General features: G+C 42.5%; 1 pseudogene; it reads left to right on the plus strand.

The window, feature by feature from the left end:
- The first annotated feature begins 27674 nt into the window (after positions 1-27674).
- Positions 27675-31619, plus strand: LOC102525144 (deoxyuridine 5'-triphosphate nucleotidohydrolase pseudogene; annotated as a pseudogene).
- The last annotated feature ends 40470 nt before the right edge of the window (positions 31620-72089 follow it).

The following is a 72089-nucleotide window of genomic DNA, read 5'->3' on the forward strand; positions in this document are numbered from 1 at the left end:
TTGAGATATACCCCTTTTAAAATTGAAGTATAGTTGATTTACAATATTGTATTAGTTTCAGGTGTACAGCATGGTGATTCAGTATTTTTGCAGATTATATTCCATTAGAAAGTCTTGAAAAATAATGGCTATAGTTCCCTGAGATATACAATATATTCTTGTTGATTATCTATTTTATACAGTGTAGTTTTTATCTTTTAATCCCATTACCTTAATTTGTCCCTCTCTCCTCCCATCTCCCCTTTGGTAACCACAAGTTTGTGGTTTGAGTCTGCTTTGAGTCTGCTTCTGTTTTGTATATACATTCATTTGTATTATTTTTTAGATTTCACATATAAGTGATAGCATATAGTATTTGTCTTTCTCTGTTTGACTTATTTCACTAAGCATGATATTCTCTGTGTCCATCCACACTGCTGTAAATATTAGCATTTCATTCTTTTTAATGGCTGAGTAATATTCCATTATATGTATATCACATTTTCTTTATCCATTCATTGAGACACACTCTTTTTAATGTATGTGTCAGTAGTTTGTTCTTTTTATAGGAGGGTGGTATTTATTGTATAGGTATAATAAAACTTATCTATATACCTGTTGATGGATATTGAAGTGGATTTTGGTTTTGAGCTATTATGAAGAAAGCTATTATGAAAAATTTGAATATATCTTTTTGTGAGTATATGCTTTCATTTCTCTGAGGCAAATAGCTCAGAGGAACATTCTTGGTTAATATGAAAAAAGTATAGGAAACCAATCAACTGTTTGCCAAAGTGGTATATTCCTACCAACAATTCTCATACACTCCTAACAGAGTTTCAGTTGTTCGCTGTCTTGACCAACTTTTGGTATTGCCAGTCTTTTAAAATTTTGGCTATATTGGTGTGTATAGTAGTTTTTATTTGCATTTCCTGATAATTAATGACTTGAGGTATATTTTCAGATGTTTATATAATTTCTTTTTTTTTGATGTTTGCATTTAGATGTTTTGTCCATTTGGATTGTGGACTTCATATTGTTGAGTTGTAAGAGTATGGTATATATTCTGGACACAAATCTTTTTTTCAGATACAGGTATTGCAAATATGTTATTTTAGACTATCATTGTTTTATTAGTATTTTTAGAAGAATAAATTTTTAAAATTTTGATGAAGTTCAATTTATCAATGTGTTCCTTTTAAAGCCTGTATTTTTTTCTCTTCTAAGAAGAAATCTTTGCCTATCTGAAGGGCAACAAGATTTTTTCCATGCTTTATTCTAAAGTTTTAAAGTTTTAAGTTTTCATTAAGCTTATAATCATTTCAAGTTAATTTTTATATATAGTATGAAGTAATAGATGGCTTTATTTTTCCATATAAATATTCAGTTTTCCAGCACTTTTGTTGAAAAGACTATCTTTTTCCCCATTGAAATACCTTGGCTCCCAGAAATCAATTGACCATATGTGCATAGGTCTGTTTTCAGATCCTGAATACTTTCCCATTGATCTATTTGTTTAGCCTTATATCTTACTTTGACTTTATAGTAGATCTTGAAACCAAGTTATATAATTCTTCCATTTTTTCCCCCTTTTTTCAAAACCGTTTTAGGTATTCTACATTTTTTGCATTTCCAAATACATTTTGAAATCAAATCACTTTCTTAAAAAAAAAATCCTGCTGAGAATTTATTTGGGATTGAGTAAAATCTATCTATCAATTTAGGGAAGAATAAACAACCTGAGTCTTTCAATTCATGAACATGTAATTTCTATCTGTTTATTTTAGTCTATATTTTTTCTCAGCAAAATTTTACAGTTTTAAATGAGCAAAAATTGCACATATTTTATTAGATTTATTCCTAAGTATTTAATTTTTGATGTAGTCTAAATATTTTTAAAATTCAATTTTCAGTTGTTTTAGTATAGTTAATTTTTGTATCTTGTTTCCTGAAACTCTATTCAACTTAACAGTTCTAAAAGTTTTTCTCTAGTTTTTTTTAGAATTTTCTCTGTGTATGATTATGATACCTACGAATAAAAACACTTTTATTCTTTCTTTCCTTACCTGTATGCTTTTTTTTTCTTTTTCTACCCTTATTGAGTTTAGAACTCTAGTGCAATGCTGAATAATACTAATGAGAGCAAACATCCTTGCCTTGTTTTTGTCCCTCATGGAAAATAATTTAGTTTTTACCATTAAATGTTAGCTAAAGGTTTTTCATAAATACTCTACCAAGTTAAAAGATGAATAGATGTTAAAAATTGTTAAATTATTTTGCTACATCTATTCATAGAATTATATGGTTTTTCTCCCTATTACTTAATATAGTAAATTATATCGATTGATTTTGGAATGTTACACCAATCTTCCAATGCTGGAATAAGCCCCACCTTGACATGATGTATTTTTTATCTATTGCTCTATTTGATGTGCTAATATTTTATTAAGCAATTTTGCTTCTATATTCATAAAGGTCTTCAGTTTTCTTATGCTACCTTTGTCTAGTTTGGTATCAGCATAATAAAATAAGTTGCAAAATGTTCTTTCATCTTCTGTTTAGTAAAGGTCTTGGTATAGAAACTGTATTATTTATTTCTTAAATGTTTGAGAGACTTCACCAGTAAAGACATCTCTACTTTTTTATTAGAAGTTTTTAAATGAAAAGTCATATTGTTTTAATAGGCCTATTGCTATTCAGATTTTCCATTTCTTCTTATGGTGATTTGATAATTTGTGTTTTTCTGAAAATAAAATTCCCATTTTATTTTTAGTTGTAGAATATATAGCCAGATTGTAGTATTCTCTTACTATTTAAAAAATATCTATAAAATACCTCAAATTCTAGTGGAATATAGTCCAAGTTTATTTCTCACTCAAGTAAAATTTGCTACAGGTCATATTAACCCTCAGGCACTCCCAAGCATGTATTGGATCAGTGATCTAGGCTGTCAGATCTTGTGTTTCTGCAGTCTCCATGCATGGTTTCCATATTCATCGCTAAACGAAGATAGAGGTAGAATGTCTTGCAGGTTTTCCCTTACCTCAGCTTGTAACTAAAACGTCATTTCCACTCACAGCCTTTGGCCAGAAATAATCACTTGGCTCTGTCCAGGTGCAAGGGATCTAGGAAAACTAGTCTTCAGTGTGACCAGTAAGGAGGGAACTCAGTAGTGAGGCCACTAATGATGTGACCACAATGTGCATCTGTTACTTGAGATTTTCCTTCTCTTCAGTACTGAATAGGGTGCTTCTGACCACATCATATGTCTGTAATCCCTCCAACTGTTCAAAGGGCTTTCATATCCATTATCTTAATATATCTGCAAACCAATGTGTGGGTTATGCAGGACAGGTTATTTTTACCATATTACCTTGGGTGAAATGTAGTTAAGCCAAACACAGATCAAGAGAGAGCAAACAGAAAGATACAGTTTTGTTATAGCCACAGTTCCCTGAAAAGAACACAGCCTGCCATGCAGGGCCACTTGGGGAAGCATCAGGGTTGGTAATAAAGCACCAGAAGGGGCACTGTGGGCAAGCACCTTCACTGGGGTTTCTGCAGGAAGGAAAGAGCAAGGCAGAGGCAGCAGATTTAAGACTGGCTAGTTTGAATATTTTCAGCAGGCTCTGGCCCATAAGGGCTGTCAAGAGTTGTCTGTAACATAGCCCTGGGATGATGAAGGTGGATTTACAGGGGGAACTGACTGGGCTATAGGTAGGTCTTCAAAACTGGGTCAAGATAGTGTTTAAAAACAACATTACAGAGGTATTATTTACTGCCCCCATTTTACATTTAGGGAAATGAGTCACAGGGTTAGATCATTTACCCAAGCTCATCTGATTATTTCCTAGAGGGCCCTAGGGTTAGAACACAAAAATTTGATTCCCTGATGGATATGCTTTCCTTTGCATTGCTTTACACATAAGGGAGGTTTAATAAATGCTTCCATGAATAATATTCTCCAATCAGAAGCCTGGGTTCCCCACTCTGTGGCCTTACTTAGGGGTGAGGCCCTTCCTTTTCTTTTGCAAGACCATGATGTGTCAGTGTCCCAGAGGGGCCACTGGACTCAGAAGTGCCTTCTTACTCCAGTTCTTAGTGAAGGCCGTCTTCCCATCTGCCTTCCTTGCAGGGATCACAGACATGTAATTTGGTTCGAAAGTGAACCACATAGGAAAAAGATAGCAGATACTGAGGCCAAGGTGGCAGCCTTCCAGGGGACAGCAATATTTAGAGCCAGTGAAAGAAGCTTTTCCAAGATTAGATTTCCCTAGAACAAGGGTTAGTCTAAAACTTCAATGCCATCCATTTAAAAGGTGCATGCATAGAAACTTCACATTCAACGATGCTTTGAATCTCAAGAACTAACTGGTGTTCTCCCACCATCACCCATTCCCCAAGCAATGCTGTTCAGGGCAAGCCTCCCGATTGCTGAATCCAGCTTTCTGGGGAAGAGCAAACAACCAGAAGGTGGCATGTTGTGGTGTTTAGGCCATATGAATACTAAGACCTATTTGCAAACACTGTAGAAAAGCTAAATTGACTTAATTTCAATTTCTTGAGTTGAGACACTGAATTAAAAAACAATTTAAATGTCTCACATTTTTAGGAAAAAAAATCAATGCTTTAAAATTAATTTCATTTTTTTAAATGTACTGTTAGCTCAATAAAGCCTTTTGGGCTTTTTAAGCTAATTGTCTTTGAACTCATTTTAAATTCAAAAGTCTTTATAATTTTGATAATATTTTAAACACTTTCCTTGCTATAGCAGTTCACATTATAAGCTCAGAAGAATTCAGGAAAAATTAACAAGGCCCTTGTGCAAGAATGATACACATATTTTTGAACTGTTTCATTATGTTTGTAGAACAGTAGGAATTATCGCATTTTCTTTAAATAAATCATACATGTGTCTGTGTGTATATGTATATATGCATAGAGTAAACATTTCTAAATTCATGCAGAAAAAATCTGAAAGACTCTACACCAAAATGTTATTTCTAGGGGATAGAACACTTGAGTATTTTGCTGTAAGTTTTATACTTTTGTTGTTTTAACTTGATTATTTCTAGCAAGTTGTTAAACTTTGTATAACTGACCAAACAGGTAATTTAAACATATTTTAAGCCCAGAAACAATTTGTTTGAATATGGTCAGTTCGTTTTGCCCAGGTGGGAACAGGATGCAAGGCTCTTCTTAACAGGTTGGCCACATATTGTGAACATTTTCCAAGCCGTTTGTCTTCCACAGCAGCAATATTTTAAATACTTTTATAAAATTGTGCTTGATAAAAGTATAACCACCCACTATCAATTTTCAAATCTCAAGGAGGACACGCGTTCACTGGGAATAATACAGAGGTTAGGCAGAGCGAAAAGTAAATGGATTCTTTTCCCCACCACTTTCCTCTCCCCTTCTCTACATAAACACATTTCTCAAAGTTTAATGTACATTTTCCTAGTCCTTTTACTATTTATGTACAATTTCAAACAATACAAGAGAATATCCAATGAAAAGAAAACGTTCTATCCCTGTCACACACCTTCTTTTAACTGGTCTGTTTTTAATTCTTCTGATAGTAATTCCAGTATGATTCACCAGCTTAAAATACCATTTGTTGATTTGCTTAGTATATGAGACATTTCTGTCACTTACACAGCTTCCTTTTCCTTTAAACTGTCAATTACTTTGTTTTAGTTTAAAGTCTATTGGCTTATTTTCTGGTTTTGAAATTACATAAAATATCTATGTCTTGACCCATCTACCTACATTTGCCTTTCTCCTTTAGGGCTAGGGCTGGTAAAGGGTTGGGGACATGGATTCCATGTGTTTTGTGTGGCATCTGCACAGAAGTACCAGGATTCTAGCTCATTTTATGACCCAATTCTTCCTTCTAGAGCAGCCACAGAACCTAATCTCACAGACATCAGACTCTGCATTCTGAAAACCTACAGGAAAAAAAAAGAGAGTAGGGAAAATGTGTATCCAGGGCTCGTGGTTTGTCTTCCTCCACTGTCTTGAATTCATTTAGGACCCACGTCTGACTTCTTTGCATGTATAGGCACAAGTCCCTTGAAGGCTGTGACTAAAGAAAGTATTTACCCTCTTCTTTGGACATGCTAGTGAGCAAGAAGGAGGTTGAGGTCAGATCTGTCACCAGATGCTCTTCCATATTCCCCAAATTAAGTATCGTCTTCAGAAGCATAACGTTACCAAGCAAAGAGCTGGGATTTTCTGGAAGTGGGTTTTCAGAGAAGCATTATTTCAATGGCCTGGTGTGTCAGCCTGGGATCACACACAGGGTGACAGACTTTTCTGACAGAATGCAATTCCAATACCCCTGCTAGGTCTGGGTAGGAAGGCAGGGAGGACATGAGGGAAGGGCAGCTGCTGGAACAGAGAAGGAGCTGTCCTGCTCCCCCTTTTAGAAAGCATCCCCGTATGTGTACAGCACTTTTTGAACCATGCTCAAATCCATCCTCGGGTGGATGACACATGATGCTTGCATCAGTCAGACCTAACCCATCCTCCAGCCAGTACAGCCAGGCTGGGGTCACTTACACTGCTCGTTCAAATCATCAAGGATTCCCCCACCTTGTTTCCTCTGTGCTCACATTCTGCTCATTTCTTCACTGCAGCTAATTTCCCACAATTGACTCCACTTCTGCTTTTCTGCAAAATCCTTTGAGATTCTTATGATTGTATTTCCTATATTCCACATTGTTTACCATCTAATGGTCTGCTCCTTCCTTTTCTGAAATGACTCATCTTTATCAAGTCTTTCCAAGGCATTCTACTTGGTGTACAGAAAACAATTCTCTTTTCGTGTTCGTCTTCCATTGGTTTATGTGACATTTAATTAAACTACATCATTACAAGAGCATATGCGCTGGCATAAATGGTTGGGGTACAATCACAGCCGACATAGCTGAGCATCCCACTCAATGGGTGGAAGTGACAGTGTTAATATATATGAGAAATTAGCCAACTTAGCAGAGAGCCTTCAGCATGCTGTGCCGTCAGTCAATATGATTTACCAAAGACACGGAGAGGATTCATTAAGTAGCTGGTGAAGGGAGAGCAGTTCAGAGAGCTTGCACTTCTGTGAATTCTACAAAGATTAGTCATCAGGGCCCTTCCTGCATCGCAGAGGACACTGCTCTAGCTTGTATCCCTGGGACCTGAGGTTAGGTTAGCCTGTACGTGGCTAGCACCTCAGCAGACCCATTTTGGATGTAGGAGGCTGAGAGGATGTGGGGATGATTCAGACGACTCTGACATTGTCTTCCGAATTTCAGAGTTCAATGCCAGGATCACTAAATCGTGAGCTGAGCATAGCCCCAATTCTATCTACTGTGGGAGGCAGAATACTGCCTCCCCCTCCCCTAAGACGTCCATATCCTAATCCTTAGAGCCTGCGGGTATATTAGGTTACATGGCAAAGGGAAAGAAAGGTTGCAGGTGGAATCCATGCTGCTCATCACCTTACCAGCAAATAGGGAGATTATCCTGGTGGGCCCAGTGCAAGCAGAAGGGTCCTTAAAAGTGGAAGAGAGTGAGTGGAAGGGAGGTGTGACCGGGGAGAAGGTCTGAACAATTCAATATCAGAAGGACCCCGCCTGCCATCGCTGGTGCTGAGGATGGCAGGGGCCACAAGTCAGGGACTGTGAGTACCCTCGAGAAGCTAGAAAGGCAAGAGAAGTAATTCTCCCGGTGATGGAATGCAGCTCTGCCTACCCCTTGATTTTAGCCTCATGAGATGTGCCTCAGACTTCTGACCTCCAGAGCGGCAAGAGAATAGGTGTGTGTGTTTTTAAGCCACTAAATTAGTCATAATTTGTTGTAACAGCTAGGCAGCTACATTCTTACGTCTGTGATGTCTTCCCTTTTCCTAATAAAGGAAACTACATTTACAGAATTTATTTAAGGTCGGCTCCAAGTTTTTCCAACCCTAACTACTCCCCACTGTACCTAAAAGTAGTGTTAAAGCTGCTACTTGTGACTAGAGGAATGTAAAATAAAGGGCCAAACCTCTTTACAACGAAATGTTTGAAATGCTTTAAATATCCAAGGAGAGCTTTGAAACAGCAGTTCTGTCATGGATGGAGAAGGAGCAGGAAGCATGAAGTGCCCTGCAATGGGCCATGCTTGATAAGCCAAGGTCCTGGGCAAGCGAGAGTCAGACCCTATTTGGAGATGGGAGGGCCTCTCGGGGCAGCTGGCATCCCCTGCCGTGCTCAGCTAGAATGGTCCCCAGAGTGACCTGGCAGACACCAGTCACTGCCAAGTTTATCTTGGTCAGTGTTGTCTATCAGCACAGAACCTCTTGCATTTAGACAGTGAGACCCCAGGGAGTTGCAAAGAGAAGCAAGGCCATAAAGAACAGGCACTGTTACGTCGCTGGGGCTTTGTATAAACCACTGGAAGAAGCAGAGGAGGGAGCAAAACATTCCGCAACAGGTCTGAGGCCTGTTGTGATGGGAGGTAGAGGGCTGTGAAGAGGTGGAACTTTGCCCGACTTAAAATCCAGCACAGAGGTAAGATACGCATGCAGACAAATGACTCACGCATGGCGGTGATTAAGCCCTGAGTGAGTGCCCATGTGGTCCGTGTTTTCGGGGGACTTGCACTCCCAGATCAGGTGTCTGTGTCGGGGCCCAAGGGAAAGGCAGGAGAGAAACAGAAGAGGAAGATGCTCAGGGTTCTGGATGGGAGGCAGAGTGGCAGCACGCACGCTTGCTCAGGTGGCTCTTGGTTGACCAAAAGGAATAACGCAAGAGATTCCGCTGTGAGACCTGTCCTGAGTGAGGAGCAGGTTCTCAGCAAATTGTGGCCAGTCTCTAATTCCAAATGAAGAAAATATACTTGGTCTCACTAACAGGGGTTCTCTGAGGTTCATGAGAATCAGGGTGACATATATCAGCATTTCTGAAATATTATCAATTTACAGATGGGAGGGAAGTTTGTCCAGGATGGATGGGTAGCTTGGGGCAAGACATCTCACCTGAGACTTGATTTTTCTTGTGTAAAATGGGGTCAAGGGGTTTCTCCTGTATCCTCAGCCTTGAGAAAAAGTGATATGTACCTGGACTATTTTGTAAACTTTGAAGTCCTTTGCTTAAGTAAGCTGTGATTAATATTTTCTTTGCTGTTAATAGATTGACTTTAATTTGTACCAATGCATCAGAATTACCAAAGCTCCAGAACAGTTTTTCTGCCAAGGTATTTTATGGTGAAAGAATGAATTGTTTCCTTTTCGACCCTGTGACCTTCTTTAGTTGTTACCCCGTATCTGTTCCCCTCCTCTTGACCAAATCCCATGTTTCTCACCACCCCATTCACTCCTTTGTCCCCATCACATTGGCTTATATATTCCTGTTGGTTTATTGATATTACTTTGGACAAGGTCACTGATGATTTTCTCATTGTCAGATGCTATAATAATAGTAACAATAGTAATGAAGGTGATCGCTACTGTTTATTGAGCCTTCATCATGTCAGACATGTTTCTAAGTGATTTACATATTAACTAACTTAACTTCACACTATCCCGTGAAGTATGTAGTGTTATCAATCAGATTAAGGAGGAAAGTGTGGCACTAAGAGATGTCCCTTGCCCACGTCAGAGTTTGCACATGGCAGAGACGGGACGCAAGCCTTGGCAATCACACTCCAGCACCACACTTGGGACCGTTAGGCTAGGCCACCTCTTTACGTCAGCCAGGCTGCGAGACCACCTAGATGTGGGCATTGCCTTCACTGAGCATCCTTGGCTGGGGATGGGGCATGGAAAAGCAGGGTGGGTGTGAGTGTATTAGCACAGTGCAGCTGCCAGCTAGGTCTAGGGAAGCCCCTGCTCCTGGTACAGATGAGCCGAGGTGGGCAGCCTTTCCAAAGGTCCTTGGTTTGGGGCTGTGACTGGGTGAGTGCAGAAGGGCTGGCTGAAGCGGCTGTAATGGGGAGCCAAGGAGATTCTAGCCCTGCATTTGGATGAGTCACCAGCCAAGAGGAGGGGTCAGTTCCTCCAGATCTGGGGCACAGGCAGGGTCAGGAGGGTGGTTCACGGGAAACCAGGGCGATCTTCAAAACCTCTTTGTGGCACTTTGGGGGCTTCTGGATCTGCAGTTTCCTCGTGCGCAAGTGTCCCAGGCTTTATGATGATGCTAAACTCTTAATGTTCTTGGGTGGTTCTCTCATTTTCAGGACTTGGGTTACAATGGCAAACTAGCTATTCTAATAAGTTAGGCAGTATCCTCCCACACCCTTGTTAACTTCCTCTCCGCCTCCCTAGGGGTACAGTGAAGCTGGATGGGAAAAGCAGAGCCCATCGGACTCTGCGTGTACATGTCCGCATCCTACAGAGATGTGAGAGGAAAGGACGGAAGAGAAAGTGACATTCTGAAATGCTGTTTTGAGGGAAAACCCTCAAACATGAAATAAAGCTTTAATCAGCTAGAATGCAGATGTGATGAGACTTGCCTGTTCTGGGATAAGTCATATTTTCAGACGTACATAAAGCAAGTTAGCCACTCATAAATATGATGATTCAAGACATAGTCCCTTAAAAAGCAATGTTGAGTAACTGGCCTGTTATTTTATGGGAACCGTTTAGTAACCATATAATGTAAGTGAGAGTCGACAGTGTAAACATACCTCACCCTCCCAGTCAAGGGAGAGTCACCGGAGTGTCCTGGGGTGACTTCATGCACCATGCCTGTGTGCCTCTGCACATGGAGGTGAATGTGGGCACAGATGAGGGCAGCTTTGTTTGTGTAAAGACATTTTATTCTGTCAACAGAATGAAAATCACTTGACATGGCAATTCTGACTCTCCATGGCTGGGGGAATTTTGGTCTTCGTGTCCAGAAGAAAGCATGTTGGGTCTGGAAATCTTACAGCTACGTAAATACTTTTCTCAAATGGACACCAGATAGGACAATGTCTCTTTTGGGAGCCCAATTTCTTCCATGAATTTCCCACCTCCTCCAGAAAGTCATACCCCTGTTGGAAGCATGTCTGAGATGCTCTGCTCGTCCTGTAGAAATCCCCCGATCTCTGTTCCCTGGGCAGAGGATCAAATTACCGACCATTATTTCTTCTCACTCTCTTCTTCTTAGTAATAGAATGCTCCCTCCACCTGGAGTTTAAGCTAGGAATGTGGCCACATCTAGCGAGATAGAGGCTGATTACTCAGCCTCCCCATCCTCTAGCTGTGGCACGTGATTAAACTGTGACCAAGAAAGTCATAACAGAAGTGATGTAGGCACATGTCCAGACTGGGCTTTATAATGAAGCTGCATGTCTTTCTCTCTTCTTTCCCCCTCCCCTCTGGCTAGGAAATGGCGAATGAAGCTGCTCCCTTGGACCCGAAGATAGAAACTTCAAATTGAGGACAGCAGAGCTGTCCAAACTTCCTGGACTGTTTGATGAGAGAAAAATGAAGTTCTCTTTTATCTAAGCCTCTGGATTTGGGGGCTCTTTGTTATACCAACTTTTCTGTAACCTAACTGAAAGATCTATATGTAGGGCCAGTTGTGGCCTGAAATATTCTGGTTGACTTCTCCCCACAAAGCCTAGATCTACTTCTTGAAGACTAGACAGAGCAACATGAGAGCAGAGGTCAGGATATTCTGGTTTGTTTAAACTACGACTCCTTGGAAAGTTACAGAATGGAATTCACTGCAGGAGCTAGGAGATAACCATTAAGAAATGCACAAATAAATGTTTTGTTATTGTTTCTGATTGTACAACTTGATTTTGATACAATTTTAAAAATTATATAAAACTTACAGAAAAGTTGCAAGAGGAGCACAGGAGCTTCTGCAAACGCCCTTTTCAGAGTTACCAACTGTTGTGTCCATTTACTTTCTCAATTCTCCTCTTTTATGTGTGTGTCTGTCTACTAATATAGTCTTTTTTTGTGAGTTACTTGAGAGTAAAAGAAACTGTCTTTTGTGCTTTTGTACTTTTTGGAAAAACATAGCCCAGGTACTTGTAGAATGCTTCTCAGACATGATTAGATTCAGGCTGTATATTTTGGGCAGGATGCCACAGAAGTGACGCTGTGTCTTCTCAACGCCTCATATCAGGTGTCAAGTGATGCCCCTTTGTAATTTTGATCACTGGGTAAAGGTGTTACCCACCAGACTTTTCCATTATAAGGTTACTGTTTTTCTTGGCCCTGGTACCAAACAAGTGAATGAAGAATTCTCCACATGATTCTAGCCCACAGTTATTTGAAAACTTCTCAGTTATTTGAATCTTCCTGAGATCCTGATGTTGTGGTGCAGAGGCAACTGCACCCCCTCTGAATTTCTGACCCACAACATCTGTGAGCATAATAAAACGGTGATTGTCTTGTGCCATTTTAATTTGAAGGGGTTTGCCGTGCGGTGATAGGTAACTGGAGCATCTGTGCCTTTCCAAGTCCCCCTGAGGGACTGGGCCACCCTCAGGTGGGAGCCACTGTGCGTTCTAGCCTAATGCTTTCACTTTCTACTCCTTGTCAACAAAATATATTTTTAGTCAAAATATTAAGATATGGTGAGTGTTGTCTGTCTCTCCTGTGTCCTCTGGGGGAACAAGGTCGTGACTTCTGTGGGTTTTTTGGTAATGTCAGCAACCCTGAAACTTTAGCCTTGTTTACTCTCCGAAGTTCACAAAAAAAAACTGTGGCATGTTCATGGGATACTGATTGCTTCCAAACAATAAGTACTTATATTAAGAAATATCAGTTGTACTGTGCTCTTGGAATAGCTGTGACCCTGAAAAGGTGGTGATACAATGAATTCTAGAGAAGGAATCATATTTCTCTAGAGGCGTGACATACATTTGGAGCTGTATTCCAGAGCCTTCTGTCTCACTGCCTTGACATTAAAGACTGGGTGAGTGAGGCGAGTGGGAGCTTTGAGTGATCCCTGTCTTGTCGTGCCATGTGTACTGTGACCATCTTCTCTTGACATCTAGTGGCTGACAAACCTGAGAGGGAGGCGGAACCCTGAACATTCCTCATTCATTCATTCATTCATTCAACAAACCAGGAATTAATTGTATCAGGTTTTGGTGAGAGAGCACTGCAGAAGTCAGGCACCATTCCTGCCCTCATGGTGCTTCCATTCAACCTACCAGGATGGACAAAGAGTGGGTCGTTTACAAGTCTGGTGAATACAGTAACACTGTGCTTCTCACCACCTGTGGCAAAGGATCTGTTTGGTCTTCCTGTCTCTGGGTCATCTATCCAGCATGTTTGATTTCTCATCTGCCATGGATAGATCTATCCTGTTACACACAACTGAATACAACTGGGGCCATTGTGATTCACCCCCACATCTGACAACACCCAGACTAGTCTGTGTGCTGTTCAAAACAGATGAGTCCACAGCCTCCTGTCTGGATGTGGTGGAATGTCAAATTGCTCCCCAAGTATTAACACTTTTAACGTCTGTTTTCATCTCATTGCACAGATCACTGACAAATCGTCCACAGTCTAGCCCTCATCCACAGACCATGCTTCGAGCAGCACACCTGTAGAGAACTTGTATTAGGAGGGTATCATGTCACTCACCCTTCTTCACGTATTTCTCAACAAAAGCTAGAAAATCAGAGGGAGTTTTCTCACAATGCATAGACCATCTCATGTTCCAACTTCTCATTGTTTAATTCCAGGCTGATACAGGAGAATGGATAAGCAGAGGCCAGGCGTCATCACCTCACCTTTTGGAATCTACCTGTTGCTACATGGATGTGCTGGTTCCTCTCACGCTGCTCCCAGGATCACTCAGTTCAAGGCCCAGAGGGGATGACGCAGGCAGAGTCAACTTGCAGTGTTCCAAGTTCTTACGTACCCAGTGCTGATACCATGTTCTCTAAGACACCGTGTTCTCAGGAAGGCATAAGGAGGAAAGTGATTCAGAATTGCTATACAGCATTCCACTTATGAAATGCTCAGTGATATCATCTGATTCTTAAAGGTAAAGAAAGGGTGACATACTAAGTAAGGAACTCTCTTGGGTGAACAGGTAAGAAAATGGACAAATTTTGAATTACTCTTTTTTTCCAGGATTTAAAAGCCTGGGAAACAAAACCAATTTCAAAGTTTGGAGGAGGGTAGTTTTTCATGACCTAGAATTTCTCAACAATTCCAATGATAAATATTTTTCTTATGAATAGTTTCTCCTTAAAATTAAAAAATCCAAAATGCAAGGAATTATGCAGCAGCTAAGCAGAATATTGACCTCAAACCCTAGCTTGCTTTGGGCAAAATGAGAAAAAGCATCTGTTTTATCCCAGATTGTACCAACCAGCCGGAAGTGAGAGGACTGGCCTCTCACTTCAGGGGGTGAGGAGGCCTCCAGGGAAGATCATGCGGCCCCTCTACTTCTCTCGTCTAATCTGGCCACAGGGCAGACTTTTGCAACAGAGCAGGGAAATCAGCTAATCATTGACACCTTGCCAGCTGTGGAGTGTATTCAGTGAGGAATTGGAACTGGCAAATGAAGTCCTGATGTTTGTGTCCAGATCTATTTGTCCAGAAAAAAATCATTCCCACCAAAAAAAAAAAAAAAAATTCCAAAGAGCAAACAACAACATCCAAACTAAACAAGAAATTTAAAGGCCACCCAATAGTCATTTCTCCTGCCTTTCTTTCAAAATACCAGTGTTTATCTAATAGACCCACAGCCCCGGGATGGACACAAACAGATCAATCACCAGGGTGTTCCACTGTGCCCATCATCCTGATGTCCGTTGATGGTATTTATCGGAGTCTGAAAGTCATCACACGGGCACAGGTGCAGCTGATGTGGCATGACATTGGTGCTATATAAAGGGCTGACAGTGACAGCATGAAGATGGAGGAAATTATGCCTGAGCTCTCCAGGCAGCCAGCCCACCTCCCAGCCCTCCTGATACCCTCTGCCTCACCTGAATCACCTCCTGGTTGCGACCGCCATGTCTCATCATTGACTTCAGTAGCAGTTGGTACTCTGCTTGCTGCTTACTCTGCCTGCCACCAAGGCTGAGATGAATATCTCATGGGACCATCTTTCTTTGCTGGGATGAGCGAATGTTTTTGCTCCCTAGCATGGAGCTATGCTTATTTCTCAGACAGCATACAAGTTTCCATAGGTTAAAAATTCTGCCCGTACTCAGAAGACAAAGACTGAGGCTATGAGAAAAACAAAACAAAACAAAACGAAAACCTCTCACACAAGCCAGGAATTTAAGGACATGAAAGGCAATGAGTCCTCTGCATTTTTAATGCTGGTTTATGAATGGAGGAGAACTACCTACCACGTGGGAGCCAAATCAAAGCTAGTACTTTATGTCGCTTAAATCAGTGAAATGCCACAAAAAGCCTGAGCTTGTCCAAGTTTCTGGCAGGCTGGTTGCCTGAGTTAAAAGCCACTTCCTGGGGATTTGGGCAGAGTCACCGAGGAGAATGAACAGCATTCATCAACACTTTGGTGATGAGCAAACAGTCATCATCTACCCAGGGTCTCCGAGTTGAAGCTCTGAAAGGAGCCTCTGTCTACAAATCCCGTCTTTTGGGAGCCACTTGTGTGTTTCTAGGACATGAAGGTGTGTAAAGAAAATTTCACAGGTGTTCACAACCCCCTCAAAAGCTCTGCTTCCAACTGGGAAAGAAAGCACATTGCTGAAGTGTGTCAAGTATGATGTGCATAGAACAAGCAGAGACTGGGGGTCTCAACACCTAATTCCAGGTATTGCCACGGAGGACTTGGTGATGTGCTAGGGTAAGAATAAAGCATGTTAGGTCCACCTGGGAAGGTGATCACAAACGAACTAAGTCAAGGCGTGATTATGCCACTGACCCTTTCGAGTCCCCAACAAGGGTCCTTCTGCCTGGTGGTGTTCAGGCCAGTAGAATGAGACACAGTTCAGTTCAGAAGCAAATGACATCTGTATTCTTTGATCGAAGAATGGAGCGGAGCGAGCTCGTGCTCCAGGGTACACACCTCCCGGAGAGGCCGGGGGCGGGGCTGCTTCACAGGTCCTCCCCGGGGAGGGAGGGGCGCAGCTCTCGGGGACCTGGCGCAGCTCTCGCGAGTTGGGCACCAGGAGACCGCGCAGCGCCGGGCGCAGCCGCTCCGCACAGGCACACGGGCCGCCCCCGCCATCTTGAACCGAGGTGTCGTCATGAGCGTCTCTGCGCACTGCCCGCTGGCGGAGCCCGAGCGCCCGCCGCGGCCGCTTCGTGTGAGGCGCTCTGGCCGGAAGAGCGCCGAGTGCAAGGTCTCGCGTGAGCGGAGTGAGTCTAGACGAAGCGCAAGGGAAGGAAAGAAGGTTGGACTTTATTACTGGGATTCTATTTTGATTTCCCGGGAATTGTTCTTGGGCTTTGCCGGTGACGGGAGGGCTAAGAACACTGTCCGGTTCTTGCTGCTTGTTCTGGCGCCAGACATCCCACCCAAGGAAGGACACACACACCCCCTCCGGATCACAGAGTCCCCGAGTGGCTGCAAGCGAGCTGTCTGGGTCAGTGTCATTTTTCACACCTAAAACATGGGCTGATTTGACGTCCCCAAGGGCTCCCTAGCTCACTCTCTAGGTTTTGTGGTGGCCTGAACTTGTGACACTGTGCAAGGCGGGCTGCAGTTGGGGTGGGGTATGAATGGGGTTCCACGTCCTGGAGGAAGGACTCCGAGAGGGGCACTGGAAACCTCAGCTCTGCTATGGTGGCGAGTGGTGCTGTGTGCGTGTCGTAAAGCCTGCCCAGGCCACGCCTTCGGATCAAAACTCGGATAGATTTTTAAGTAGCATATTCGTTCATTCAGTCATTGATTCTCACATTATTTAACTCAGTAATTCAGCAGATATTTTTATGTGTAATGAATAGTCTGCCAACCCCTCTTTATAGGATATGTTTAAAGCCCCCAGTTTAAGTTCTTTTGGAAGATTTACCTACCCTGTCTCTTCCTCCCTCCCTCCCTCCCTCCCTTCCTTAGCATCCTTGTACCCGACTCTGTAGGAGAGAAGAGCTAACAGTTCTTTGCCCAGGATCTCTGGTGTGGAGCCGGGATGATTTGCAAGCGGTAGACTCTTCCCAGAGCCAGGCAGGGGTTTGCCGTGCAGGGTCCTCCAGAAAGGTGGGTGTCAATATTTGCTCTGGAGGAGGTACGTTAGGGGGAAAGGCAGTGACTCATGACTATTTAAAACTAATCTGTAGAAGTTATGAAGATCGGAGCTGTACACCTGTGAAAGCGCTAAGCAGAAGGAACAGAGTTATTGTGTCTTCAAGTTAGTTTTGCCATTACCCACTCTTACTATTTGCCCTGTGTAGTCAACTCCAGATGACTTCCCTCGTGTTTCCCTGTGACTCATTCTTCGAGCTTCAGCTCACGTGCCCCTCTTCCAGGAAATTCCAATTATAGTGATTGGTGAGTGTGGCCCCTCTGAGCATCTCTGTCCCTTAGTAGCTGCCTGCACATTTCCTGGAGGCCTTGAGGGGTTCAGATCTCACAGAGGGCATATTGTTTCTCTTGCCCAGACCTGGCCTCCTTGGAGAGCAAGCCTTAAGTGCAGTCCCTCCCTTCCCATTCTTGAACAGTGGACACCTTGTTTCAAGGGCGCTGATGACTTCATGATGCTTCAGTGGCTGGCCAGATAGGTAGTTGGATCATACCCTGAGGTTGCCTTGGCCAGGCTTTCTGTACAGATAAGAACTTAACCCCTGCTGCAGGGAGGCCCATCTTCAGCTGTTTCCACTGTGTGTGTTTAGCTCTTAGTGGTGCCTTGAGGGCTCCTGCTCCCATCTCTGCAGATTTTCCTGTTGGGACTTTGCATGTGTCAGTTTGCCTGCAGACACTGCTATGGTGTCACAATTGCGACTTGATGAGAGCAATTTTCCTAACTGAAACAATTCTGGTGATTAACTCCAGCTCCCTTCTGCCAGCCCATACATCTGGATGGGCTGCAGTGTCTACACACACGCACGCACACACGCAGCCTGAGGGTCCAGCTTCCTGGGCGCTCTAAGACCCACTGGAACTCCCTCTGTAAGCCCTCCCTCCCTTCCTGAGTTAACAGCAGTGTCCCAGATACATGCATAACAGGTTTCCAGTTTATTTCTTTTCAACAGCCCTTGGCAAACATTTCTTCCCCCTTTCTCTTTTTATTGCTTGCCTTTATCTGCTAAATCCCTGCGTGTGGGTCTCCAGCTGCCTTTATAGCACCTGCGCTTGTTAATATCTCCATGTTGTTGCAGTTGCCGCCCTTGGGGTCTTAATGCGGAGCGGGTGGGTATTATCAGGGCACTTTCAGGGAAGAGGCTGGGAAGGGAACCTATTAGCAACCAACGCATTATATAGGTTATCTCGTTTAAAACCTTCCTTGTGCAGTAAATATTATTTCCCTGACTTTATAATGAGGAAATCTATCCCCAGGAAAGCCCCCCGAATATCATTCTTCTGAAATTCCCTCTACGAGTCAATCTCTCTTCTGCTTAAGTTCTTTCAGTGGAGTCCTAGGATCTATTACAGAATAAAGATCACATTTCTCAGCCCAGTATTCAAAATCCCTCATGGCTTGGCCCTAATCTACATTTTCTGTCCCATTGCTCACCCACCACTTTATAAATATTCAGTGATCATCAAATTGAGTTAGTACCCAACCCTTTCCCACATCTCTACCTGTGCTCCTGCGAGTCTCCCCTTTATAATGCCCTCCTCAAACTATTTACCCCACATGGGTAATGCTTAATTTTTAAGAAGCAGCGCAGAAATCACAGGCCCCACGCAAACTCACCAGACTGCCTCAGCTGGAAGGAATCACTCCCTGCCCCACCATCACAGCACTTAACCTGGGTCTCTCTTTAGTCCTTCTTGTCGTTGCTTCGTCTGAAGCTGTGATGTCCTTGAGGGTGAGAATCAGGTCTGATTTTAATTCATCATCCCACAATATGTCAAGGGCCAAACCTTTCTCAAGGTTTATGCTTTAATAAAACTATCTGTGGAATGAATGATTTGAGAAAAGTCACCCACCATCTTCTTACTACTGTCTCCATCTGTGGTTAATAACTAGTGCTAAGTAAGAGACTTCTGACTAAAACATGAGACACAAAAATTGGTGCTAAATGACTAACTTTCTAAAATTTTTACTTAGTGAGGCTAGTTCTTCTCATACTTCGGAAATGGTTTATCTTTAGTGACTATCTTTGCATTTGGTTAAATAGACATGGGTCTCCTTTAATGTAAATTTGGAATTTCAAAATAAAAAAATTTTTTTTGTCCTCAGAATAGGACATATACAAATCAGAATCAAAGTAGGCTAATCCCTTTATCCACAGACAGTCGGTGGCTGTGCAAAAATGTACACATGGAATATGAAATATGCTTACCAAGGAACTCATGTAGTCAACTTACCTCTCTTGAAGTTAACAGTTAATTTAATCCACAAACTTTAAATGTACGTATAAATGTACATAAATCTTCCCTAAATTTTAGACCTATACATTCATTATCAGCTCAAAAACTGTGTGGATAGCCTACAGTTCCCTGGAACCCGAGACACCTAAACTTGAATTTACAGCCCCATGCTCTGTCCAGCCACGTCAAGCCACGTATGACCTGTTCTGTCTGCTCTTTGTGATCAAGTAGCGGTGTTCACACCATCTCCTTCATAAGTCGGGTAATTATCCTCTTTTGCTTTTCCCCCTTTTTCCAATCCTGCTCAAGCAATCAATTATTCAGTACTATTGACTATACTACAGAAATACCTGTAATATATTGCTTCTTTTCTTTTACTCCACTGCTATGTGTGCAGTTTTTTTTAATAAAACAAAAGATGGTCAATATTATTAACAATGAACTTAATGTATTAAGTGTCTGCATATTCTGACAGCATGCCAGGTTCTTGAGATGTTATCTCGTGTCGCACTAGCAAGAACTCTTTGAAGGAAGGCATTTCAAGCAAAATTTGTCTTATATGAGGAGACTGAGACTTTGAAAGTTGAACTTCCCAAAGTTTCACCACTAGTAAGTGGCAAAATGGGATTTAAATGAGTCTCTGTGACTCCAAAGCCTAATGTCTTCTGCTAAACCACACTGCCTTTCAGTGAAGAAAATGATAGATTTGATTTAAAGTATCCATCGGTTTATTCTGCAGAGCTGCTGAGTGCGCACATGTGCCGGGCTCTGTATTAGACTGATGATGGAGTGATGCACGTGTTTCTAGAGGAGCTCCTGGGCTCATCAGGGTTGGGTGAGGTCATGCTAGGGTAGCAGATACCTGGAACAGCTCAGTCACTTCACAAACATACATTTTTGTTGCTCACACACGCCACTTATCTGCTGATGGTTGGCTGAGGGCTCTGCTCCGTGTCATCCCTTTCCTTACCAGGACCCAGGGTGATGGAGCAGCCACTTTCTGCAACATTGCTGGTTCCCTTGACAGTGGGTTAATAGAGTTTAATTGCTGGCTCCTAATGCTTCTAACCATAAATGTTGTCAGCTGGTTAGAAGCGCACACTTCATAGGCCAAAGAAAGTCACATGCCACAATCAGGAAAGGAGGAAGGTAGGGGAAGGGCAGTAAATATTGCAGAGTAGTAATACAGCTTACCACATAGATGCAGAAAGTCAGTTATACACATCCTACTGGGAAAGAAGCTTTAGTCTCCTCTCCCTTCATTAGAAGTGCCCCGAGGATGGAAGGCTTGCTAATGTGACTCGTTCAGGGCACTGGTTGTGCTCTCCAGCACTTCCTGCTGCCCTGAGGTAGACAGCCCTGGAGAGCTGACCCTTAGGAAGGAGCTAGCTCATGCCCTTCTCTGTATATTCTGCAGTATTTGATAGAATGGCAAACTGAGGTGGCACCTTCTTTGGTTTGGCAACACCACCTTTTCTCTTTGCTCTGATCTCTTTTTTGTTATGGGCTACTAAGATGGTGGTAAGAGGCCAAGTTTAGATCTCACAGCAGTGGGAGGGAGGAACCAGGAAGCCCCATTTAGGCCTTGAGCCAAATCCACTTCTCCTACCCAATGTTTAGGAGACTTCAGCACTGGGACACTCCTGGCGCTGATGCAGGATAGTACTTTGTATCCCATTTGGCTTCATTTCCTTAAGACTATAGTCATCAGAATCCTATCTTTAATTAGTAGGATTCAATTTCTTTGTTTTTGGATTCTTGCCTTAATACCATCAAATTTCCATCAGTATTCAAAAAACATGCCAGTGGAAGCACACGCACATTTTATGGATCACCGGGGAAAACAGAATGATCAATATACTCTGCAGGAAGGTAAATCAGGAAAAGATGAGTTCTATAGGTCCTGAAGAGTGGGAGGAAGCAGTAGGGCAGGAGAAACAGCAAATCCACAGGGTCGAGACAGAGCATTGCCTCCTAGACAAATACCATTGGAATATAATGGATTCAGAACAAACGCTTTCTGGTGGGATTTGTCAAAAACCAAAGCCGGGAAGGCCAGATTATTAAAGGCTGCTGGACATAGAGAAATTTAAACCTGTATTTTTCATTTCAGAATCTCTATTACTTACTAGGGACTTAATTATTATTCAGGGAATGAATGAAAAAATGTATATATACACTTATATATAAGGTGTTTAGGCTATTTACTATATGTAGGAATTAAATTATTATTTCTCTATAAGAACCAAATGTAATAAATTACTATTGTTATGTCAATAGTAAAGATAGAAAAACTGAGCCGTAGAGATACTAAGAGTTTGACATACTATGTATCAAAGATGCCTTTGGCTACAAGTGAAGATATACTTGTTGTGAGATAATAGAAAATACATATATTGGTCTCTGCCCCTAGTTTTCAGCTGCACCCCTGCTCCCAGCTTCTCCAGAGAGGGGAAAGGGGCTGGAAATGGAGTTAATAAGTGACCGTGCTAGTGTGAGGCAGCCTCCATAAAATCCCAGTGGTAGTGGGGAGCTTCCTAGTTGAAGTGTTTCTCTGAGTTCTATGAATTGTTCTAGCAAGTTAATTGAACCCAAGGATGGGGTGGTTGGAACATTCCCTCTAGAGCCAGCTGGTCAGAAGCACAGGTGATAACCAAGGCTTGTAGCTGGTGTCTGAAGTGGAGGGTGGGAGCAGTGTTGCGGGACTGAGCCCTTAGGCTCTGGGATCTGACACTGTCTCTGGGTGAATAGTGTCAGAACTGAGTTGATGCACTTGTCTAAAAATGTTTTAAATAATAATAAAGGAATATTATTTCTGGCAAGAAGAATGGGAATAATGGTGGTAATTCCCTTCAGGGCTAATTTTGCAACTCAATAATGTCATTAGGGCCCCAGGCCCTTTCTGCTCTTCTACTTCTGGCCCTTGTGTTTTCTCCTCGTAGTTACAAAATGACTGCCACGGTTCCAGACATCACATGAACGCAGGATGATGTCAACTGACAGAAAGGGAGATGACTCTCTGCATGTCCTTATTCGGAAAGCAATTCCTCATAACTATCTTTAGGACAATATCTCAATAGCCTTTTTGGTATGGCTGTGAGAACATGATCCACCTGAAATGGCAAAACAAAGAGATTGCATTGCCCTGTTTATGGTGTTAGATAAAATTAGGCATTGGGGCAAGTAGAGAAGTAGGAGAGGTAAAGTGATTAAAACAAAAAGGAGAGTGAACTGAATGACATTACAGGTGATAGCATGGAATCAAAATTCTGGAAGGCTGAAGGAATTTTTTGAGAATTTAAAATTTTTTAATTTTCAAACTCAAAGTCTTTGTATCCCTGGGTCTATATTCTGTTCATTTTCCTGATTCCTTTCTAAATCCTGAAACAGTTAGAAATTCCACATGTTTGTTTTGGAGAGAAAGTCAAGAAAAGGGACTGTATCCCCAACCTCCGTTGGCATAAAGCTCTGCATTTAGATGAATGTTGGGAAGATTTTGAGTGCACTCATTACAGGAACTTAAAGCTCAAGCCCTGAGAATTATCAGAAATCTTGAGGAAGATGTTGGAATTTCCATAGCATGTGACATAGAGCCTTAAGATAATTTTATTTAATTTTCAAAAGACAGGAAGACCTCAAATGTGGGTCACAAACAAGATGGTGCATTAAGTATTCCTAACTGTCAATCTTCGGCCATATTTCTGATAATCTCCTATGTATAAATTTCCGTAAGAGCAATTAGTGGTCAGAGGTTGTGGCCGTACAGGAAGTCCCTGAAAGGCATTGCCAAGTGCTGTGACAGGGCTCACGTCCCTGTACCTTTGCCAGAGCTGGAGGATATTGTGATGTTTCAAAGCCCTTGTGTCTGAGATTTTAAGTGCCTATGCGCTGACCCTGAAGAAGTGCCCACCTTTTGTTCCAGAAATTCCTGCCTGCCTGCAGTCTCAGCCATTATCCATAGTCTGGGTGTATTTGACTGTGTCTCCTATCCAGATGAAGTGGGAAAAGGTGTAGGCAGAAAGAAGGAAGGCATATGAGATGGATGCAGGATCTAGGAAGGTTACTGTCTAAGGAATAGCACGTGGCACAGTCTTAAGGAAATGAGCCCCTTTCCTGAGAAATTGAATTTCTGAGAAGAATCTTTAAGTCTGAGATATCTTGGCCCCAAACTTGAGGTTAGGTGTTGTCTCTGGAGGATATTCTAATTTCCTCTATATTCCCCACCCCCCACCACCTCCACTGCCTGCAAGCACACGTGTGCGCATAGACACACATACGCACATGCACACATACACGCGCACATGCACACATACACACACGTGCACACACGCACGCACTACCATCCTTTGCCACTTCTGAGGTTGCAAAGCTATTGCTTTGAAGGAAGGACCCAGAGTAGCAAGGATTTGGTGAAACAACTCTTACATTGACCATCACGCTTTCTTTTTACAAGGAATTCATCTTTTGCCTTTGGCCACCTGGATTAGAGGCAGATCCACTCATAGGAAACAGAATCCAGCATAGTGCTGGAGGCTGGGCTGTGTTTAGGCGCCAGGGGAAAAACCTAATGAATGGTGACACTAGGAAGAATGGACTAATCAGGTAAGTATTTTGTTTCTTTTCTGTATCTGCCATATGAGTGCTGTGTGCACCTGGGGGACAGAGCAGGGCATGAGAAATGCCACTGGGCACTTGAAGTCCTCCCACAGGGAAATTCTATGTTATGGTGAGGCAGTCTTCAATGTCCTCCAGAGGAAATTCACCAAGCTCCAAGATCCAGCTTTCCTAAATTCATTCCATTTAAATACATATGCTGGTGAGGCTTGGGAATGCTTAAACTTAGGTTGTGTCTCCTCACATGTAATGTCATCATCACCATCATCACCATCATCTCTCAGCACCACCTACATAATTTTTATCACCATCTCAATTTCCCTTAGAGTCTTAGAAGCCCAGGGTTGATGTACTCACAGTCGTCAGTTCTGTTTGTCAGTCCACTGGTATGAAGTTGCCTGAGGGCAGGAGCTCAACTTGGTGATCTTAGTGTACTTACCAGGCACCAGTGGGCACTCAACGCGTATTTACGATGAATGAGTGAATGCATGCACAAATGAATATGTCATGCCACCATTATTTGTGCAAGGCGCCTCTTTTGTTTCATTTAATTTTAATTATGTTCCTTTTGAACTCCAGTTCCCATTCCCCTCGTGCATAGGCCCTCCCTCCAGTGTCTATAATGGATGTCCTCCCGATTCAGAGAGGAAATCCTTCTCTCTCTTTGCTTTATACTGTCGTGTTATTCCGTGCAAAACTGGTTGATGATCTCTGACTGCGGCAGAGTATTTCTCAGTAACCTTACACCGCATCTCATGTTTCTGTTCTCCAGTCGTGAGCATCTTGGTTGTGTCCCCTGCTGTCACAAACGATGTGGATATCCTCACAAATGTCTTCTTAGGGACCTATGAGAGGGCTTCTCTGGGACATCAGATCAGGGATAGGATGAATGGGAATCACCGTCTATGTGTATGGTTAATTTCAGTAACTTTTACCAGATTCTCTCCTGAAAGGCAGCGGCCGTGCATGACTATTTCTGTTTCCAACACTAGTTTTGCCTACTTTCTAATTTTGCTTATCAGATGATTACAATAATGATTACTGAGTCTGAGCACCTATTATTAGCCTTTTGGATCCCCTCTGAGTTGCCTCTTCTTACCGTTTATCTGTATTGTATTGGGCTTCTTATCTTGTCTAGATGATTTACAGAAATCCTTCATATACCCAGATAATAATTCCTTATTAATATCTCCCAGGCTGCTTCCATTATTGCCTTCACACAGAGTGGCCTTTGAGGTACAGGAATCTTTTTCTGTTTAGTTTTTTTCTCTCACGATTTATGTAGTTTGAGTTTTGTTTAATAAAGTCTTTCCCACTATAAGGTAAATGACTGTCCAATCTGAGGTAAACATGTATTACACGTTTCTTCTCTTAATGCTATTGCCTTTCACAATCTCTTTTTTTTTTAATCCACATGTATATTTGAAGTTGGTATGTCACAGAGACAGGTAAAAGGAATAGATCAATAGTCAACTTTTGAGAAGAATTAGCTCATTATTATATACAGATGTATATATATTTTAAAATTTTAATTTTTATTTTTTCAGGACTTTTTGGGGGGGGCATAATTAGGCTTATTTATTTATCTATTTATTTATGTTAATGGAGGTACTGGGGATTGAACCCAGGACCTCGTGCATGCTAAGCACATACTCTACCACTGAGCTATACCCTCCCTCCTCATTATTATATTTTAAGAAAATAAATTCCAAGCATATTAAAGACCTAACTGTTTTCCTTTTGGTAGAAATTCTGTCTTCTGCTGTTAGTTGTTCCATTTGTTGTCTTTTTTTTCTTAAATAGCCCATGTTGTCTTTAGACACCTCACTTTTCCCCAGGAGCTCACCTCTTCCACTCTTGTGATCATCAGCTGTCTTGGCTGGTAGTGCCATCAGGATGGAGGAGCAAACCTTAGATCCCAGATTGTTCCACTCGGGGATGTGGAAACTCTGGTGTTGCTATTTACACTCCATCATTTTTGTGCCCTTTCTAGTGCTCCCTGTTGCTCCCAGAATTCCCTAGTGCTCCCTTCCAGGGTGTCTGCCTCTGTGGTAATGGGCGTAGAATGGTTGGGGAGATGGAAACAGCTGCATTTCCACCCTGGGAGGAAGCAAGCCACAAATTAGCATGCTGGGGCTACCTTGGGGCTCCGAGTGGAATACCAGCTGTCTCCCACTTGATCCCTGGCCTGCCCCACTGTAGGCCGCTGCCCAGACTTACCCATCACTTTCCTGTCTCCCCAGAAACCTCACACACATTTTGCTTAATGTTTGAGCACCTCTCTTAAATACACAAGCTTCTTTTTTCCCTTCTGGCTTCTTCACAGTTGGTTGGGGAGGGTGCCAGCAGCCTGTCCTTGTTGGCCATGATGTGGAGGACTGGAAGCCTGTCAGAAATTTGTCATATTGGGCATCCAGTTTTGGAGATTTGTGCGTGTCAAGTATAATTGTGGAATGCTTGATGAGCTTTTACTGTATTAAGTTATTTTATTCAGATTGCAACTGTCATCTTTAAAGTTAAAAAGAAACCTTCCAATATTTAGTGTTACTTGTTGGACGCATAATCATAACAAAGGTTTTGCTGAAAATAATAATGTAAAATTGAAAAGTAATCTCTATGAAATTCTATGTGCTCATAATTAATCATTAATCTTCCAACATCTTTGTAAGAACAGTAGGGTCTCTGTATTATTTCACAAAGGAAGAAACCAGGGTAAAATCTCAAATCACACAGTCCGAATCACAACAGGTATTGGTGACACTTCCTGAGACACAACTGGGGAGGTCTTTGTTAAAAGACTTGTGCTTCAGTGACTACGGGCCGCAGGTTCTCCTGGATGGGTTCTGTAGCCATCCTGGCTCTATTTTTCAAGCTGATGGAAGCTATATTCATCGTTCAGCTTTCAGCAGAAAGGAGTAACCCACCACCCATATCATCCCCACTTAAGATGTCGGGGGGACAGAGTCTAGGTATGGAAACCCAGAGACATGGCTCCCAGACCTGGGCACATGTCCACCTGAATGCATAATTTGGGGCCAGTTTCTTATCATTCCGGGGCATCAGTTTTCCAAAATGTGAATGAGGAAGCTGACTTGATACATCTCCCTCTTCATGCAGCTTTAAAGAGCTTGGGGTTTCTGATTCGGGGTAGGGACTCAAGCAGACCCTATATTCCATCCAGAAGCACTGAATTTACTTTCCTTCCAGAACAGGAAGTCTCAGTGTCAAAGATTTAAAAGTGCCTTTAGAGACAACCTAGACAGGTGCCAAGGCTGGGATTCCTTTTGCAGTTGTGTGAGTCTAGCAAGGCATTAGGAGTAGATACCTATTCCAGCATATTCCTAGGTTTTCCATGGAAGGGGAAGGGGGAGCTTGTTTGCTCCAAGTTTTTGCTGTCTTCAGTGTAAGCCTGCCCCAATTTCTGCCTTCAGCGCTTGTAGCCACCCTGTGGTTTCCAGAAGCTGCTTTTGCAAACGTGCAGCCTGACACGGGGCCATGACCAACGAAGGTGCTTCTGGACTATCGGTTTGTGATGTGCTCATTGATCCCATTTTTGCCGCCATAATCTGTTATTATCTAATTCTATCTAAATACTTGAGCCAGTTTTCATATTTGAAATCCAGGCAGATTTAAAATGACCTTTTAACGTCCCCCAGTTGTGGAATGAGTTCGAACAGGGTAGGAGGAGACGGGATGATACCCAGCGCGGGATGGACGGACGAGAAGAGTGGCGGTGCTGAGCAGAAGGCCTGCCCCAGGCAGCGAGCCTCTGATGTCGGTGGACCAGCAGGAAATAAGTGGAGATCTCGGCATCTCAGCTTTCTGGGTTATCCCTGAGCCCCTGCTGTGGCCCCAGTGACTGGTCCTTGTCTGGAGGCAGCAGAGAGGTAAAGGAGATCTTTAAAACTGTGCAGCGGATGGCCACTCCATAGGCGTATCCGTTTTGACAAAATGCAGTGTAGATTTGTGCTAAGAACTCAGGCAGCAGAGACTGCAGCCTCCTCCCTGCTCATGCTGGAAGACTTTTTCTCCCAGTAATGAGAGTGCTGGGTGAGCAGGCCTTCCCCTCCAGCGCTGGCAGCAGGACAGCTTGTGCCCAGGATGGATTTTTCTTCATTGATTCTAATCTTCTTCCTGACTGTCTGTCTTGGCTGCTTTGACATATTGAACACCGAATAGTCCCTGAGTAATTCTTGAACATTTGGGGATCGTTTTTATTTTTACAAGACAGTAGAATCCAATGGAGTGATTTATACATGTGCTAGAAGAAAACGAAGGGGGAAAAAAACCCCAACAACAACAACAAAGTGGTTTCATTCTGGGAATAAACACAGACTCAGTGACGATTAAGAACAACACCAAACAAAAGGTTCACGCCCAGTCTTCAATAATTTCATAATTTCTTAAGGATGCACAGAATCATGTAGCGATGCACAGTAAGGCATAAAGGGCTTTCACAGCTCCGGCTTCAGCCATGATTGATGAGAAAATGCTACTGGAGGGAGAAAAGGAAAATGAATATTTATTAATGGAATACAGTGTCGGGGGTGCTTAAAATCTAAGGAGATCCATCATTTCGTATTCAAGGTTGGATGCATTCAGAACAGAAAGTTCAGGATGAGGACCCCATAGCTGAACTGTAGACCAGAAAAATTCGCAGGCGCTGCCGTCATCCGGACCACGGGGGACTTCCTGGAGATGTTATTCCCATTTCAGCCTCCGTTTGCATCAGCTGAACAGGGCAATGTTACATGAGTTATCACTCCAGAAATGCTATGACAACAGTTGCCTTCACATTTTAGAACACCCAGAGCTATGTGGCCTGGTCATTCACCCAGAAATTAATATATCATATCTTCGTATTTTCTCTGAATACGGTAGTTATAGTCTCTGTGCTGGCAGCTTGGGAATTATTAGCAAGACTTTTTTTCTACCATGACTTCATCTGTTCTCCTTTGCACCTTTTAAGTGCAGTTTAGCCAACCAATAGCACCTTTTCAAATCCCCTTGCGTATTCTCTCCCCTTCCCTATGCTTGCTCTATTTAGGTTGCTGAGTTAGTTAAGACTCAGAAAAGACTGTTTCCTTTTGGTGAAATGTTACTCATCTGACCTTAACATCCTAAAAAAAATTGAAGTTGGAAATCCAAGGAAGGCATTGTGGATCTCTTCTGTGATGGTGTTATTTCTCCATGTAAGCAGCTTGTTCAGGCAATTAACAGTAGTGATACCGTGGCTTGTTGTTTTGACAGGGAAGGAGAAATTGACTGATGGCATTTAACTGCCTAATTTAACTTAAGGTATTGAAGTTGTAATGGAAGTTTCAGTGTGTAGACTTCAGCTAATGGGTAGCCCCCAAGCACATCACCCCTACCCACATAACCATAGGTACACAATGTTTTCAACTCCCCAGGCTTCCTTGGGATCTACAGTGCTTTACTGTAGAATGTGGTAGTGATGGCTTATTGGTCTTATAAATCCACCTACACTAAGATTTTGAAATCACTGTCCTGATAAATGGTCTGGGTCTTTAGACTGTCGCTCCTGTTACTTCTGGATATGACTATTTCTAGGTAGCAAATCTTGGACTGCAGGGGCTGGCTATTACTGGTTTGTTGTGTATGTTATGCCAGAAGAAAATTTGCTATTCTGTTAGATAGTGTGTTTCAATTTACTTTAAACCATTGATTCTACCAAATCCTCAGCAATAGAGGTGGATGGATTGTCTCTGTTGGCCATCTCTGGGAGAAGGCCAAGAGGGTATGGATTGTATTGTTACTTCTTTTATATCATGCACATTTCCCACCTCCCAGTATAGACTGGGTGATTTGGTCCCTAGGAAAGGGCTGGATCTAAAGCAGGTATCCAGCAAATATTTAATGGGCTAGTTAATTTATTTAAGTTTTTTATTTGGATGAAAAGCAATATTGGAGTTTTATTCTGTCTGGAGAGGAGGATTCAGATCTACTGATAATTATGTAGCAGTGGCCAGAAGGTATGTGTTCAGGGAGGCTGCACATCTCAAAGGATAGTTTAAAAAGCCTCTGAGTTGAACAAAAAGATGAATGATCTCTGGAGAGATTTTTCTGGCTTGGCTACAAATAGAGCCAATGAGGAAGAATGATGAGAGATGAAGCTAGAAAGGGGTAGTTAAAGGCAAGACCCAGAATATCTTGGTATTTTCTGGTTAAAGACTTTTAGCTAGGTCCTGTAAACAATGAAATATTAAAGACTTAAGAGGCCAAATTAAATAGATAATGCCTGATCTGATTTGGATTTTAGAAAGCTTACTTTAACATTGTAGATGGACTGGAAGGTGGCAATAGTGGAGGAAGGAGGAAATGATAGAAGAGTATTTCCATAAGCTAAGACACTAGGTATGTGTTATGACTTAGTTGTGTCTCCTGAAAATTCTTCTGTAGAAGCCCTAACTCTTGGTACCTCAGAATGTGACTGAATTTGGAGATAGATTCTTTAGGTAGGTAATTAAGTTTAAATGAAGCTGTTTGGGTGGGTTTCGGTCCAATCTGACTGGTGTCTTTATAAGAAGAAGAGTTTAGGACACAAGAGACACACTGGGGATGTTCATGTCGAGAGAAAAGGCCATGTGAGGACACAGCGGGAAGGCGGCCGTCTGTAAGTTAGGGAGAGAGGCCTCAGTGGAAACCAAACCTACCGACACTTTGATCTTGGACATCCAGCCTCCAAAACAGTGAGAAAATACATTTCTGCTGTTTAAGTCCCCCAGTCTGTGGCATTTTGTTACGGCAGCCCTTTTCTCCAGAGAAACAGTACCAACAGGATATGTCTGTCTGTCTGTCTGTCTGTTTATCTATTTATTTATTGTAAGGAGTTGGCTCACACAATGATGGAGGCTAAGAAGACCTTGTAGTTGTCAAGCTGGAGGCCCAGGAGAGTGGATGACGTAGGTCAGTCCAAAAGCCAACAGGCTGGAGACCCAGGAAAAGCCAGTGTTTTAGTTCAAGGTCAAAGGCGGGGAAAGGCTGATGTCCCAGCTTTGGCAGTCAGATAGAAGTTTCCTCTTACTTCAGAAAGGGCCAGACTTGTGTGCCTGACTGCTGGGCTCATCCTCCTCTCTCTTGTTCCCCTGCACCCTGTTGCGCTCACTTTCTGCCCTGCCCTGCCCTGCTCTCAAGAGACACAAGCCATCTCCCCCAGCAAGCGGCCCCGGCCTGCCGTGGAGGAGGGCGGCACACGGCTCCGCTTTGCCCAGCTCTCGGATCACCTCATCACCCCTACCAAGGGGTCCACGCGCGCCACGGGCTATGACCTGTAAAGTGCCTGTGATTACATGGTGCCACCTACGCAGAAGGTCCTTGTGAAAACCAGCATTCAGATAGCTTTCCCTTCTGGGTGCTATGGAGGAGCAGCTCCATGTTCAGTCTTGGCTGCAAAACACTTCATAGATGTAGGAGCTGGTGTCATAGATGAAGATTACAGAGGAAATGTTGGTGTTGCACTATTTAATTTTGGCAAAGAAAAGTTTAAATTTGAAAAGGGCAATTGAATTGCATGGCTCATTTATGAAAAGGATTTTTTACCCAGAAATAGAGGAAGTTCAAGTTTTAGATGAGAAGGAAAGGGGTTCAGGAGGCTTTGGTTCTACTGGGAAGAATTAAAGTTTATGCCAAGAACAGAAAATGAGAAAATGTACTTTTTCACTGAAAATAAAAACTTTGCTTAAAGTGAAAAAAAAGGGGGGGGCAACCTTTCTGTTCTTGTCAGGCCTTCAACTGATTGGGTGAGGGCCACCCACATTAGGGGGTGCAGTCCACTTTACTCAGTCTGCTGATGCAAATGTTAATCTCATCCAGAAACACTCTCACAGACACACCTAGAATAATGTCTGGACGAATATCTGGGCACCCCGTGGCCCAGTCATGTTAATACATAAAATCAGTCATCACAGCAACCCTAGCAAACTACTGTATGTAGCGGTAGCCCATGGGATGCATTAGAGGAGATGGATTTGAGAAATATTTTAAGTGGTATTATAAGGACTTGGTGACTGATCAGGTGCAAGGAATAAAGAAGAGTGATTCAGTCAATAATATCTTCAGTATTCCTACACCAGATGATTGAGTGGGGGATGTGTGGGGGAAACACAGTGCATGTGCACACACACACACACACACACACACATACACATACACAGAGCAACTTCTATTAGATGTGTATAAAAGTTAAGGGGGAAATTGAGATTTAATCACTTACCCAGAGTTCACAATTTTTTGTAGCTATTAGGAGCGAAGCTGTTCAACAGGATCTTTGTAAACTAATAATACAGGTAAAAATGATGCATTGAACTCATGAGACAGACCTTGAGGTCTTTAATAAGAAGCATAGATATTATTTTTTTGTTCTGTATTTTTTCTCCCCCGGCCCACATTGGATCAGAAGCACTGCATTAGAGGGGAGTGCGAGTGTATGTATGTGCTTTGATTTGCATGCAGGAGGGAGTTCCAGTCCGGTAGATTAACCATATGTAAAACTGACTGTCAAAGCCTAGGTTTGAGGGAAGAAAGAGCAAATCTATAGGAAATGGTACATGAACTTAAAGGCACAAATATTTGGCACCATTTTGACCAGGAACAAGCAGACACACACTGAGTGGTCTAGAAGTCATGGGCATTTGGTGTCATCAGTGAAAGGTTACATGTGATGGCCAGGTCTGCTATCTAATTAGGTGGAAAAATAATAGGTAGGTTTTGGAACCAATCAATATATAAAAGAGGTTTGCAGTGAAACTCAATTGTGATGGTACAGCCATGGGCAGGGGAGTGAAAATGTTGACCGGAGTCCCCTTGTGATGGGGCAAAGGGGCCAGAGTGGGGGCAGCAGGATAGGAGGGAGACTTGCACACATCCTGGAGCCCCAGACCTCCACGAGCAGCAGCTGCCTCCTGCTGCACCTGCCAGGTGAGATGCTCATCTGCACAGCGTCTGCTCTCAGTGGTGCTGCCACCATCAATTGCTTTTCTCTCTGCAGTTTCCCAGCCCACCCTGACGGGGCTTGGCTGGTGGAGGTCGGGGGTTGATGAACTTCAACAAGCAGGAAATTATGGGGGAAATAAAGCACATCCTTTCCTAAAAGGCTTTACCTTTCCTTGTTATTTCAAAACCTGTAACTTTACACTCAGTCCAGTTGCTCTTCAGGTGGTCTCTTGGGTGAAATGAATTGGTTGGCAAAAGGGTGCCCACCTGTCTATTGAGAGATTAATGGCTTAGTTTTGAGAAGCCAGTGGCATTCTGCTGTGCAAGGGACTGCTCCCTCTTTGATCTTTAATCTGTTAGTACAATTGCAAGTGAAAACTCACAAAGAATTGCATTACAAGCCATTTTGGGGTAGAACTTACATGTGACCCAGGGAGGCTGGTTCTGCATAAGCTGCTGACAACCTTTTGCAAAATAAATTTATCCTTGATTAAAGACCTATATGTGTTGGGAGTGGGTGGGAGCAGGTAGAGAAGGTAGAGGAGTGGTGAGCAGATAAAAATCCAGGGTGAATCATTTGGCTGTTTAATGGAAAAGGTGATAGCAATATTTGTAAGAGTTTGTCTCCACAACACACATGCATGGAAGTGTTTACCACATGAGTGAGCGTGGAAGCAGATTGTGCCCTAGTTGAAATTTCAGATGACTGCAGCCTTCGCTGACCTTGACTGCAGCCTCATTAGAGACCTTGGGATGGAAGATCTGGCTCCACCATACCTGGATTCCTGACCCTGTGAGATAATAATTTGTGTTAAGTTGCTAAGTTACGGGGTAGCTTGTTACACGGCAGTAGACAACTAATATACCACCTAAGATTTTTGGATAAGCATAATTTAAGCAAGGGGCTATGTCCATTACAGCAAAGACATTTCTGTTGAAACTAGGAATATTCATTTTCAAATTATTGTCCCCATCTCCACCCCCACCTCCACCAGCCCAGGATTGCACACGGCCCTGGATAAATTGCTATACCGCATCTTAGTTTACTCAGGTTGAAGAAGTAAAGTGATGGTCAAAGTTATTGATTTCAAAGACTCCTTAAGAAATTAGCCCCAATCATTACAGTGAATGGTACCCAAAGCTGATAAAGAATCAGTTTAGCCATACTTTTCAGCCCATTTAGGAAATCAGGTTAAATAAACCATTAATATGAATGAGCCCTGCAATGATAGAAAAAAATACAAATTAAAGCGTAACAGCTTCTTTTTAAAGAACCTCTCTTTTTTGTTTGTTTGTGTTGTTTGTTGTTGTTCCCACATCCAAATATGACAAATACTTCCTGGCACTTTTCCTGTTTGGGGCTTAGGATGGTCAGTGACCCTGAGGCCGTGGTAATAGTCACATTGTTTATTTATTACTCTTTAGACTCAGATGGCAGTCCCAGGCCTTGGAGCTCTGGACAGATTTGTATGAGCATCTGTCCAGAAAATGACTCTCCTGCTACCATGAAGCTAGCTGGCTCAGGCACCTGCTTTTTTTTTTTTTCTTTTTTGAGTATGAATGATGCTCTTTTTCTTTCTTGGGGGCGAGGAGACTGACATCCTACTTAGTTTAGAAAACTTAGTCTAGAGCCATGCCGTCCTATAGAAATGTCTAAGCCACAAATCCTAGCCCCATATGTAATTTTAAATTTTCTAGTGGCTACATTAAAAAGCTAAAAAGAAACAGTTGAATTTAATGTGAATAATATATTTTATTTAGCCCAATATATCCAGTGTTTTATCACTTCAACATGCAATTGACATAGAAAATCATTTATGAGATAGTTTACATTCTTCTTTCTTTTTCATTCTAAATCTCACAGTAAGATGTGTGTACTTACAACACGTCTTAGTTCACACTACCCACATCACAAGTGCTCAGTAGTCACACGTGCTTGATGGCTGATGTACTGGACGAGGCTGGTCTTGAACCTGTGCAGAGCAGCCCCTGCCTCTCAGACTGCCTGGGACCCACCTTCACGCCACTCTCCAGTCTCCTAATGAACTCCCCCGTTCTTTCTGCCCCACGGTCTTCCTGCTCTGCGCCCTCCTCCTTGGCCAGCTCTTTCAGTTTTCCAGCTTTCTCATGCTGTATAATCCGGCTACACTTGAGGACGATGATTCAACAGCAGGTTCTTCGGCTGCTCCTCTGAAGCTCTCTTTTGAAACAGGAAACATAATAGGATATACATTATGGCAACATTCAAACTGTTTATCAGTTATCCATTACATCTGCCATCTCCCTTCTGCCAATCAAGGTAACTATGTTATTACCAAAAAAGAAAAAAAAATCTTATTTTAATTATAATCCAATCAGAAGATGCATCCATTATGTAGAATGCTTTGGCATGTTCTAAGAATTTAATTTTTGCACAAATAGTGGAGCAAATGCTGCAGAGAGGAAGGGGTTGGTTCGTTCGTTTTCTCATTAATTCAGTCATTCAAAAAATACATACAGAGTACTAGCTACGTGGAGGCATTGTGTTTGATGGGGGACACAAAGTTATACAGATCGTGGCCCCTGCTCTTAGGAAGCTCACGGCCGAAAAGTAGAGCTGAGCCCTGAGCAGATGCCCAGCATGGCCACCTGCCTCCACAAGGGTTCTAACTAGGGTGATAGGGAGATATCTTGGAGGAGGCGAAATCATGCTAAGTATGGAAGGCGTGGGTCGGCTTTTGATGTGTCACCGTGGATGAGAAGGGAGAGGCGTGGAGAGAATTTCAGAGACTGGCATGATAATATGACACAGAGAGGTAAAACCATACATTGAAAATACGTGCAGGGATGTATCCTTCTGACAGGCTGAAATGGAGAGGGCTGCGAGGACCCTGTGCGCAGTCAGGGTGCACAACTAGGTCAGGCCAGATCCTGGGAGGGCTTTCGTGCTGGGCCCGGAGACTGGATCTCCTTTTCTTGGCTGGGTGGAGCCAAGGAGGCTTCTAAGCGGAGCTGTAAGAGGATCAGAGCTGTGCCTCTCGAGGGTGGACCTGAAATGTGCATGCGCTTGTGCACAGAACTCTAGGGGGAGGAGGTGGCGGGGGAGGGCTCTGAACACTTTGTCTCTCGTGGGAACAAACAATATTAAAGTAATGGGTTTATGCATTTTTTGACCTTTAAAAAATGGTATTTTCAGCAAACTTCCTCCTCCCCACCTCGCCCTTGTTAAATATTTCATCTCAACTGGAAAATACCCACAACAATAATTTTTTTTTATGGTTTTAGCCTTTCAGTAATAAACCAAAACAAACAGTGGGGAGCTTAAAAGGCCTTTCAGCTGAGAAAGATGAAAGCAGATGCCTCTGGTTTAGATTATTGTTAGAAAGCACTAGAGTTTTTTCTGGAAATCCTGTGAGGAAGAGGGAGCAGGAGGCAGAGCTGGTGCCGTGGCCGGCCTATTCCTGACCTGACGTTGGGGTAGTGCTTCTTGCTCGCCCAGCGTCTGTGTATGCGTGCGTCCAAGAATCACATTATCTGAAGTGGGATCCTCCTTCCCCTCTCGGGGGCTGGAACCCTCTTGTCTTCCAACCTGTAGGGAAAGCCCCAGGGAGGGAGGCAGAGAAATGGGTACATTTTGTCACAACACTATTGGGAAGCAGCGATGCCTTTATGCCGTAATGAAGCCTAGAAGGCATGGTTTCTTAATGCAGCCCTTTGCTTAGACTGTTGACTTAAGCCCGTTTGTCACTCTAACTTTGACTTGTCCAGAGCTTCCATTTTTTAGCAACAAGCAAACAGGCACACCCTGTCTACTTAGACTGTTCCTTCCCACCAGCCTTTGTTCAATCCATTCCTTCCACCTAAAAAAGCCTGCCATTCATTTATTCAGACATTTGTTCAGCCAACACTTAATGAGAACCTACTGTGTACCAGAACCCAAGGATTCAGAGACAAATAAAATGACAGTTTTATTTCAAAAGTGCACGGGCAAGTACACAGGTGTTAAAATATCTTGTGGCAAGTGCCACGATTGGTGTTGTCTTCAAGGCTATGTGGACACCCAGCCTGTGGGGTCAGGAAGTCTTCCCAGAAGACAGGGTGTCTTCTTAGTTAATGACTTAGGAGCTAACGCCTTCCAAGACCTATCCACATTCAGCACATCTCCCTTGACCTTGTGTCTTCTTGTTCTGAGCATTGCCACTTGTCCCTCATGTGCATTTTTTTTTTTTTTGGATTCCACATATCAGTGCCATCATGGGGTATTAGTTTCTCTCTCTCTCTCTGACGTATTTCATTTAGCATAGTGCCTCCAAAGTCGATTTGTATGGTTGCAAATGATAAGATTTCCTCCTTTATCATGGCTGCATAATATTCCCCCCCCCTGTGTGTGTGTACACATAACACTTTTCGTTTATATTCATTCATCAATCAGTGGACACTTAGGTTGTTGCCATGTCTTGGCTGCTGTAAATAATTGTGCAATGAACATGGGAATGCTTATAACTTTTCAAGTTGGTGTTTTCTGTTTTCTTCAGATAAATACCCAGGAGTGGAATTGCTGGATCACACAGTAGTTCTATTTTTATTTTTTTGAAGAACATCTATGCTGTTTTCTGTAGGGGCCATGCCAATTGACATTCCCATCAGCAGTGCATGGGAATTCCCTTCTCTCCACATCCTCACCAACACTTGTTATTTCTTGTATGTTTGATAACAGCCATTCTAACAGGGTGAGGTGATCTTGTGGTTTGAATATGCATTCCCACGATAATTAATGATGTTGAGCACCTTTTTGTGTACCTGTTGCCATATGTATTTCTTCTTTGGAAAGTGTCTTTTCAGATTCTCTGCCCATTTTAAAATTAGATTGTTTGTTTTTTTGCTGTTGAGTTGTATGAGTTCTTTGTGTATTTTGGATATTAATCCCTAATCAGGTATGTGATTTGCAAATATGTTCTCCCATTCAGTAGGTTGCCTTTTCATCTTGTTAATGGTTTCCTTTGCTGTGCAGAGACATTTTTTAGTTTAATGTAGACCCATTTGCTCATTTTTGCTTTTGTTGCCTTTGCTTTTAGTGACAAATCCAAAAAATCTTCACCAAGATGGATGTCAAGGAGCTTACCACCCATGTTTTCTTCTAGGAGTTTTTTGTTGTCATGTTTATTTATTTTTGTTCTTATGTTACTTTTTTTGACTGTTACCTGTCTCTTTTATTGGAATAACCAATTAATGTAATGGGCTTATGTATATTTTGATTTTTTAAAAGAGTAATTTCAACAAACTTCCTTATCCCCTAAGTCCTTGTTAAATATTCTTTATCAACTAGATAGCATATGATATCATTTGGGGGAGGGGGGTCCATCAAGACTGGGGAGGTTATATAAGCCCATTCCTTTATACATCCGTTTAACAATCACATTTTAAACACCTATATGTTTTATGGTACTTAACGTGTGAACAAAACAAATACAGTCCTTCCCTCATAAAGCTTATATGATAGTGGTAGTATAAGCCAATAGGTAAAAATATAAAAAACAAACGAGCAAACAAAACTTGGTAAGAAGCACTATGAACCAAAATAAATGAAAACAAAGCTTTTGGGAAGGTGGGTCTGTGGTCTTTCTTCTCTCATACTATGCTTGTTTTCATACATATATATGTTGGCCGCCTCCATGGTCCACAGGGGAAATTTGGTGCTGAGGGACGCAGTGCATAGGCTTCTAGATGTGGCTCTGGGCCACACAGGGGGCTGTGTTGAGACTGAGTAGCAAGCTTGGATCTGCTCCTAGGAGGCTTGCTGGGTTGATGTCAACTCTCAAGGTGTCCTGAAGCAGGCACCTAGGTGTCCAGAGCCCATGGAGGTGCCCCCTGCCCGGGGCCATCTCACTTCCTCAGAGCCCTGCACCCTTTCCTGCAGGGTATCCTGCAACATCCCCATGATCCTCCTGTGCTTTCCTTGTAAACATAGCATCCCATGAGCAGAGTCTGGGGCCATTAGAGACTCCAGCCAAAAAAAAAAGAGGGCTGACAGCTTTAATTTCGGACAAAGAGGTAAAAACTAAAAGGAAAACTTTGTGCTTTAAAAGGAAGTAAATTTAGGTGCTGGGGAGAGAAAGACTTAATGTAGGATGATAAAGCAACACCCAGCCACCCCCATAATGACCAGAGCCTGGTTTCAAATAGATTTCTCTCTTTCTCTGAGTGACAAATAGAAATGGCCAGGCAGGCTACCTTGAACAGTGAGGAATATTTGCCATTTGCTTGGGGTAGTTGGTAAAAGAAACACCAGAATAACTCATCATAGTAATCCAGTTTATGATCTTGTGCATCTGGTAGAAGACTTTTTTTTTCGGTTTTATTGAGATATAACTGACATGTAACATTGTACTTAAGGGCACAGGATAATGATTTGATATATGTAGAGACTGTGAAATGATCACCACAATAAATGTAGTTAACATCCATCATCTCACCTAGTGACACCTTTTGAGTATGTGTTGAGAACTTTTAAGATCTATTTTTTTAAGAAACATACAAATATACAAAATAGTATTGTTAATTGTAGTCACCAAGCTGTACATTATACCCCTACAACTTATTTATCTTATAACTGGAAGTTTGTACTTTTTTAGTTTGTTCCTTTTGACCACCTTATCCTTTTGAAATCTGTTTGAAGAAAGGCTTGAAATGCCCCTTGTTTTTTTTTTTTTAATACAACTCAAAAGCTTTAGCAGTAAGCTGTGAAGGTTGAGGAAATTCCAGAATTTGGAGAGATGTCACACAGTTGGAGGCTGCAAAGAGCAAGACATTGTGTGCAGTGACACGCTCAGCCTCCCTGCATCACTCTCAGGACCCCAGCTAGGGTCCACCTGGACTGGGCCTAGATGGAGTGGCCCGACCAGCTGGCCCAGCAGTCAGCCTTTCTTGTGTGTTAGATACGAGATGTGTGCAGCGAACCGTCCAACAACCAACCAACGTGCTTTAATTGGCACCTGCTGGGTGCCCTGCCCATGCAAGATTACCGCGGGGCTCGACAGCCCAAACGAGTGAAGGGGACACCACACTCTCGCAGGCATTGTACCCCAGAGGGCTTGCTGGTGGCCGAGCACCTGCAGCTGGCCTTAGTGGTTCTTAGAGATAAGAATTTCTAGAGGTTCTTGTAGGGATGGCTTCTTGGATCCCACCTTGGGAGATTCTGATTTATTGGGTCTGTGTTGGGATCTAGACACCTGAACTTTTGGCAAGCACACTGGGACGGTCTGCTGTATGGAGCTGACACAAGTTTGAGAAACCCTCCTTCATGCAGCTCAGGTCAATCTTTTTTTTTTTCCAATCTTCTAGGAACTTTACTTTTTTAAACCACTTTATTGAGATATGACTGATACATAAAAGGCTGTACATATTTATTGTCTACAACTTGATGAGTTTGGGAATAAGTATACCACTGTGAAACCAATACCACTATCAAGGCCAGAAATACAACCATCACCTCCTGAAGCCTCCTTCCACCCCCTTTATTATAATTACGATGATCATTTTGCGGTAGGAATGTTTAACGTAAGATCTACCCTCTTGGCAGATTTTAAGTGTACAGTACAGTTTTGTTAGAGGTAGGCGCAGTGCTGTGTAGTAGCTCTCCAGAAGTTCTTTGTCATACGTAACTGAAACTTCACATTCTGCAGTCTTCATCTCCACATTTCCTCCTCCTCCCAGCCCCTGGCAAGCGCCGTTTTATTCTCTGCTTCTGTGAGTTTGATTATTTTAGACTCCACATACAACTGAGACCATACAGTAGTTTGCCTTCTGTGTCTGGCTTATTTCACTCACCCTAATGCCCTCCAGGTCCATCCCTGTTGTCGCAAATGGTACGACTTCATTCTTTTTGAAGACAGCCTCGTCTTTGATGGGAGTATATGCTACAGAGTCCCAGGAGCAGAGCTGCTGGAGCCAGCTTTTTACAGAGTCCAGCCTTTTCTGGGCCTGCTGACCTACTCCGGTCCTAATTCCTGCATCTGTGACCACCCTGAGATGCTCAGAGTCAGTGTTGGCAAAGGGAGGCCTCAGAAAGTGTCCCCTCCTTTGATACAGAAACAAAAAGATGACTCAAAGGAGACCAAAGGGGGGCTTACTGAAATACTGCATTATTACAGTTATTACCAATATTTAAAATTACGGTCACTTATTGAGAGCTACAGTAGGCCACGTACTGTTATAAGCTCTCTGCTTCTTTACTGTATTCAATTCCAACAACTAATCTTTGAGGTCTGTACTATCATTACCCCCATTTTAAAGATGAGGAGACTGAGGGAGAAAGAGTTTACGAAACTTGCCTGGGGTCACACAGCTGGTAAATAAATGGTTCGTGACTACGGAAACCCTGTGTGGAGGCCTGTGACAGCATGAAGATGACGTGGGACTGGAACAAGAGGGTGGTTTCCACTTCTGGGCTTCAGTCTTATCACCTATAAAATAGGGAATTTGGATTATATGGCTCTAAGCAGGGCTGGCTGAGTGGGTGTGTGGCCTCTCTGGTCAAACAGGGCCCTGATCAGAAGGGCCCTTGGGCTTGGTTTCATACTCTGCTGTTGCCATCTTGAAATTGCTCATAAATTTTTGAACAAGAAACCCCATGTTCTCATTTTTCATTGGACCCTGCAAAATATAAAGCTGATCTTGTTGTTATACTGTTTTTTTTCTTCTCACCTCCCTTATAGATCCTGAACAATTCCCTGTGCATCCCTGGCTGTGGAACTGCCTTTTGCAGAGATGATGGACCAGTGGGCTGACCTGAGCTTAATGGTGAGTGGAGTTTCTGGGCTGGTACTGAATCCCCGCAGTGTGTCTGCAGAGGCTGATGGTGGACGGCTTGTGAAACAGGGCACGTGGAGAGCTCTTCGTGAGTAAGGGTGGTGTCCCATGGGAACTGAGACTGGCTCTTGGTAACAGCCATGGCCCCAGCCAACCACAGGTACTGTGAGTGTTATCACTAAGTGGCTCATCTACAGGGCATTAGCAATCCCTCCATGTGGAAGATGGGTGAGGACTTGGAGAAACTGAGGTTTAAGAATTCAGTTCTCCCAGAGAGGTGTTTTGGGCCTTTGTTGACCACCCCTCACTCCTTCTTTGGCCCTGAGCCCCACCCCCACTTACTCACCGGAAGCCCCACTCCCATCACCCTGGAGTCCCAGGAGTTTATCCCCACGTGTGTTGCCTCTCCAAAACACCGGTGTCTTCCTGACCAGTGTTACTAAACGCACAGTGCACAAACTTCATTACGCTTGCTGCTGAAAAGGTTTGGCTCAGGAACAAGGGAAGGAAATGTTTATTGAGTTCTTATCATGTGACCTCCTTACTCTCTTCCCCCAGCTCTTCTAAGTAAAGTTCTAGGCTTGCTTACCTTCTAAGGAAAAAAAAAATTAAAGGGGTGCTTACCAAGGTTAATGACTTAGATTCCTATCAGCACCTAAACAAAAAATTCAAACACAGACAATCCATCCAAAATGTAGGATAAAAGGTTCATTCTTCACACCTTGACACTTACAGGCAGAACAAAGATAAGCCACGAGGGAAGTGTCTGCATGTGCCTGTGTGTAAGTGTGTGTGTGTCTGTGTGTGTGTGTGTGTCTGTGCATGGTGTGGACTAGGAAGGCAAAGAAAGGTATGGCAAATTCTCTTGCCGTAAGTGGAAGTGAGACATTTTCCCCCCTCCTTCCTCCCTCTCCCCTTCCAGTGTTTAGATCTTTTAGATCTTTTATGAATTATGATTTGAGCAGTCGTCCCCTCATCTAAGCTTGGCCATCACTTCCTCCCAGAAGCCCACCTGCACCCAGTCCTGGTCAGGTTCTGATGTCTACTTCTGTCCCCCAGAGCAGGCACACCTAGCTTCTTAGTGCCTGCATCACTCGGGCACTGCCATTGTTTACTTACTCACCTATAGCCTGTGTTCTCCCTGCGGGCTGACAGTGGCACTGTCTTGTCCACTGTTGCAGCCCCAGCGAGGATTAATAAAGGTTTGTAAAAAGTGTGAAGAGACAGCATGAGGAGGAGCTCATGGCAGCAACCAAGTCCCAGTGTCCCAGGAGTGAAGACAGATGATTTGAGTGGGGTACAGTGGAGGCAGCTCTGCCTGCAGGGCCCAGCCAGGAGAGGCGTTCATAAATCTGTATTTCTTCAGACTCGCCAGGTGCCCCATGCAAGGAACTTACTGGCATCACCCTATTTAATCCTTATAACAACTGGACAAAGTAGATCCTGATCAAGGTTTTATGGAGAAGGGAACTGAATCTTGAACTGAACCTTGAAAGCTGGTTAGTCATGGGACAGAGAAGGGCTTTCCATTCATTGAGGGCAGGTTGAGCTCTGTCCCAGGGGTGTGAAAATGACTCAGGTGAGTGTGTCTGTGTTGGAGGACAAGCAGAGTGGAGTGAAATGGGGTGACAGTGCTGAACTTCACCCGAGTCCTGTGCTCCTGGAGACAGTGGCTGTTAGGAGGTCTCCCCACCTTTCTGTGTTCCGAGAAAATCTAACCACAAAAACCACCACCGTGACTTCACATATTCCTAGATAGACCCATCTCAGTTCTTCTTTATAACTTCCTTAGGACTTGTCCATGACTCCCTAGTTTACCTGCATCTATTATAAAATTCAAGGCCCCTTCCTTTTTCTTTGTTATCTTCCTCATTTGTTCTTCCTATTGCAATAGATGTAATAAACCAACTCCTTAGTTGTCTGGCACATTTTGTCCTACTCAAGGGTTACATCTGGCAAGGGAGGGAGGGACCAGATCATGGGGGCCTTGTAAGCCATGAGCAGGAGCTAGCACTTGATCCTGTATGTATGGGAAGCCAATGGTGGGGTTAAAGAATGTATATTATAGATGTATGTTATAGAAAGCTCATTCTGCTTCTGTATGTGAGAAGGATCGGAAAGAATTAGCTAAACACAAAGAAATTTCATATTCTGATAAGAAAGCATGGGGCTCTGAGCTGGGGTGGGGCGTTGGCTATGGGCGATGTGTCAAGGAAACTGTCCTCTTGGACATATGTGGCACCTGGATGGAAGGCCAGGGGAAGGGTCTAGGAGGGCTCCCATGCGTGTCAAGGGGCTGTTAGTTCATTGGCACCGTCAGCCGTCACGAGAGAGGTAATCCTTCATCTGGACCGTGGGAAATGAGCAGCATGGAAAACCACAGGTGGGCCAACTGCACGTAGAAAGTTAAAGCAGGTTGTGATAGCACTGTCAGAAACAGAACTCAGAGCAGGGGGCCTGCAGGGCTCTTCAAATGTAAATAAATGGAAATTGAGGGGAGGAAGCTCAAGTCCTCCGTGGCCTCCCTCCGTCTAATTGGACCATGGCTTTATTTTGGACAAACTATAGTCCTGCTTCCACTGGACAAGAGGTCCCTTAGCATCATGATCCCAGCCTGAATTCCAAGGAAAGCTGTAAAGATGATGGAAGATGCACATATCAAGTCACCCAGAGAGATGGCTGTTGTAGTTTGGATTCGGTCCATCCACTGGTCCATTGTTGGTTAGTGATAACCAGGACTAAATGGAGACCTGGGTTTTGGGCTCCCTCGGCCTCTCACCTGCACATCAGCACTAAGGGAACGTGGGCATTTTATGGCAGCCGAGGGGAGAACTGTTTCTATGGCAGGTGCCACACTTGAAGGCAGTGAATGATTCAGGTGCTAATTCCTCAGGGAGAAAGGCACCTTTCTTGTGTGTCTTCACAAGCCTGTGCTCAGGCTGGAGCTGTGAGCTGTAGACAGCCTGGTGAAATGTCCTTCTCACCTGTTCTCAAGATATCGGTGGTTTTTTAAAAAGTGTTTTTCACACATTAATACCATTTTCAGGCCTTAAAAAAAAATCCGGTCTTTGATTGCCTGAAAGCTTAACATGGATGTGGGCACTTCCCTGGATTCTCAGAAATGTTACATTAATGTAATTATGGCAATGATGATTCATATTTTCCTGGCATCACTAATCTGGGCCTACAGAAAACTGTTCACATAGAGCTCTGACTTAATCTCCTTCTTCTGAGTTCGAGAGTTGGGCATCTCCCCTCTGCGTCGTGGCTGCCTGGGGATGCACCAATCCTGGGCTTCCCTGGGGGCCCCCCCCACAGCAGTGCCTTCAGGACAGGTCATGTGCTGGGAGCTCCCCAGTTGCTTCTGAACCCAGTCTTCTGCCCTTATATCCAAGCAGAGAGAACCACCTGTGCACTACCTCTCACCACCTGGTTTTCCATAGAAATCACAAAGCCCACGTGTCTCAGTGTCTCCATATGGAATTAATCATCTTTCCTGTCCTCCCAGCCCTCTCCCTCCAAACGGCCATTATTCAAATGTTAAAAGGGAAGCATCTGGGACAGATTTCTAGAGGAAGTGGTGCTGAACTTACAGGAGAAAGAGATACTAGCCAGGCAAACCCTGCAGAATGTGACTGGGCCTGCAAACAGGTCAGGAATTTGGCCAAGGGCTTCTTCCTGGATCTTGGATGGATGGCCAAGCCCCATGGCTGGATTGTCCAAGATGTCCGCCTACCTGAAGATTCCACACATAACAAACAGTGTGCTAACACGGCGGTATTGAATGTGCTCTCATGATCCATCCCTCCCTCTCTCCCCTTTCTGCTGTGTTGACTTATTGATTGGAAGCCTGTTATAAAAATCTGAAGGTCTTGACTTTCTAATTAGCAAATGTCATAATTTAAAAATATTCTCTCTTATAAGTAGCCAGAGGATGGCAACTTTCCCAAAGTAATACCCAGGTCAGTGACTCAATCCTGCAAATCAACAGACATGAAGAGGGCCAGGGACCTTGTGTGGACCTGGGAGATACAGAGAAGAAGGGAGAGATCGGAGTGGGGGAAAATTAGGATGATTTACAAAGGTCTTGTTTTTATGCGGCAGTTCCTCTCTCTTTCAGGACTTGGACTTTGGACTTAAGGTGTGTTGGTCTGCTGTAGGGGAGTCAGCAGCAGCTGCTCTAGGATTTCATTTCTCCTCAGTGAAGCCTCTGAGGACAGTAGCTCCTGCCTCTATAGAACAGGTAGTGCATGCTCGGTGGGGATGGTGAGTGGGGAGATGTAAGGAAGGGGAGATTTGTGTGGGACAAAGGACTGCTTTTCCAATGTGGACAGAGTATATTAATGGGGAAATATGGCCAGTTTTCTGTCTTTTACATGTTCTCAAAGTATTGTGAGCAGTTGAGTGATGACGGTTCCCATGCCCTTTAACCCATGCTCCCTTGTCTCCCTGCATGATAACATGAAATGTTCTTTCCATGTGCATGCTATGGACCTACACTGTCTGCCAAACAGCCAGGAGACTGTGGCACAGAAGGAGGTGTGTATGTGTGTTTGTGTGTGTTTGTGCCTGTGTGTGTGTGTGTGTGTGTGTGTGTGAATGGCCTGGTTGGACGTGTGTGTTCATCAGTGTAGAAGTGTGAGCTGTGTTCCTGTATGAATATATTTACAAGGTGTTTTGCAAATGAAGGACCATTTCTTTATAAAAATAGAATTGCTTTTCTAAGACAGAAATGCTGAGTAAGCAGAAGGGCAGCTCTGAGTTTTAGAAGGAGCTTTCCAGAAACTGGTGCAAGGAAACTTGCTAATGGTGCTGGGAGATAGAAGGGGAGACGCACAGACCATGCTGTGTTTTGCATTTCAATCTCTTGTGGATCCTCTCTCCCTGCCTATGCATATTTAAAATTCCTTTCAATATATAAATAGGATAATTCTCTCTCCTCATCCCCACCAGAGTTCATTTAACAGGCACAAAAAGAATTGCACATCCAGGCCTGTCTTTTCCTGCTTCCTGTTATTACTATTTATTGGTTTTTCTCATCTTCTTTTCTTCCTCTCCCATGTTGCTCCCCTTAGATTAAACTGTGTTTCAGGATTGAGCGGAGGGAGAAATGCCATTTCTTCCAAACAAAGCTGAGCCCGACAGAGGTGTTCTACAGGCTTGTTCTGCTCTTTGGCACCAATCCAGACCTTCCAGAACTCCACTTTGAATGGAAAGCCCCAGGCCTTAGACAATCTGGGTTTTGCAATCTCCCCGTAATGCTGTCCTTTCAAATTCTTGGTAACAATTACCCATTTGCCCCATGAATGAAGCCCTGATACTTCCCAGTGTCCCCAAAGGCACAGGTGAAAGACACCATTCTTGATGAGAAGGACACTGGGCAAGAATACGAGCTGGGGTCTGGGGAATGGTGTCTCCAATAGCCAGTCAAAGCCTTCTTCCTGGGAAAAAGCCCGAGGATGCTTTCATTGAGTCTAACGGTCTTGCTTCATGTGGCTAATGTGAATAATTTAGTCATTTTGGAAGAAGTTAGAACATGCATTCCAAACATTGTCGGGATTTCAAAATGGCAGTTAGTGAGGCTGTGTTCTTAGAATGATGTTCTACATCACTTTGCATACGATGAAAGGAGCACTGAATGCGGATCAGAAGACTTGAGTTCTGGTCCCGCCTCTGCTAGTGTGAAGTTCACAACTCACTTTCCATCTTAGACCTCCCTTAGTTCTCACTTAGCAAGCTGGTTTTATTGATATCCAATGACTCCTTTAATTACAACAAAGTGACCAACTTTCATAAATCCTTGGATCATATTTGGGGGCCAAAATATGTGTGTAGTGGGACATAGCACGAGGCACTGACTTTTACATACCATTGTTACGTAAAAATGGTGTCAAGGACAGGAAGAGTTTTACACACAAAGTGCAATGAACTTGACCCTGGGACTCATTAGGATCTCATTCCTTGGGTTGAGCTCCTGCTGAACAGTGGACAGAATCCAGGAGCATATAACCAAGGGAAAAGGTCACTGCTATATGACTCAGCACAGAACCTTGGGAAAGTTTATAACGATTTCTCTCAATTACAAGTGAGGCGAGCTGCAGATGTGAGCGTGAGAAACACGCCAGAATGTGGGTATTTCTGAGAGATTAATTTGAGGTGCAACCTACCCCTAAACCTGATCTGCCTCCTGAGAGACCTACTGATTCAGAAGGCTGCTTCCAGACCAGGGGACTGAAGGAGAGACGTCTGGTCTGGTCACAAATGCAGAGCATGAGGATTGCAGCTGAGCCTCCACCTAACCAGCATCCCACATGTTTGGCTTCCTCTTCATGCACTTTTGCTTTCACATAATCTACTTAGAAAGCTGATCTCTGCCATCCAGGCTGTCCTTGGAGGTAAGCTGTGTCACATTCCAGGCCTCAAGCACAAAACAAGGACTTGCCTTACAGGCCAAGTCCAGTGGTCTTCCACATCACTCTGAAACAGAGAGGTAGGTGGGCTCAAGCAAAGAGTTTCAGCTGCTCGCACAGAGCATTTGACTTGGAGGAGATGCCTGCTCTGTATTTCCTCCTGCAATGGCTGTCATTTGGGGTTTGCAATCGATAATTTTCACATCTGGCCCATGGATGTCTCATCCGACCACAGGTGTGGACAAGCCCAGGTTACGCTGTTCCACAGGGCGTCCTGAAACACGCGTCTGTAGTGGGGTCCTGAACACTGGCTCAAACGTCTTCAGCTTTTCATTTGTTACAAATACAGGAAAATAGGCAGCCAATGCTGAAGACAGCTCGAGTGCTGTAGCAGGTTCACTGACATGGATCACCCTATGTAACTCTCCCCTGGTGAGAGTCACTGTCCTTATAGATACATCCATGGCACCAAGCGGAGTGTGATGGGAGAGCCTGCACATTCCCTGTGAATTCATTAACAGAACTCAGGGACATCACCAAAGCCCTGTGCTGATATCACATTAGAAATGAGCCAGACCCTCTTGGGGAACGGCGTTTCCTAACAGGGAGTGCAAGAGGTCGGTGTCTGATCACGTAGAACCTGCTGTGTCTCTAGTCAGATAGGCAGTGATTCAAGACCATTCTGATTGCTGTGAAAGGACTCTCGGCCTTAAATATCCTAAACTGAATGAGACACGTGCCCACGATTTGTTGGAGTGGAAATTGTACTTTTCGCAAAGTTATTACATAGTAGACCCCTGATACCTTCTTGATTCTCCAGACTTGCAATTGCTATGATGGTAGAAAATTCCCCAAAAGGATGCGTGTGCAGAATGAGCCAGATAAGGGAGCACCACAGACTGCTCTTGGAATGCAGCCCCAATGAACAGGCAGCGAGTCTCACCTACGTCAGTTTCAGCTCCCCAGCCTTTCCAGTCCAAACCTAGCACAATTATAAGCGGCCAAAGGCCAGCTGCCTTCAGGGTCTCTTTAGAATCTCCAAAATTCTGTAAATGATACCTGCAAGTAGAACAGGTCGATTACACTTGAGTAGAAATGTGGACTTGAGAATTTTGGTTGCTGCCCTTTTGAACATTCACACTTTCTATTTTTATCTTCGTTTGGTTGGTTGGTTTAGGCACAGTCAGTAGTAGTTACGAGCAGGGACACTTGAACTAAACTTCATGGGATCAAATGCTCCCTCTGCCGCTTCCTAGCTGTGTGATCTTAGGCAAGTTACTTAACCTTTCTGAGCCTCAATTTCTATACCTATAAAATGTGGATAACAACAGGGTTGTTGTAAGAGTTAAACGAATTCATATGCCAACAGCTCTTAAAACTGTGCCTGACAGCTTACAAGTGTGAGCTCTCCTTTTGCAAGTCACCATTGCTGCTAGAGTTGACATCTGGAAGGTGTGCTGAATAGCATGTCCTGCATAAAAATATGATAATGGCTCTTGTGTTTGCAACTAATATCTATTAATTAAGAAACCGTCATTTGTACTCTGTAATTATATTTATTAAACCCTAACTCCTATCATAACAATGATTAGTTCTTGCTAATTAAATTTATCAAATTCCCCCTGGATTCATATCTTAGGTAAATATTTAGTAGCCCTACACTAATTATTCTAATCAACATGGAGTGTGTTTCAAATGACTACAAATAGTTCTAACTAATTAAATTGAGTACAAAACAATATCTTATGTAATAAATTTGCAGGTGCTCAAAAGAGTAGGAATGAGCCACAGGGTACTGTCTCAGCGACCTAGCCACCTGACTTAGTGATCGCAGCATTTCCAAAGCTTAGCCAACATGCTAGGGGAAGTGGCCCGAGAAGGTTTATTGTTCCTGTCCTGATTGGTCTTCTACTGCCAATGTTTTGTGCACAGAGCAAGCTCTGGGCGTGATTCAAGAACATGCCATATGATTTGAAATTGGATCCATCAACGCTAGTAATTAATGCAGAAGGGAGAAGCCAGCAGCAGCAATAGGGTGAATTCCTGCTTCAAAGAGTTTGAGGAAAGAAAGGCAAACTCCCTGAGGTTCCTTTTTCTAGAGGCTTGGTTTCCTTATCCTCAAACCACACTGTCAGTTCTGTCTCACACTGGGAAGTCCTCCCACCCCCACCCTGCTACTCCCAGCTCCTTCATAACAAAGAAGATGAATCCTTGGATTACAGCCGCCTGATTGGCATCGTGCTGCTAGGAAACTGTAAAATGAATGTATCATATTTCATAATAAAAATACCTCTGACCCATCCTTAGAAAGACATGCACAATCGAGTGTGGCCCCCTGTGGGACTGGGTAGCACTGACCACCCACCACTCCTGTCCTCTGCTTCCTTCTGTGGTGGTTGTCAAATAACTGGCTCTGGTTAATGGTGGTCCCTCTCTGGCCACACACAGGGTTACCTGTAGCCTGAATTAGGGTTCTCTCCATGGCTAGGGTTGGGTCGGGAGAGTGGCCATCTATGGCCGGGATAGGGGGCTCAGTCTATGACTGAGATTGGCAGGATGTTCAGTTCACACCTGAGTTCCAATACCCAGAGTCTGGGTTTGGAATTAGAGTGTAGGCTGTTGTGAAGTTCTATTAGGGACAGAAAAGAAGAAAATGACCACTGAAGTACTGGCAGTTGGATTATATCGTAATACAAATGATCCACCTCAAGAATAAAAAGAATGAGTTCAAGTATTAATCTCTGTAGGAAACGAAATCTTTTCAAAATTGTCTCTAGCCTTTTCTTGTGAGTGACAAATGAATTATCATAAACAAGCAGCGAGCAGTGGATGCTCAGGGCATGGTGTCCAGGATCACCCCAGGCTATCCTGACCTTCTATTTTCATCGAGTGGCTGGCGAAGAGGGGGCTGCTTCCTTGCAGCTTACATACTCCACTCTGTTCTTGTGGAGGGGTCATGGGAGACATGTCCGACAGTGGATCTGCACTTAACGCTCTTAGAGAATTTCATATGCCCATGAGAGTTACAGAAAATGCACGGACTTTATCCCCCTCTCATTAAGCTGTCACCTGCCTTCAGTGCAGATCTCTCTTGATGCTGAATATCACTTCCCCCTGCTTCTAGCTGTCTTGAGTATTTGTGATCTCATGCGGCCACCTTTATGTGAGGTGAATCATTCCTATGGCAACCACAGTCATCATGAATCCTCTGAGTAAGCTGGCAGGAGAAAACAGCTTTCAAGATAACAGATCCTAGGAGGACCTGGGGTAGTAGGGAAGCCTGAGGACACTGAACCACTGGAGGTAGGATCTGATCATGTCAGAACCAGAAAGGGTGAGATGACTGAGGCCCAGAGAAGGGATTGGCTTTGCTCAGTATCACACAGAGCTAGAACTCAGATCTCTCTCATTTTTATACCATGATGTACAAGTAAGTGAATGAGCACAGACTTGCCATGTATCAACTGAAGGCAAACAGGCCATATAATAGAATCTTTATTGAATCTTCATTTGAACCCATTGGCCTCAACCTAAAGTTTTGTTCAGAGAGTCTAATGCTTCAGGACTGAGACCGCATCAGGGCCTAAGCCATGTTGTCTCTGAAAATCTCATTTTCTTCCATCCCATTTCTTTTCCAGAGGATGTGCTTGCTTGTAATGGTGGTAGTTTGGGGGCCTCTGGCCAATGGAGGCAGCTCTGCTGATAGCAATGATAAAGCCTATTGGAGATGGCCCCCTCAGTGAGAGTGTGGGGGGACCTAGCTGTGTCTCTGCTGCGGTTGGGAGAATATACACGTACAGTTTATTTAATAGTGTCTTACAGATAGGGTTTAGGGAAATCTACCTGAATGGAGCTGAGACTAGGTCACATGAATACATTTTGTTCCCTGGTGGCCACCACAGTGGTGCCATTCACCTCTTGCCTACCTGTCAGCTCTGAAGAGTCACCATCAGTATCTCAGAACCATGCATGAAGATGCTCCCACATCCCATCCTTGCCCAAAGATGTCCAGGGAATCCTTTTAAAGGATGAAACGCCTTATTTTATGCTTTGAACAATTTTTAAACCAGATTGTGACCGAAGAATAGGAAGAAAGCTTACATCTTTTGAAAGAATCTACTACAAAAGAACGTGATGTGCATAGAAGGGAGGCATTGCAGCCCTTTAATTTCTGCACCTTGCATGGGAGTCTCCTGAGATGGCCCCCTGAAGCCTGCCAATTGTTCTTTCCCTTTAAAGCATTAACCAACAGAGATCCAAGGCCCTTGGCACAATGGGCCGAGAACCATACTGTCTGAGCACGTTGCTCCTTGTTCTGAGATTGGCAGAGTTCAAACTGTCATTATTCAATCCACTGTCATATAGCTGCTGTCTGGCTAATGGCACCCAGTTCTGCTGCATCTCTAAATCTAACAGATATTTTTTCAGTCCTGAACTTTCAGCAGAATTTAACATAACTGATCCTACACATCTTCACTCTCTTCTCTTGGCTCTCATAACAATACACTTTCTGAGGTTTTCCCCCTTTGTTTGCGGTATCTTACTTTCTTTTGTGGTTTTCTCAGTGTTAATCCTGAAGTTTTTTTCCCCTATATTTATCTATTTTAAAGAATTCAATGACCATCTATGCTTGTATTGTCCAGTATGGTAACTACTAGTTAAATGTGACTATAGAGCATTTGGAATGTGGGTATCTGAATTAAGATGTAATAAAAGTATAAAATACAACAGATTTTGGAGACTTACTACAAACAACAACAAAAGAATGTATTTATCTCATTAATTTTTATATCAATATATGCTAAAATGATAATATTTTGAATACATTGTGTTAAACAAAATAAATTATTAAAAATTAATTTATTTTATATTTTTGTTGGGCAGCATGCAGTGAATATATCCAAACTTATCTGTAGCTCAGACCTCTCCTTTAAACTCCAGACAATGTAACTAATTGCCAACTTAACATTTCTGATGGGTTATCTGACAGGCTCTTCAAAATCAACATGAAATGTGAGATTTCCTCCCTAACAAATCTAATCCTAGTTTAGTGAGTAGTCCCACCACTGTCTTCATTTCCCTTTTCTCTCCTCCACATGGCTTCCTTTTTCCAGAATTATAGAAATGTAGAATGTTCAGGTGGGAAGGTCATGTGCATAAACACTAGTCCTATGGTTAGTCTTCTCTGCATCATAAAATTTTTATGTGGACATCTGTAGTGATGGGAAGCACACTTCTTTATAAGGCAGTCTATTCCACTTTTGGATAGCTCTGTCAGAAAGTTTCCCAGTGATCAAACTACAGTTTGATTTCCTGGAATTTCTAATCATGTTTTAATTCTGTCTCCTGAAACCATATTAAACAAGTTTAATTCCTCTTCTACTTGTGAGAATTGTTTCATGTCTTGATTGCATTGACTTCTCTCAAGTAAAACATCTCTTGTTTAGTTGATGTGATTTCAAATCCTCTCAATCATTCTTGCCACTACATTTGAATACAGTGTAGTTTGTCTGCTTATTAAGAATGTAGTTGTCAAATGGTTCACCGATTTCAGTAGATTAGCTGAAGACTAGAAAAGGACTCTCTGATGGCTGTAAATTCTGTATCTCTGTACCTCTCCCAAGGTGCTACTTGGGAGTATGTCCGTTTGTTTGGGAGTCATCAAACACAGATACTGGTTCGTATTGGACTCCCTTTCGTGTAAATCCATTGTACCTTGGATATGTAATGTAATTAAGCAAGCCTCTTCTCTTTTTACAGGTTTGTGTTATACACTTAATGTTTGTGGTTATGTTTACAGTTTGGCCCATTGTGCAAGAAAGCCTACCTAGATACTCTTGATTCGACTTCGTCCACTCACTGTGATTTGTTTTATGTCTTAGGTCAACATCATACAAAAAAAGTAAACGTACAATTTCACATAAATCATTAGCAGAAATATATAAAGGACAGGATGAAAATCAGAACTCTGTTTTGTATTATGGAAGTCTCCGGTCCAAGTTACGTTATCCTATTAATTAACCCTTTAGATTACAGGACATAGTCATTTAACGAACTGTAAGTCTAGGTGACAGTGCCTGCTAAATTCTTTTTCATTATCACTTCAAACATTTCCTCTATTCTGTTCTGTCTCCTTCTGAGACTCCAGTTACATTTCCATTGATCATTTGATACTTCCTACTCTTCTTGGATTTTCTATTCTGTTTTTCCCCCTCCCTTTTTTATCTTTCTGTGGGTAATTTCCATTGGCATTGACATATTTTCAAGTAACTAATTTATTCCTGTGCTGTTTTCACCCTATGGATGAGCTCTTCAAAGAAATTCTTCATCATTTATATAATTTTTATTGGTAGCATTTTCATTTGACTCTGACAGTTTCCATCTCTTTGTTGTTAGTCTCTGTTTGTTTATGCATATTGTCAACCTTTTTCATTAGATCAGAGATCAGCAGGTTTTTTTTTAAAGGCAGATAGTAAATATTTGAGGCTTTACAGGGTCTATAGTCTCTCTGCCATAGCAGTTCAAAAGTAGTCATATAATTGTAAATGAATGAGTGTGGTTGTGTTCAATAACATTTTATTTACAAAGATAAGAAGCAAGTTGAATTTGTGTCCTGAAGGCCATCGTTAACTGACCACTGCTCTGGATCCTTTAAATAAGAATTTTAGTTACTTTAATGTCCCTATCCAATAGTTCTAGTCATCCCTAAGTCTGCTTCTATTGACTACTTTATCTGCTGACAGTGGGTTCCTTTCATTGCTTGTTTTGTTTGTCTCATTATTTCTGATTAAATGTCAGAGATGGTATGTTGAAAAACAGAAAAGACTGAAGTAAGCATTATTTACAAAAGGTTCTGTTAGGCCATTAGTGCAGAGGATTGAATCGGTCTGGTAGTATTTCAACTGAATTTTTTTTTTTTTTGGTAGTTGTTCTTACTATAGTTACCTCAGGTGTACCGTTGCCTTTAAAGTTGAATAGAGGTGAGTTGTTTTAATTCGTGCTTTGGGTAGGGGATGGTGCTGAAGGCTTTTTCTCAGTGTTGCTGTTCAACCTTTAGCTTTCAGTAGTCTTAGTGTGAACACATCACACAGGGTGTCTCTCTCCTCCTCTTGCCCAGCTGGTAGAATACTGTTGCTTCTTATTTGAGGTTAGACTTGTGTTATCAGTGGAGAGGGGAGGGTTCTTTTGTGTCAAAGTACTTGAATTAACTCATATTTCAGTATTTCTGTTTCTTGTTTAAGACAATATTGTGATGATCCAAGTAAGTGGTTTGACTAATTTTTATTTATAGCTACCTCATGGTTCTGAATTATCAGACTAATAATGTAGAGAAAGCAAAAATAGTGATTTTAGACATGATTTTTTTTAAAGGAGAGAAATGCTAGCTTCTAGTAATTGTTGTTTCTTCTATAAATTTAATTGGATCATACATAACTGAATTATGTATTTTATAGAATCTTGCCAGGGGTTGATGTCAAGACAACCTATCTCTAGAGTGTAGAATCAATCTTATTCCTCTTTAGCCTGAAATAATATTTGCTTTTCTATAATTTTCTATGTCTCCTTCACATTCTCCGGGATTTAAATCATTAACATAATCATGTATTTGAAGTCCTTTTCTCTTAAAGCCTCTTCACCTAGTTGGGCCTAAACTTCCTCCTTTTAATGAGTATATTCTTTACAGTGTCCAAATCATTGTAATTTACATTGGCACTATATTCCTTTGTGTGTTAGTACAACAAAAGCTTATTTAGTCACTAATACATGTGGAGTTTTAGGTTTAATGCTTGAGAAACAAGACTGAATAAAATTCATCCCTACCCTCCCTGTCCAGATGCTGCGGCAGACGTGTAACAGGTATGTCGCCAGGTGCATGTGATGAAAGCCACAGTAGGAGGATGGCTGATAACCTATGACTAGGGGTGGGGAAGGAGATTCAGGAAGGTTTCAGAGAGTTAGTGATATACATAAATAATTTTAAAAAAAGATAAAGACTTTCACTTGATACATGAGACAGGGAAGGAAATTCTAGACAATGTAAAAACATGTTTAAAGTGCCTTCATGTGTGCATTTGCATGAATTCCCACAATGGTGGAACATGGTGGCATGTAGTGGCAAGAGATGAGGCTGGAGAGGAACCTGGGGCCAGGCTCTAAAGGTCATGCTTGCCTATTTAGGAATTTAGACTTTATCCTGTAGGTGACTGGGATTAATGGAAGAACTTTGGATAGAGGAACCATATGCTCCAACTTACAAATCTGAAAGTGCACTTTGGCTGAGTGAGTGTAGTGAGTCCATGCAGATTGATTGTTAGGCTCTGCAGGCACAGTGCACAGGACCCATGAGCTACCCAAGGGCCCTCAAATTGCTTGAGACATGGGGGAGGAGACATACTAGCTTCGTAACTGGAAAGCTGCCGAGTCAAAATAAAACTTATTGTAACTAAATTCCTGTAAACCATGGAATTATGTTAACTACTTAACTACAACTCAACTGAACTCTAAAATATTTTCATACAAATTAGGGAAATGTTGTGTTGAATAAGCAGAACTTACAGAACACAGCAATATGGCAACTTTAATCTCCCTCTGTCCCTTCAAATCCTTCCTGTAGTTCTTTCCTTCTCTTTAGATAAAATGCAAGGAAAGTTCTATGGCTTCTCTAGTCTCTCTTTAGAAACTAAAGTTCTTATAGTCAGTCTAGTCCCTCAGTCTTTGTTCAATAACTAGAATGCCCAGCTCCATTAATAATCAGTACTGCATACGTAAAGCTAATAGATCTTTTCTCCTTTTGCTTTGGGAGTTTTTGGTCTGTTTACCTGTGTAGAAAGAGGGATTTGTCTTTTTCTGTATTGAACAATTAGGGTTTTAAATTCCTTTTTTTTACTCACTAACTGCCTCTAGATCTTCTAGAGTTGAAACAGGGTGGGGGTGGTAAAATTGGATGGTTAGGGTTGGGGAGAGACTGGTTAAAAATGGAAATGTACAAAATGTTCAAAAGTTATGTAGAAGGTAAGTAAATATACAACTTGGCCACTTGGACGTGAGAGTGAGAGAAGAGGAGGCATTTAGGATGACTTCCTGTGGGACATGCGATGATGGTGTCTCTAACTAGGCTGTACATCTTTTCATTCAGGAGACATTAACTGCCTACCTTATATTTAGATCCATATGAATGAGGCATTTCCAATTCTTGAACGGCTCAAGTCTTTGGGGAAGAGAGGTAAATACACAACTAAAATGTTCTGTGATGAGAACTATAACAACATGGTGCTTTGGAAATTATGGGAACACAGAGGTGCATTTCATACAGCCTGGAGTAAGATGGGAAGGGGCAGCCTCTGGAGATGTAGACCAGTCAGTCTTAGTTTGGAAACTATTAATCGTGGTACCTGTGAGGAAGCAGAAATGGTGTTGGTTATGTAGATCTAAGCAAAGGAAAAGGTTTGATCTAAAATAGAAGTTAAGGAGCTGTCAACATAGAGGTATATGCAGAGGTAGGTGAGGTGTGTCATCTAGGGAGATACACCTCATCCATTTACCCATCCAGTTACCAAAACAGCGTGTCCAGAGAGCCTTCTCCTTCCTTACCCTCTGCATCTTTATTCTCAGTATCTCCTTCCACATCATCTGAATCATTTAATTTCTGATCTCCTTTTCGTTTGAGTCCTACCTCTCCCTGCTCTTTTCTCTAGGTTCCCCCTTTCCTGCAACTCAAGGCTCCTGGAATGTGGAGCTGTGCAGATGTTTCCGTCCTGAGAGTGCTTGACTGTTTCTCAGATGATGTCTCTGAGCAGATGTTCTGGTGTGTGCCTCCCTCTTCCTCTGCTGTTGTATTTTCTGTACAAATACCAGATTGCATTGCGGCATCGCTCTTTCTGGAGAAAACCCAATTCATGCTGGTGATGGGGTAGGTGGTACTTTCAGGCTATTAGAGAGAGTCTGTGGTGCAAAGGTTTTGCAAAGCAGAGTGTGAAGCCAAAAGGCTTTGGAAATGTAGTTTTGTGCTGTGACTTTACTTATGAACTGCTGTTTCTTCCATTAAGTGGTGTTCTGCAAGACCATCTCTTCTCTCTACTTTGTTAGCCTTGCCCTGTATTTCCATGTGCCTCTCATGGTCTTTGGTAATTGTGTACCTTCATGTGAGCCTTTGCAACACATGGGTCCTTTGTCTCCTGACAACATGTGGGCTTAGGAGATGGAGTCAGAGAGTCCGGAGTCATTGCAAATTTTAGTAATAGACTTGAAAACCCTTGGCAAAAATAGGGAGGAAGCAGGGTTACTTGCTAGGCAGGCTGGCAGGAAGGTTAACTGTCCTTATGAGGGTCAATGGTGACATGCTGCAGTGGTCTGTCTCCCCTCTCTCTGTTTTCTCTTGGTTTCTGAACTTGTCTCTGATTGCTTACTGAGAATTTGTAGCAAAGGACCCTGGGGTGTGGAAGACAGTCCCCTGATTTTAAAAAGAATGCACTTTTACCTTACCTCCTGATTTGCTTTCGGGAATTCATGATTTGGAAAAGGCTTTCCCTTCTCTTTGTTCCATTTATGGCAAGTCAGTATCTTCAGTTCTTCATGTGATGGAATGAGTTGCATTCACCTATCACTGGCCATCTCTTCTTACTGGAAATAGCTATCTGATTGAAGCTGCCCATGGTCCTGACACAGACTCCTACAGACAGGGTATACTCAAGTGCATTCATCTGAGTGTCAAGGGGAGCCCTGAAGAGTAGGGAAAGACCCCAGGGAGAGTGGTGATGGAGTCTGTGGAGCCAAAGGAGAGGAGGGGCTAGAGTGACTCACTCACCAGCCAGTCTAAAGCTTTATCCATATCCAGACAAGCCAATTCAATGATTAAAGGCAGGAGTGGAACTCAGACCTGGCACGTCTTAATGTCACCAGTATGGAGTGCATTTTACAATCCAGGCTTCTCTCCATATAGCACGTCATCTTCCGAAAATTTATATGCAACATTCTCTCTTTTAAAGAAGCCAGCAATACATTTATTTATAAAGCGAAGAGTATGCTGCAAGGGAAAAAGTAGAACCTTCAGAAGCAGACACACCTGAGTCAAACCACAGCTTTACCGCTTCATCCATTCATTTATTCAGTCCTTCATTCTTTCAGAAATGTTTGTCAAGAACATTCACTATCCCAGGCTTAACACCAAAAATCAGCGAGATGACACACTGGTGAATCTTTTGTGTCAACGTGGAAAATTTAGTAACTTCTCTCGGCCTCAATTTCTCATCTATAAAATATGAATAGTATTACTTGCTGTGCAGGTTGTCATGAAGGTTGAAATAAGGATACGGTTTCTGGCATATATCAAATTTTTTTACATCAACGATTATAATTATGTGGGAAATATCCCTTTTAGTGTATTCCACGAGTTTTTTTTTTTTAAACTGAAGTCTGCCTATTTACAATGACTTACAATTGTGTTCTTATCAAGGTTTCCTGAGTAAACAGTTCTCTCCCACTGACAGATGAAACTTCTCACTAAAGCTCATTTGATGAAGGTTTCAGAAATCAACTCAAGTTGTAAATGTTACAGCTACACTGTGGGACTTGGCTTTCTTCTCTATGGAAGAGCTCCAAAGAGCACAGGACTGGAGGTCCCCAAACCTGACTCAGTTTTAGCTTTGACACAATATAACCTGGAATTGTTTGCTTTTCCTCTCTCTGGACTTTACTTTCTCCACCTATGAAATAGTTGTTGCCTATTTGTAGTGATTTTGTAGCGCTTGAATGCAATAAATGATATGAGAGGGTTTTAATACTTTTTAATTGCATGTATTTTTGTTTTGCTTTCTTGTTTTTAAGGAAAGAAATGAAAATAACTAGGAATATTTTGCGCAGTTCTACATCTTCTTACAAATTATCCTATTTTCTTGCCTTTTATAAATTTGCACACTTAGATTTCTGTTTTCAGTGACAAGCAGTTACGATGGTGGATCCTGATTTGGAGAAGGTGGATTTGCCAGAATTTAAATTTATAAACTAGACACATTTGAGAATGACTGCTCATATTAGGAAGTGTTTTATTTTACAAAAGTGTTTTCCTTTGACTCTCAAACTAGTAGTCTTAGTCATTTAAAATATGATTTAATATTTTAGAAATATAGCTATTGCACAATTTGAAATATACCCTAAATAGTAATGTCAGAACACAGGTTAATATTTGGATTTTTGTTCCAATACCCAGATCAATGTACACAGTGATGGGACTGAGCAGTTCCTACACCTCCAAAAAAACACTTGTTGAATCTGTTGCTATATGTATAGTTTGAAACTTTAAATTTGGGGGTTGGCGTTGGATAAATCAAAAAAAAAAAACCAACCTTATGGCTTAGAGGTCTAAAAAGAAAATCAATGGAACAGATTCTAAAATACAGTCATTTGATCCACAGGTCTACACTGAGTGCCTGCTGTGGATACTTGGCACTTTGCTAGGAGATGTGCAGTCAGAAAGGCTTCACTGAAGAAGTGACATCTGAGTTGAATCTTGAAAGTTGCATAGTCGTTTATCAAGTGAGAAAGGGGTCTCAGGGAAAACAAGGCAAAGAGAACTGTATGATCAGTTTAGAAGAAGGACGGTAGAACCCAGGAGCTGGTTTGAGGGTGGGGAGCGTGTGGAGGAGCTCTCATGAGTGAGGCTGGGGAGGGAGTCAGGAGACAGGCTGGGGAGGGCTCCTACTCCATGTCGTAAAGTTGCTGAGAATGCAGTCACAGGAGTGGGTGTTTGATAAAACAGACCATATAAACCACGTCAGCTCATTCCCCTTCAGACATTCGCATTATGAATTTTCTCACTGAGCTGAGGCAAGTGCTATTTTGTTGTTATGCAGGGGGATTAAGATTTCGTTGCTAAGGACTGCGCTCCTTAGCCCAGCATGCGGATGAGCCAAGGTTTACAGAGACACACTGCTGCCTGGGTAAGCCACGTCTGATGTGTGCCACCCATCAATTTCCCGTAATGACGGACCATATGGATTATTTTTTTTCCTGAGGTGCCTGATGTCTCCTTAGTGTGTACAGCATGTATGGAGTTATTAACAGGTTATCGCAGAATCATACAAACGGGAGTTGAGAAAGCACTTGATCTCTAAGAATACAATATACAGCACAGGTCAAGACAGTCGGCTGTGAAGTGGGAGCCCCAGGAGAGAGGAGGTGGGTGCAAGGGTAGGGCCAAGGAGTGGGTTAGGAGAGAGAGTATGACCTGATGAGGACTCTGAAGGGGAGCTTGGTGACAGGGACAAGGACTGATAGGAAATCCAAAAGCTTAAGGCCAGGACTCTGATTTTGGAAGCACTGGAAATAGAGTAAATGGCCATTCTTGCCACAGCACAAAAACTTCTTTCATGGGGGCCCTCTGGAAAGTGAGAGTCAGCCACCAGGCAAAGACAGGCATTAAACTAGAAGGCTCAGAGGCCCTGAGCTTGCCCTAAGACTACAGAAATACCCAAGAAACCTGTTTCAAGAAGAGCCAGAGGTTGTCGGCCACAGTGGTTGGAGGCAGACAGAACGCAGAGAGCAGAGGAAAGTGGAATCCGGGAAGACTCCTGGGCTACTTGGCCGCCAGGACCCAGCAGGGAAAGGCACTGCTCAATGATTTCTTGTTGTTAATCATTTTTCTCATTTTCCCTAGTTGTTAACCCTGGGACCATACTAATCAACTCCTCGTTTCCCTGCCCGTGGCTTACATGGTTCCTTGGTTATTACATCTGAGTTTAATCATTGTCCAAACTGAGCTCCATGTCTTCCTCGCAATTTCACCCCTATTCAGTGTGTGTTTTGCCAGGAACTGTAGCCGTGTAGAAATGGAAAGAATCTATTTAGAGAGAGGAGTGTCAGGAAGGGGAAGCACAGCCCAGAACAGGGAGATGGGGTCTGAGGTGATGTGTGAAAGATTTTCTTCCCCCAGTTCCCCAGGACAGTGCTGAAAAAATCCAGAAAAACAAACAAAAACCAATGCTGCCCGCGACTTGCAACACCTCCTCTTTTGCTCCCTTTCCTCTTTCCCTCACTGCCTGAAGTGGAGATGTGAATGGGAAGCGAGAAAGTGATTGAATCAAAAGCACCAGAATGCAGCGAGCTTGACATTGAAGGAGGAATTGTCTGGAAGTCATGTTCGGCTTCCGCTCCCATCTCTTGCTGCACAGTCTCCTTCACTCCGGGAGTCCCTCACGTTTCAGAAACGGAGTGCGCATGAGGCAGAAGTAAGTCAATCACGGGTTCTTCAATTACTAGGAGCTGTCAGTGCTGGCCGACGTCAGCCGATGCTGTGAGACATCAGAGGTGTTATTTATCTCTCCACTCTCTGAGGCTGTCTAATTTGGAGATGGCAGAGATTAAAATCAGCTCCTTAGAGACAAGCTCTCAAACTCTTAAGGGAATTTATGAATAAATATGGATATATATTTTTTTTTCCAGGAAATACTGTCAGATATTCTGATACCCTGAGAAAAACCTCACTCAAGAGAAAGGGGTATTTTCCAGCCATATACCAACATCCGCTATTTTTTCCATCTTTAAAACAAATAAACATACAAGTCTTAACACCTGCTTTCCACATCAACGGCCTTTAAAAGCAGATCTGCTTAAAAGAACTGTCTATGATATACACTGTCCCCATTTTTTCTCTTCCTGTTCTGAGTCTACCTTCGCCAATCCAATAAAAATTGATCTTGACAAGATCACCAAGAGCCTCTGCTGAATAAATCCAAAAATTACTCCCTAGCTCTCACCTTTTGGACTTCCAGCAACATCTGAAACAGTTGTTTACCTTTTCCTCCTGGTTACTGAATAATTCCTTTCTTAAACTGGATTCTGGGTAAAACACATACTCCCAGTTTTCCTCCAGTCACAGGCCACTCCTTCGCAGTCTTCAGTGTTGGTTCCTTCTTGTCTCCCTGACTTCTTTATGTTGGAGTTTTGCAGGGCTTAGCACTCGTTAACTTATTTCTTCATGACCTTATTCAATTACATGGTTTCACACACCAAGTACAAAATGTGACTTCCAAATTTATACTCCAAGCACAGACCTCCCTGAGTTCCACTCCATATTTATATATGTAAATATCCAACTGACTACTCAATATTTCCACTTGGATGTTTAATAGAAATCTCAAACTTAATATGTTCAAGACTGAGCTCCTAATCTTTTTCCAAAGTCTGGCTCCCCTTAAAGTTTTCTTCCTCTAAGTTAGGGCCAAGACTATTTTTCCTGTCGCTGAGGCCACGGAGCTTGTTGGCATCCTTGACTCATCCCTGTTTTGTAGTTCTCATCTCACCATTAGCAAATCCTATTGACGTGACTTGTGAAATACATCCAGAACTGGGTCACTTCTCACTCATGTCACTCCTGCCATTCTGGTCCAAACCATCATCTTGGCTCTAGATTATTGTACTGCAGTTTATTTGAATAGCAGAGAATAGTCATATGCAGGGGGGATTAGAGATGAAGGAGACTAGAGCCCAGAAGATAATTTGCTTGCTGGGTTCGTGGTCTGAGAACGAGGTGAAGGGTACACGGATGGTCTCAGTGGGGCTGTTGCACACACAAAGGGCTGTGCTGGTGGTGGTTGTCCCTCTGCCCACCTGCCCACCCCAGGTCCGTTATCCACCTGTGTCCTGCTCTGTGCTCCAGAAGCCTGACTTCCATGTTCTACATCTTGTAGACTCTCTTGCCTATTGCTGTTTGGGTTCAAATGATGGGAAATACAGGCAGGATCTCAAAATGCAAGAGAATGGAAAGTCAGGGTCTTACCTATCTGCCTATCACACACTGGCAATGACTTTTTTCTAGCCGCAGCACGTCAGGTTGTCCTTACTGCATAGTTTCCGCTCTCCCTGGGTTTTAGAAGCACTGTTTCCTTTCCTACTCCTTCAGGATCACTAGTGTGAACAGCGTTTTTCTGTTGCCCATCCCTGGGTGTCTCACCGTTCCTTTTTAATTCCTAACTTTGCCCAAACCTCATTAAATAATGCCTTCACTAGGCTCTTTCAGATAAACCTTTTTGAGAGTGTCCTTTATTTCCTTCAGGGACCCCTCCTAACATAGGAAGAATTAATCTTTTGTTATGAAATAAATATTAAATTAATTACATTTTATGAAAATAAATAAATACTGTGAAAACACATTACTCACAGAAATTTAGAGACTACAGAAATCTTGAGGGAAGAAAAATGTTCATCCCTAACCACAATGCCACTAGAGAACCACTGTGAACATTTTGGTGAGTTGTAAAAAACGTAATTTTTATTCACATAATTTTAGTCTCCAGGTGGTGTTTTAAAACATTAATATTTCTTCTATAAAAAGAAATGTAGAAAATTTGGAATGCAGAGAAAATACAAAGAACAACAAAATCAAAAGTTCTTACTCAAAGAAAAGCTTGGAAAATTTTGTTATATTCACTTAAAATCTTTCTTTGGAGTTTCATGTAGCTTCTACTTCATGTAGTATAAAGTAGATAGTAAAGTACATGGTGATTTTAAAGTAAAGTGAATACAAATCACTTACAATTCATAGAACAAAGGGGAAATGAAGAGAAACTTGGTATACAGTTGACCACTGGTTAGTTTTCATTGATCTGTCCTAATGTTAAAAAACGTACTTTAACTATTAAACTGCAGTTTAAATTATAAAAATCAGTTTTTCAGTTATCTTGATAATTACAGTTGCTTCTCTGCTTTTGTGAGTGGAAGAGAAAGACTTTCATAATTTTCTTGGTAGGAAATGAAAAACATAAATACTGTTCACTGTTGTTAGTGGTCTTTGTCACAGTGAAGTCGTTGTTGTTTCTTCAGACAGATTCCCGCACGACAGTAGGAAGAAGGCTATATCTCCAGAGAACGGCCTGGGTCTGGGAGCAGACAGAATTCTGTTGAGGAGTGGCTGTGGGAAGCAGGCTCAGTTTTGTAACTGGGTTGCCTAATTTACATTCCAGCACATAAATAAACTGATTCTGAATTAGAGGTCCAACTGAACAGTGAAAGGCTGCCATTTCTTTATATCATAACTTTCATAATTGAGGTTTATTAATTTTGATTTTCCCTTGCGTCACTTTGTATATCCTTAAATAATTATTTCGAAGAGAGTAGGTAGGTCAGTGTTGTATATTCGAAGCTCTTGAATATTTAACTCCGTCTCTGTTGCTTTAAGACAAGAAAAACAACTGAGTTATGAATGTAATCATTAGGCTTCAGTGTATTTTCCTCAAACTTTAGGTGCTTTGTATTTTTGAAGTAGCATAAAAAAGGATGCAGGAGATCAGCAGATTCCTGACCCTTTGTGAGTAACACATCTTTCCCTGTGTATTTGCTTAAAGTTTTAGTCATTGTGTTTTTAGCTGACAGTTCAAGGTAATTTTCAGCAGGTTGCTAGATGCAGCTTCTTCCTTTCATTGATTTTTGCCCAGAATTTAGTCTGAGCCTGTGAATCAATACATATCATGTATCTGTTTCATATCAAGACTTAAAAAATTGCCTTGATTATGGCTTTGTTACAAAATTTTTTTTGAGTTAGAATGTGTGTTTTATTAGATTGAATCTGTACTTTTACTATTTCCTTCACTATTTTCCATCTCCTTTTTGTTTTTCCCCAACTTCTCAGGTTGTTCTCAGTGTCTGATTTGATTTTTCACAAAATCAGATCTGCTGTCTATGGCCTTCTGTACGAATTTTAATTCTGCTTTTTTGTTTTGGTTTTATTTATATTTCCTTTCCTCACCCGTATCTCCTTATACTTCATCTTTTAATTTTGGTCTATGTTGTTCTTTTTTTTCTTTTCAGCTCCTATTTCTTATGGTATTTTCAAGGAAATATTTATTTTGTCTAACTTTTGCTTTTTAGAATGAAGTTTTAGTTGGTTTTCTCTTTTTGTCTTTCATATTGAATTCTGTGTTCCCCAGTGAGTATTGTTTTTCAGTATCTTCTCCCTTGATTTCCTGATCACTTTTAACAAGGACTTTTCTTTTTTCTTAAAAAAAATATTTTTAATGTTTTCAAAGAACCAATTTTGATATTGCTAAAACTCTCTTTTTATATTCAACTTCTATTTTTATTAATTTTATTACTATTACTTTTTTCTCACATTTGACTTTATTTTAGTATGTTGATCTTCCTTCTTGAGATGAGCATTTAGATCATCAATTTTCAGCCTCTTCTGTTTTCGAATGTAAAGATACACATTTCTCTCTAAATACTGTATTAGCTTTTCCTTTTGTGTTTCATAAGTAATTTCCTTCAACTTTTAACTTCTAATTTTTATTTTTAAGAATAATTTTTTTAATGCATGAGTTACCATGAGTATATTTTAGAGTTATCTTGCTGATATCACATCTAACTTAGTTATGTTATGGTCAAACCTGTATTCTTCAGTTTACTCCATGATTATTTGTTGAAGGGTACTACATCCAAAATACTGTTTCAGATGTTAAGATTTCATTAATGGATAAACCAGACAAACTCCTAACTTTTTGGAGTGTATATTCTAAAATGGGAAGAGAGATAGTGAATGTAGTTAGGAAGCAGGAATTTTAAAAGGTGGGAAGTGCCATGTTAACTAAACAGCAGGGTAAGGAGATTGGTCCTGCTGTATATGTACATGCATACACACAAGGATGCGAGGGGTGTGTGTGTTTTGCATGTGTTATGGTAGGAAGACTTAAGAGTGATCAGAGAAAGCCATCCCAAGAAGGTGAGATTTGGAGAAAAGGGATTCTTCTCTGAGGGAAAAATTCCAGTCCAAAGAAACATCCAATACAGAAGCTCTGAGGCTAGCTCGTACCTGCACATCTGAAGAGGCCAGTGGACTGCAGTAGAGTGACGGGGCAGGGGGTGAGGGGGTGCAGTAGTAGAAGAGATGAGAGAGAATAGGAGGGGGCACAGGTTAGTGTCACTTACTCATCTGCCAGGGAGCCCAAGATCTTGATTTATTTTTATCTGATATTCCTGGAAGAATTATTTATTCAAAGAATTTTTTTTTCAGAAATTGTTTATAGAAATGACTTTATTTTGCTCTCCAGGAATCGTTAGATGACTCCCAACAGTGTGGGATCTTTTAGGTCCTTGTGAAGACTTTGGCAACTATCACCTCATCAGTGTTAAAGAAACTCAAGATTCTGCCCTTTTAATCTGATCTTTATACAGGAATCATCTACTCTTTTAGTCAATAAGTAGTTTTTTTTTTTCAAATTGCTTATAGAAATGTTCTTACACTGACCTCTAAAAGATTTAGACAAATCAGCACGCAGCCATTCCATCTGGTCACTTCTGCTTTGAAATTTGAAGGACTTAAGCAGTCATCACCGTAACAACAGGTCATTATCCAAATTCTGCTTGAATGGTCCCATTCTTCTTATTTACAGCTGAATCCATTACTGGATTATTTTAATTTTTGTCAAATTTATCTTATAATCCATCAGCTATTTGAAAAGAAGCCCGTGATTCCCCTCGAGCCATATCTTCTCTGGCCCTTGCATTCTGGCCCTTCCTCTGTCTCTCATAGTCCTCCCAGACCTGGTGCTTCAGACTCCTTTCCATTTAGTTCACCCTCTTTTAGACAAGGGCATGGTCATTCTTAACATTTCTATGTAAGAAAAACTCCTGGTCTTGACTTTGAATGTTTATTTCCTTTCTCTCAAGTAAATTTCCAGCAGTAATTATGGACAGAGACGTGATGAAAGCAAATCAATTAGATGCCAGCGTCGACGGCCATGCTAAGTACTTGGGCACGTTATGGAAAGAGTTACCTTCCCTCACTCACAGGAAAGCTCTGTAATAGATCCCCCTTCAGCCCTAGTGAAACTGATTACTTACTTCAGCTCAGTTCATTGTGTGCAGTTTCTCAACCTGCTCAAGATCCTAGAAACCAAGCTCAGCCATGAGTCAACATTTTTCTGTTTGGTTCCATCTGTGTTTGCAGCTAGTGTGACCCATGGTGCCAAAGCTAGTGCCTGGTGGGTTACAAAAGCAAAGAGGCTACAAAAGCAAATAGCCATTCCCTCTGGATTCACTTCGTATTTGTGATATGAAAGCAGTTCAGATGAACCCGATGAGGTATAACTTTTCCTGTTCTCTGTTTGCCCTGGTGATGAATATCACTTTCCCTGAGTGTCATGTGAATTTGTTCTGTTTTGGAAAGACCCCTGATTTATTGAAAAAGTTAAGTTGGCAGAAGCTCTCAGGTTCACAAAGCATCTGTCTGCTCATGCAAACCGCTACCCAACAAAGTTTCATTTTATGCCTGAGAAGGTCTTCTAGTATTACAGGGAGGTCTTTCTTCCCTGGAATATCTTTTTAAACCTTTTTAAAATCCCATCTTTCATTCAAGGTTCAGCTAAAAATTATTTCAATATGCAGTTTTTCTTAGCCTGCAGGCAAAGTAGTATTTTCTTTCTTGAGGTGCCAAGATCTGTCCCGAGCACCTCCCCTGCGGCATCTATCCTACTTTCCTGGTGTCATAGTTATGTGCGTTTATATATAGTCAGGTTTCCATTCCCGCTTCCTACTCCATACTGAAGCTTTTGTTACATGTTTCTCTTTTTCTTATTTTCTTGACCGTCGGAAATCTTAACACTCTTCCTCTGGTAGAATATGTCATCATGTCCGTTACAACGAGGGGCCCTGCTGCTGACTACAGAAACCAAAAAGTCTGGAAAACCGTCCCCTCTGGCTCCCAGCACTGGGGCATGGGCACACGATGTAAATTAGCTGATCGCATGATCCTACGTAGAACTTTCATTTGGAACACTGGTGTTTCTCACCAGGGGCTGTTGAGAATTCGTTCCAGCCGTGGGGATGACAGGAGCCGTCGTCTGGTGGGGTCGTTGCTCTGGTTCAGCAGTGGCCTCCAGTGTCCAAGGGCGATGTCAGCAGTGTCCCATCCAGATCACTCCTGTACTGTGATCTTGCCTCTGGGTCTGGTTCCTGCCCATTTTCTGAGGCTGATTCTTCACTTACATGTTGAGGTTACAAACTACCTAGTACTCTTCTAAGAAGTCATCATTTCCGTTGTTGCTAAGCAAAAATCCTGACTGGTGGAGGAAGAATCTTTGTTTTATTTAGGATTGATTACCATGTGCCTAATAAATGTTTATGGAATGATTGAGATCATACTGGATATGATGTCTGTGGAAGCCAATGGGGAGTTGACGGCCAAATTATTTCATTAGCTAAACTCATGTTAAATTTTAGAGTTTGAGATACTGGGCTGAGCTCTAGGATAGTCTTTCTCCCTCCACCCTCCTTTTCACCTCTAAATATAAGATCTTAGCATAGATAAGTGCATATGGGGTTGCAGTATGGATTGTCAGCTGCCTGTGGGTTAGCTTGTTACCTTTTTATAGTTTGTAGGGTCGCTGTGTTCAGTTTTGCTGAAAATCTCAAGCCCGAGAAGCTTCCCTGACATTTGGAGTCATTAAAGGGTTTAAAACAAAGGAGGGGCATAACTGAGTGGATCACTCACTCCTCCTGCTGTGTGGCCTGCTGTTTGCTATTGCAAATACCAGGTACCTAGGCACAGAGGAAGGAGCGACACAAGGTGGCATCTCCTGTTTTAGTTTTGCTAAGTCCTGATCTTGCCAAGGAATTTTGCAGAGAGGAGAGCTTTCCCAACTCTGAAAACGGACGTGCAGGGGCATGGAAGCTCTGTCTTTCCTATAACCAGACCGTCGGTGTACAGATAACGCTTTGAATCTGGAAAATGGCCTGAAGTTTCTCGGTATTTCCATGGACAGTGCTGTGCGTGCGTATGTGCGGGGGTGAGGCTGAGACCGTTACCCCTCCAGGGACACGCACCCCCTGACAGCGAGCGATGAGTGTGCTCGTGAGCCCAGGATGGCTGCAGGACCGCCTGCAGGCTTGGCTTCTGCTCAGCTGCTGCCACATGACCAAGACCATGCTGCTGGCCTCCCCGAGCACCTTAGGGGAGCCCACTCCAGGCTTGTGCCACTTCACTGACTCCAGTAAGCTGCACGTTTCCACCACAGCAAGTGAGATAAGTGTGTTTATCAACCACCAGTCATGGAATGAGAGTCTTCTTGTGGGAATGCATCAGTCACTTCTCAGGACAGACCTTTCATGGTAGTTTCTCTTGTAAATGATATTTTGCTCTTCCTGATTGCAGAGCAAAGTGAGAGCTTCGTAATTAAGCGTGTGGTAAACAATGAGGCGGTGGCCCTTGGGTTCCAGTCCTCTGAAAACAGCATTTTGCTATAAGGTGTGGGGATAGCGGCTTGGGGAAAGATGAGATAGATTGGGAATTCCTTCCAACTTCCTGGTTACAGGTAGCCCAGAGGATACCAGATGACTTCTTGACGACCCCTGACCTCGGACACTTCTGACTTCCTGCCCAGGAACCTGCTATATTTTACTTCAGGCCAAACCATTTACATGGAAAACCCAACTGAACGTCTTGTGTTCACACCCCTCAGTGTGCAGTGGCGGCCGAGCACAAGAACTTGCGTTTCGGAAATTGAAACAAAGAGGCATTTGTTCTCTTTCCTGAGTGGCTGTGAAACATTTCCAAGAACATTTTGAGGCAGAATTATGTTGATTTGACTTGAGACAAAATCAATGGGCTGTTTTTCTGAGAAAGATGAGAGGCCATCGCGTCTTGACACACCCCCTCCATCTCCTTTGGAAACAGACAGCCTGTGAGAACACCATCCCTCGTAATTATTAGCCATACTTCGGGGGATGCTCCTATTAAATAGATTGTTTTGAGGTCAACATGAAACGCCAGCTGGAATGTAACAACAAAAAAAATGGTATCAAAATAGAGCAGCCCTCTTTGTGATCATTAAGACGATGTTAAAAAGGCAGAAATCTATACTATTGACCCGACTTTGATATTTTCTGCTTTAGTTTAGTGTCGTCACCACAAATCTCAGTTCCTAAACTCAGTACATGTTGTGAAGGCTCCCTACACTGTGTGATGAATAATCTTCCCTGAATCAAGGCATCGCAAACAGCAAATTCCTTTCTGGCACCTGAGAAATACAGCCACCGGATCCAACTAGGCTCGTCGGCAGCTGGGACCGTGATTTCTTCCGCAGGAGCCCCTTCTGACCAATTGTTGGATCTGGATCTCTTATGACTTATGTTATGCTGAATGACAAATAAACATCGCTGACAGTATTACGAGGCTTTGTTCCTCCTGGCTTCGGCTAGGTGTCATCAAGAAGCCTTCTTGTGACCAAGGGGATTGCGGAGGGGTTGCCAAGACCATAAGCAACTCTGTGTGGCTCATCTGTCACCACTCACATCCTCGCCACAAATGTTTTCATCTGGAAGTTAACACTTCCAACTCGTAACAACAGCAACGACAAGAAAAAAACTGCAGTGACTACGATTTTTTGAGTATAATTGTAATTCCCTGATTGTGTGAGAGCTTCCTTTTTGAAAGTTGGGTTATATGATTATATTAGCAATATTCTAAAGCTTTGTTTTGCCTATCTTTTGAAGGGTTGGACATCGTCAGTGAAAGAGCCTGGTTTTAACCAGGAAAACCAGAATTTGGAAGGCGGACCCTGGGTGGATTGGGGTGGAGGATGTGGAAACTCCCCCACCACTTTGTTCTGTCAGATTCAGACTTTGAAAAATGGAAGAGAGCTCTCAGATTGTGGTTGTCTGCTCATAAATAGGATGGCACCCAGGTTCTAAGTGTCTCAGAAGGAAAACGCATCTGGTAAGTGGATTTTCAGGATATGTGCTTTGTGGAGTTTTGCTTGTTTTCTTCTCTCTCACTCTCATAATTTGAGATTCTTGGCAAAGAAATATACTGTTAATTTTGTTAACTGTCCTCAAATCTAATAAAAGATTATTAAAGGAAAGATTTTGGCTCTGTCGTTGGGCCCAGACTTTATAGCAGGGACCATGCCTTCCTGAAGCCAGTGTAATCTTAGCAGCAGTTTCAGGAAAGAATATTAAAAGCCTGGTGATTCAGGGA

The sequence above is a fragment of the Vicugna pacos genome, chromosome 15 (assembly GCF_048564905.1).
Source record: "Vicugna pacos chromosome 15, VicPac4, whole genome shotgun sequence".
In the NCBI taxonomy this organism is placed as follows: Eukaryota; Metazoa; Chordata; class Mammalia; order Artiodactyla; family Camelidae; genus Vicugna; species Vicugna pacos.